The sequence below is a fragment of the Eptesicus fuscus genome, chromosome 11 (genome assembly GCF_027574615.1).
Source record: "Eptesicus fuscus isolate TK198812 chromosome 11, DD_ASM_mEF_20220401, whole genome shotgun sequence".
Taxonomy (NCBI): Eukaryota; Metazoa; Chordata; class Mammalia; order Chiroptera; family Vespertilionidae; genus Eptesicus; species Eptesicus fuscus.
Window position 1 is genome coordinate 50,016,627 of NC_072483.1, and position 64,199 is coordinate 50,080,825.

Consider the following 64,199-nt stretch of genomic DNA (forward strand, 5'->3'; position numbering starts at 1 on the left):
AGGGCACATACCCAGGTTTTGGGTTCCATTTCCCATTGGGGCACCAGAGCACGTATGAGGCAACCAATCAATGTTTCTCTCTCTCCCCCGCTTCCCCTTCCTCTCTCTAAAAACATTTATTAAAAACAAGCAAACATATCCTTGGGAGAGGATAAAAAAGAATTACTACTCATTGATGGCAAAAAGTTTTAAACATCTTTTACATTGAAAACAATTTTTATCAAGTTAATAGCATTAAAACCAAAACCAAATTATCTACTCATAGGCAGCATGAACATGTCAACTTATGTATTTTAAAACCAAATGTTACTACTTAATAACCCCAAATTTCAAACAGTATTAATTATAATAAAATTTTTAATAAAACGTTTTGGGATCATAAGCAGTCAATATGAGGATCTGAACTACAATCAAGACACTAAGGGGATACTTGCTCCATTTAGATCATTCTATCCCAGGACTGTTAATCATTCACTAGAGAAGCTGTTACATAATACATATATATTCCCCATACCCAGAGATGTAGATCTAGTAGGTCAAGGATGAAGCTATGTGGACATTTTAAAATACTCCCAGCATTTTCTGAAGAATATTGCCTAAGAACTATTTTCCATGAAATGTATGACATGCCTTCAGTTTTATATGTACATGTATGTTTAATCTTTAAGCAATTTCACTATTTGAAATATCTTAAGCATTTTTGCTATTTTGCCCAAAGTTATTTATAGAGAACCTGACTTTTTGCAACAAGTTTATGCCATTAAAACTTTACATGCTTTTTGGTTAACTGGATTGCTTTTTAAAGTCCTTGACTCTCAATCCACAAGAAATAAAATTTTCTTAAGTGATATTTTCTTTAAATTAAGGCAGAGAACAGACACCTAGTCCACTAGATGAGGATATTCTGATAAGTAGGAATTATTTCTATGTAAATATACTGAATGTATCTTAACTCTAGCGTTTACAAAAATAAAGCAATTACAAAAAACTATTAAAGAATATACAGGGGTGAGCAAAAGTAGGCTCACAGCTGTGAATACACGAATTTATTCTTATATTATTTACAATATGAACTATAAGCCTATTTTTGCCGACCTCTGTATCTACACAATTTTATAACTAGAAAAAAAAAGACTTCAGGATAAATTCTTCAAATATTGTTTCCAGAGTATATTTCACGTTTTTTAACACAAATATAGAAATATTTAAAAACCACATATTCTGAGGATGAATACTAACTTAGACTTCTTTGTTAGGTAAAGATTCAAAGTTCACTGGTGTATTTCTAGTGAGCACTCCAAAAACTCCAAACACTTATTTAAATAATTTTCAAGACTACTTACTTTCTTCATTGCATTCATGCTCTAAGAACTGATAAAATATGCTTGAAAACTCGTGGATCAAAAAATACTGAAATTTTACACACATACTGTAAAATTTCGATACTTAAAAACATCTATACCATCCCTGAAGTTTTTTAATACTTAATGAGTATTTTGTTTAGTGAGCAATCTCCTAACATAATCCTTTTCATACATCCTAAATAAAATAAAAAATTACCTAAAGGAGTTTGAAGATTCAAATTCTAGTATATGTGCTGCCGAAGCGAGCACTGAAGACTCAAATTCTAATCCTTACAACTTCAAAATAATTGTACATTCCATTAATTTCTATAATTCCAAGACCTTATTTCATATAACAAGCTTAAGTTTCATTCAGAAAAACTTTATTTATGTTTATATGTATATCTAGAGTTGTCCTATGCATTCAAAGATATTATTGACAGTGTCACATTGAGCCTGGAAAACAGACAATGGAAATCTTTACCCCACTGTATACATGTGGAGAATTGGATTTTTAATTTAAAATTATCTAAAATATAGTCATGTTAATATTAAATTTTCCTTTCCTCCTACCCTGCCTTTATCATAATTACATACACAAATTCAAAATATAACCTTTTCAATAACTCTTGCTATATTACCAAAACTTATGTTATCTTTTTCAAGAATCTTCACGTAAATTCAAGTTTTTGATAAATCAAAATATTCTGCACATTACTTTAACAGGGAGAATAAACAAATAAAAAACAAGGCTTGCAAAATGGCATTGATATTACTCAATTTGGGCAAAGAGATAAAAAATATTTTTCCAAAGTTTTATTTAATAATAAGCTCATTCTTCAGTAAAAAAATTAGTAATCTGCTGGTACCTCTATTCTTCTTTTTAAGCAAATATACCTTAAGATAATTTCTATGTCTGAAATCAACACTAAGGCAAATAAAAGGCTAAGTTGAAGAAAAACCACACAGATTTTCTTACCCCATACCACTGCAATATTTTAAATGCATAGGAATACAACAAACTCAAAAGAAAAAAAAATAGTGTTTTATTAACTACCACACTGTTATAATACACTTTAAACGTACAATAAGGTAGCCTTTAAATTTGAGGTGGTCTTAAGAATAACAAATGAACAGAATTCCAAATTTTGAAATAGGTGAACTGCTGCAGTTATAGGTATACATTTAAGAAAATTGTATAGCTCTTACAAGACCAGCAATGAAACTTTATTTTGTACATTTTTAATAATTGAAAATATAAACAATAATTAAAAAATAAAAAGAAAATACAGCGTAATAAAAAACATACGTTTCTCAATTAAATGTACTGAATACATATAAATTTTAAGGGAAGAAGCAAAAAAAGAAAATGGTTGATATTTAAGTGCAGACTGACTACCTAGACAAAAAAAAATACTTAAAAAAATATCATAAAACCACTAGTTTTCTATGACTAATATCCATATGGTTGGAGTATTGTCACTATGGAAGTGATTTTGTTATGTTTGCATATGTTATACTTTACTGGTAATTTACATGATGGCTTTTAAGGCCCTGGCAGACATGGTTTTTGGAAACAAGATTGAATAAAAAAGTCACTGCTAAGACGCAATACACCTTATTTTTTTGGTCCTCCAATATGCAAGAAAAGGGATATCTCACTAGAACATTTCTTACCACCCAAATGCCTCAACCTATATATTTTTAACTTTTTTAAACATTGGTTATATTGCCCAACTTCGTTATTGAAAGAATATTAACAAGACATTATTTTGGCAAATTAAATCTTAAACATGGCTTTTCAACAGGATTTAAAAGGTGACTATCCCTAGAGTTCCATGTTAAAATGTAGTTTTCAAAATCTTACAAGAGTAATGCTTAAAATATTGTACATAGTTAACCTAATTAAAATAATTAGCTTCAAAATGACAAATTGATAAGCTAAGTAAAGCCTACACTATGTAACATTTGCTTGGAAACTTGATTTGTCAGTTATGCATAATAAAAATTCCAGTCATCAAGAAAATTACAAAAATTTTTTTATCATAACATGATTTCTTTCACCCACCAACTTTTTTATCTTACAATAGATAAATACCAACATGTTCTCATTTTTACACTAAACCACACAGGATTGATGCATTTGGTTAGACTACCATTCGCATTGTTAAATTCAATTTTCTTTATATAACTTGGTAAAATTTCATTTCTTCTAGATTCCAAAAGTACCTACAAAACCCATGCAATTTTACCATTTTTAATATACTATGGAATATCATACAAAGTAAGGCATTTCAGTGTCATGTATAACCAAGTTACTGTCAATCCAAAAATTTTTGCACATCAATAAAAAGATATCTAAGAACTTAGGAACAATATTCTTCTCACTACTGTATAAAAATAACCACAATGAATAAGTATTTGTGTAATATTTACTCCATTGTCTCATTTCCAGAAACTGTGACAAGCTGTAAAGGTATTTCAGTGTTGGTAAGGATATCTTGATTGCTGGTGGTGGAAGTATTAACAGTTCCTATCCCTGAAACAGAACCTTGTTGAATATTTGCAAGGATAAGTGTTGTTCCTCCTGCAGTAATCAAAGTATCATCTCGTGCAGTTTCCACAGATGCCAGCACTGTACTGCTAGAGTGAATACCTTTTTTATTCTGATGTGTTTTAATATGTTTGGCAAGGTGATCACTTCTCATAAAGCGTTTTGAACATTCTGGACAAACAAATTTCTTCTCACCTGTTAGAAATAAAATTAAGTAACTTAATTTTCAGAATTCAACAATAGACTGATAATTCCCTGAAAAAGAAAATAACCCAACACTGACAGGTAAGGACAGGGAACAGAGTTCAATTAACATTGTGTTAGTTTCATGAACTGCCTCTGCAATTTTCTGATATAATATTTCCCCTCAAAATAAATGTCATCTTTACTTTTTTATGAAAAGCAGTCTTCCAAACTTATTACAGACTGTCATTCAGATATGTTAATACCTCAACTATGCTAATAGTTTGTTTTAAAACGTTACAAGGTATCAGCTAAAAAATGATAATCTGTAACATACAGGAGGTCCTTAAATAAAATTGTTTTGTTCATTTTTTTTAACAACGAGAAGGAAAAAAAATTGACTAATAGAGCCACTGTTCTCCCCATGTCTGCGTGGATTTTCTCCAGGTACTCTGGTTTCCTCCCACATCCCAAAGATATACAGGTGAGGTGAATTGGTGTGTCTGTCTGCATTGTCCCAGTCTGAGTGAGTGGGGATATAGGTGTGAGGGCACCCTGCAATGGAAGGGGGTCTTGCCCAGGGCTAGTTCCCACCTTTTGTACAGAGCTGCTGAGAGAAGCTCCAGCCACCTGCAACCCTGAACCTGACATAAGCAGGTTGGAAAGTCCTGTGTGTGTGTGTGTGTGTGTGTGTGTGTGTGTGTGTGTGTGTGTGTATTTCTGATGTCATACACACACACACACACACACACACACACACCTCATATGTATTTCAATGTTTAATATTAGCAGTGTAGTGATATGTTTGTGTGTGTGTGTGTGTTTATGGTTTTTTTTTAAATCTTTATTGTTGAAAGTATTAGATGTCTCCTTTTCCTCCATTAATCCCTGTTAGCCTGTCCCCGATGTAGTGATGTTTTTGTGATCAGAAATATGCCATAGCAACTTAACTCTCGCTTTTGTCAGCCAGCCTATGGTAAAACTGTTTTTGATAGACATCATTTCACTTGAAAGTCTCAGTTTCTATTGATGTCACTGAGGACTCACTGTATTCCTTTAAAGAAAAGTTTACAGTTTTAAGCTATATTTAAGGTTATTAACATGTTGTACCCATGATATTAAACCTCCAACTCTTAAACCTGAATTCAAGTACACAGAGTACTTCTAGGTAAAAGTAAAAATGCAAGCTTGAGGTCCATTAAGATTGAAACCCCAAGAAATGGCTAGCTGACTTGACTTCATCTGGAATAATTAGAGCAAACCCAATATATCATGTTAAAGTTAGTTAATAAGACCCTGATGAATAAAACATTTTTAATACAAAAGACAGACTAAATTATATTATGAAGACTTACTATGTAAGAGGATTAGAAGGCAAAAGGCCAGACTGAAAGGAATCCACAGAGAAATCCATCAACAAATCTAGTCTTTTCTTAATTTATTTTCTTTAACATGCCTTATCTATCTCCTGTTCCAGCACCACTACTCAAGGTAGGTTCTCAACAGACCTCACGTCTGAATTATATTGCAATGACACCTTTGTCTTTACTCTTATAACCTAACAAATCAATGCCAGACAAATCTTCCTTAAATACCAATTATTATTACAATACAAAACTTTACCACTGTAGTAAGTGGTATGGGAATGCAAGGCTAACTTGAGATAACTAAGATTATGGCTCAATTCTAAAATCTAAAATCTCATCTTCCTTCATGTCAAATGATCCCTCACCTCTTTTATTCACATACTATTCTTTTGAGACGATATTTCCCAAAGTTTCTCTTGGAACATTAGTTCTGAGAGATGTTCCATGGCAAATGGCACAAAGATCAAAGATATTTGGGAAATGCTACACACACTACACCCCCCCACATAGAGATGCATGGTGCTTGTTAACATTTAATTGAAGGTCCTAAGAGGTGCTGCCTTGAAGGTACATGTAAAAACACTCTTTTACCCAGTGTTTTCCACACAGTTGATCACAGACCTTCCTCTGCCCCGCTCCCCACCCCCATTTCATTGACTTTTATATCCTACTGACCAAATTCCACTGAGGAAAAGTCTGTTATAGGGTCATAAGGCCAAACCAGTGCCCCAAAATCCCTTACTATCCCAAGCAATCATGATCTCTGCCTCTAAGCATACTTTCTTACATTGTCTGTTGCAGTTATAAACAACTCATCTGCTACCTACCTACCTGAGGAGACAGAAACTATAGAACAAGTAGAGCATCTAATATGTATAATACTAAATACTTCACAGGTTATTTTATGTAATATTTAAAGCAATATAAGAGGTGTGAAAGCAGGTCAGAGACAGCTTATTTGCTTAATCTAACAGAGTTCATGGATTTAAATCTAGATCTAGGAGACTTCAGGATCCATAATGTCCTCCATTTCACCATGCTTCTTCCTTCTAAACTCTCTAGGATTGTAAGCACATTACATATTTTTCAATTCTTCAGTGTTGAACATAGACTGATGAACACCTTGATCATTACATGGTAGCAGGAGAAAACTATCTCTAAGTTATAAATTAGGATTAAGTTTGGGTCATTCGTAGGCCCATTTCATGTAACAACCACATACTATATAAAAACAATTAAATGAAAGAATCTTAACATCAACAATGCCTTGGTTATTTCTCAATGAAATGTCTTTTGCTTATATCAGACATTAAAACAGAGAAAAGGTGAAATGTCTAACTTTGTCAGAGGAAAAGGAATTATTTTTTATTAAAGTGTTAAGGAAGATGAAAGAATAAGACAGATCAGCAGCAAAAGCAGACAACTAATTTAAAAGGTTTAACATAAACAATAATAGCATAAATGTGGCTTAAGATACTCAATAATGTAAAAAAAACACTAATTAAAAAAGAAAAGCTAACCAACGTCTGCATAAAACAAAATGTTATTTTATAAGATAAGACATATTGGCTTGTTTGGAATTAGTGTTTTTAAACTGGTGTTAATAAAGATAAAAATTTGATGTGATTGGTCACATTTTTAAAATTCAGCCCAGTTAGGTGTGCTAAAAAACAAAACAAAAAACTTTCAAGATAATATGCAGCCCTATAATTCATTTTTGTCTGTTAAAAGTAAATATTAGTAACCTGTATGTGTTCTTCTGTGCCTCTGTAATTCATCACTTCGAGTAAATCTTTTACCACAGAACATCCAGTTACAAACAAAAGGGCGCTCCCCAGAATGCCAACGTAGATGAGCTCTCAGATGTGAGGTCTTCCCATAGACTTTACCACATCCTGGTATATGACAAATGTGTTGCTTCTTTTTCCCAAGATTGGTACCTCTAAAAAACACACACAGAATAATATATACTTACATGTAAATATTCAAATGGATATTACCACTTATATATCACCATGTTACATTTCAAATAGAAGACATTATCACCATGAGATCAATCAGAAACCAAGACCAATTAAAATCAATTTAAATAAAAACTTTTGTTTCAAACATGTTAAGTTTTACATGTTGATTTTACTTCAGCATTAATTTAATTGCTGTCCAAATGTAAATATGTTAAAGTATTACATAATTTAAAAGGATATTTTACATATTTAAAAAAGTGTAACAAAGCTATTGATTATTCTGTCAGAACCATTCACAAATTCTATGCATAGGTCCAATCCCAATTTAGTAGTATGGGAAATTAAGTGGTCTACTCAAAGTCATGCTATTGGCTAATTTAAAAAGGAAATAAACCAAGCATGAATACATATCTAATCACAGGTACAATTAAAAGGTAGATAGGCACCTTAAGCATATTTACTCATATATTTATATGGCCACACCCTGAATATACACTGAAGGAAGTTTTTTAAAAAATTTTGGACAAAGCTTTGTCTTAGCTCCCTTAGCATTACATGAAATAAATATAAATAAAAATTATCTTTACAGTTAAAATTTCCTTCATATTAACCATGCAAAGATACCCTAAATTATACATCAACGATATAATAAAATACAATTTCTCCACATCGCAAAATTTGACATTTGTTATAGTTCAGTATTGATACCAAGAACAGGGTTTGGGAGATATATGCTTAGATGGGTGAACAGAGGTATCTTAGACTAAGCAAGAAGAAAAATTTTTTTATTCCATAACTGATATTCAAATAATCTTAAACACTATAAAATGATACTACTACAGCTTTTAAAAAATTAGACTAGTTACTGAATAAAAATGAGTTTATAAAAAACATGTAACATTTCAGACTCACAATTGTCAAAACCATATTATATAAAATCTGCAATGTTTTTCTGAGATTAACAAAGGTACATTTAAGAACCCCCCAACTTCCCCTCCTCCCCCAATCTCAGTCTAAGTTATAGCCTGCAAAACTTCCATAAGCCTGAAAATCCTCCTGTATTTAATACACCTATCATTTTTCAAATTTTACTAGAAAAATGCGTATTTCCCCACATTTATATTTTAATGTACTCACACTCAGTAGCATGTGAAATTGCCATAGGACAAACAGTGCTAAACGGTGCAGTGCTGGCTGTTAGATGCCATAGGTGTTCTGAACAGGGAGACATCAATGTGGGCTCCAGTAGTTAGAGAAGGCTTCGTGGAGGAGGTGGGTAGGATTTAGATAGAAAGGAGGGAAGGCATTCCAGGCAGAGGAATAGCATAAGTAAAGACAAGGAGGAATCATGCTGTTGTCTCAAGGGCAAGGATGTCATAATCTAACACAATTCTAGTTTCTGCTCCAGTCCACCCCCAATTTCTACAACTCTCTTTAAAGAGCTGAGTTGAGTGAAACAGGTTTTTCTGGCTCACCTGTAATGCCAAAGTCTTAACCAAAGCCAATATGTTTCCTTTAATTTAGTTTTTTAAATTTAGCTTATTCTTAAATAGCCCTAAAAAAAAGAGCAATGCTTGTGGCTCCTGGTGTGCAAACCAATTTTATATATTGTGTTCACCATAGCAATTTCACAGAGAACCCAATCTGGTTCACTGTTGTACTCTCCTAAGACTACCAACTCAGGTGAATCATGTGCTTTTATAAACTCAAAAGTGCTATTTTACTAACTTAGCAAAAATTTAGCTTAAGAACACTAACAAAGCACAAGATTGTAACAAAATACAGCAACAAATTTGGGTTCTCAAAGAACCAAGAAGCCAGAGAAAGATAAAGATATTCCTCATTATTAAAGATATTAAAGGTATTCCTCATTATAAGGAAATAAGAAATATTCATTATTTGGAAATAGGACAAGCATCTAAGAAAGAAAATAAAAATAGAGATGGGCATACATAAATATATAATTTAAGGGAAAAGCTCAAAATGCAGTCCAAATTTCCATTTAAAAAGGAAATTCTATTCCAGATAAGAACTAAATATGCTAGGTATGAATTTATGGCATGTGATGATGTAAAGGAAGGAAAAGAATTGAAGTAAATTTCTCAACAAACTTCAGGTAACAAAAGATTTAGCCATACGTTTTCGTCATAATCATTCCTATAATACTTAATATATAATCTGAAAAACTGAAGAATTTTAAATTTCTACTATTTTTGAGTGCCTAAGCATGCTCCAAATAATTTAATCATGCCAAGATAGAGTGACAGAATAATTAAACTAAAGGTAGAGGGATTAAGAAAAGCTAAATAATCAAGTCTTTCTTTTGCTTGGGATGGAAGAAATGGGACACAGACTGAGCTGACAAAGAAAACAGATTTTTGCAAAATAACTTAATTTTTTGAAATATGGATTGATGTTTAATCTACACAAAATCAACATAACAATGCCTTTAGAATGTATTTCCCTTTAATAAAATTATTTGTCTCTTCCACTAAAGTAAGAAATTTCTGAAGGCTGGTTCTACTTAACAAATATTGGCTAAATGGCCAAATAAATACTATTTTTTATACTTAATTATATTTTACATCTTGCTCAAAAGGATAAACAAATGAAATTTAGTTCTCTAAATTATACATATTTTATTTAAAGAATATGACAGAGAAAAATGGCTAATAACCTAAATTTTTTAAAGTACCACCTGTCTCACCTATGCTAAACATTTTGGAATATTTGGGTTTACTATATATATGTTATGCTTTTATTAGAGACAGCAATTGTCAATGATACAATTGTGCCTAATATATATATATATATATATATATAGAATTCTGTCCAAACGAGTTGTAAGAAACAATGTAAAAAATGTTTGTCTTACGAACATCAATTTTAATTTATTAGAATAAGTTATTTTAAAATGAACTTACAAAACTTCTAGAAAAAATATAAGTACTTTTATAATCCTCGGATTGAAAAGATTTTAAAAAGACTTCATATAAAAACTGTTAACTAAAAAAGATTGGGCTTAAAAAATGTTTGCAAACTAAGTAATGAAACTCATTCTTCACTTGTATAACAATGCATTTTGCGAACCACAGACATAAAGTTGAAAGGCAATGTAAAACCAGAAAAAATGTCTGCGAATGACAGTTAAACACACAAATTAACAGATTCACAGAAGACATAAAGAAACAACGCACAAAATGAATTTTAAAAAGGTAAAATAAGCATACCAAAAAATGTTCATTCTCACAAATAACAAATATACTAAATAAAACAATACTGAGGTATTACTTTTCATCTCTCAGACTTTAAAAGGTTTGAAAAAAATTATAAAATCCATTATTGGCAAGGGTGTGGAAAAGCAGATATTCTCATACACCACTGGTGGAAGTAATAAATTGATAAAGCCTTTCTAGCACACAATTCCCTTTGATCCAAGAATTCCACTTCTACCAATTTACACTGATGAAACAATCAGACAAATGTGCAAAGATGTATGCATGAGAATTAAAATGACAATAAACTCCCCAAAAAAAGACGTTAAATTTTTATGCATCCATACAATAGACTACTATACAGCCATAAAAAAAACTGATGCAAAATAGACTTGAAAATGTGGTCACAAAGTTTTCAAAATAAGAACAGACATGTAAAGTAGTGAGAATAAAATAATTATACTTTAAAATATTTGTAAAGTCTGGAAGGATATATATAAAAATGTCTCAACAGTTATCTTGAGGTGAGGTAGGATTTGGGTATTCTTTTAATACTCGCCCCTCTACTTCTGAATTTTTATGAGCATGCATTAGTTTAATAAACATTTTTAAAAGATTTTCATTTTAAAGAATAAGTAAAACAGGCCAGACCTTGATCCTCAATTTGACTTGCATAAACAATTATCTTGAAAGTTCCTCTAAAAATGAGTCAATTTCAGAAGTTATTGCCTAACTAAAGAGTTCCATTTACTTAAACTGACAGAACTATTTCAAATAAATACAATTTCAAATAACTGAATAATTACCAGTAAATACAAATATCTAAGCATCAGGTGCAGAAGTAAATCCACTTAGAAGGCAGTATAGTGGTAAAGTTCTGGAGCAAGAATCTGGAACCAGATATCTGTTATATGTGCTCATCCAAGTCACTCACTTCTCTAAGCCTCACTTATAAAACTAATCTCTCAATGTTAGAAGTTATTTATTGCTAACTGGCTGACCAATGTTCAAATCAACTAATAAGATCAACTCAAAGGCAGACAAAGTCTCTATTATCTCAAACTCATTAAATGTATCAATAGCATTTTTGTCTGTTTAAACAGTGCATTTTTGAGAGAGGTAAGGCCTTTCACTATGACTGGGAATTTGGTTAGTATATCTTTACAGTTCTCAGCTTTTGCTATATATATTTCAAAGATGTGGGGGAAAGATACCATGACTACTAAATCTTGGTGAAAACTTGATGTTATTGATAAATATACCCCTATCTATCCATTTGATTTTTACCTTAATCCTACCTTGCCTGATATTAACATTGCTATCCAAGTTCTCTTTGTTAACATTTGCCTAATCAATCTTTTTCCATCCTTTTAGCTGGATTTTATGCTCTTTAAATAAGATCTGAGTCTCCATCCCTTAATTACTAAGCTTTATCCATCCATATTTAATATAATTACTGGTCTGTTTTGAGTTTATTCCTGTCATGTTATTCTGTCTTAATGTTTATTTTTAAAAACTCTAAATTGAAATATTACAGTTCTACTTTTTAAAGACTTCCATCATTAAGGCTTATTATTTATCTGTTGAAAATAAAAATGCTTATGGTTACAACTATTTCTGAATATATGTTTATACAACTATTCTCAAGCCTAGAATCAATTTTTTATCTGTATTTATGCAAATCCCACTGCCAATTTGCAAATAGGCTGATTTCTGACATGAGCCTGTCAAATGGCATCTGTTACACTGCTGTTTTAAATAACAACAAAAAAACCCTACATAGCCAACCAAGTAATTTTAGTTTTAAAAACAATGTTTAGATCTGAGTTTTAATTTCATACATTTTGTTCTCAACTTTTTCTGCAACACTCATACATACATACACACAAAATAATCATGTAATGAATAATATCCCATAATTAAGTGATATGGCATGCACTATTTCAAAAATTAGGGTGATGATATAAGCAGTCTTTAAAAAAAAATGCTTAATGTGTGCATACCTCCCACCACCTTCTTTACAGTTGGGACAGGTGCAAGCTACCCTCCGAAGTCTTTTTCCTTCTTGATGTTGTTGGTCCCCTTCTTCATCTACCACCTGTACTCTTAAATGTGTGAGATCGTTGGTATTCAATGTAGAATCACCACTGAGCTGCCACTCTTCAGGATCAGGTTCTTCTTCCTTGATCCTAATATCTAAAGAAGAAAACAAATACAGATGAGAAGCAACCCAATGGCCCCAAAAAGAAAGCATGAGATCTGAGCCACACTAGGGTAAAGTGAGTACTGTACTAGGTAAAATCGCTCCTTGTTGTGGCTTATCCTTTCAAAACAATCTCTTTATTCCAAATATCAAAAATTAAGCCAAAAGGGGAATAAAGCCAGAATGAGCTCACTTTTTTAAAAGATTCATTAAGAAAAGCAAGTGATACTTTTGGGTTTTTTTTAGCAAGCTCAGTCATAAACAATCTGAAACTTTAATTGTAATTGTTCGATCAGGCAAAAAAAATCTAATGGTCAATTCAGATTGGAATAAATTTTAAACCTTAAACCTCTCTTTCACAACCTGTATCAAATATGCATAGTCTGTAGGTACTATGTGAATGCAAAAAAAAAAAAAGGATGGCATTCACTTGAAACTGTTAGTCACATACTTAAGCTTTAGAATCAATCATTACTAAAGTATCTAAAATGGCCACATCACTGTGGAAGGAGGTATAGAAGTATGAAAGACAGTTCGTTTTAAAGGAGTTCTATTTAAAACCAGACTGGTAAACAAAAAGAGCAATGGTGAGAAGAGTGAATATGGCAGAAGTTTTATCATTTTCTCAGAAGAGCTAAACACCTTTAGTTATGTCGATAATGATACATCATTTTCTACTAGAAACTAAGAGTTGTTTTTTTAATCTTAGAAAACTGATTCTATTTTAAAGAAATAATACATAATTTACAACACTGAATATAACCATTTCCAGTAAAACAAACCTACAAATTTTTATCTTGATTTATGCAAGCTAAAAATCTTAATGAAAATTTATCATTTTAGATGTGTGTCACTAATAATTGGGCAAAAATAACTCAAAATATCAAATGTACCCCAAAACTCCTAAATTTATACTAATGAAAACTAAAATATATAACAAACAAGAAAAATGGCTCAAAATAGTTTAAAACTAGTGTATTTTATCAGAATAACCACAATCAAGAATCGGGGGAATATGGGAAAAGAGGAAACCTTTAGGTGAGTCCTGTCAGTCCATTCCAAGCTTCTCATCTCTCTTTTGCAAATCCATGTTCTAACAGCCTCCCAAATTCTCTTCCTAATATAAACTCAATGGCATCACTTTCCTGATTCAATACTTACACTAATTTCCTATTTCCTACAGTGTAAAGTCCAAACTCATTAACTTGGTATTCAATCTGGCCCCAACCTACTCTTCCAACTTGAGTACTGAAACAATGGAATTCTCATCCTTTTCAGAACACATGTTCTTTCTCAATGTCATGCCTTTTGCCTGGACTGTTTTCTAGCTCTTTCCTTTTTCATCTAACTAACCTCTACTTATCCTTTAAGACTAGTTCAAATGTTATCTCCTTTATACATGCTTCTGGTAGAATTAATTATATTTACTGGCTAATCTATCCCTTTAGATAATGAATGCTTCTTTCAAAAGTGCTCAGAAAATACAATCTGACTGAATGAACAAACATCTATATTGGAGGAACTTCCAATATAGAAGTTCCTGGAAAGACTTTGCCCTCTGCTTTTCCATGATTTCTGCAAGTTATATAAAGAGAAAAATTTTATAACTTAAAGAGTCAATTCATATGCACAGGACCACACTAAAGACACAGTGTTACACCCAATTTTTAACCATTTCACTTGTTCATACACATCTCGGATATTTTAGAATTTTAATCATAAAATTAATTAATCTAATAAGTTTTAAATAATTTCCCTTTGCCAACTTCGTACCAATTTAATACAGACACCTTAAAACATAAGTCTTCAGTACTAGGCAATCAAGTTTACTTCTTCCTCAATATCTTAATATAAATGACAGGAAAAAATTTTTTTCTGTGCTGTATTAATAGCCCCCAGTTATTCTTAGAAAAATACTATTTATAAGACTAAGGAGAACAGAAAATAATAATCCATCAAAATGACTCATTAAAAGATACTCGATATTATTAGATATCAGAAAAATTAAAAACACAATGAGATGTCCGATATGCCCACCAAAACAGCTAAAAACTTTAAAACAGACCAGGCCAATTGTTGGCAAAGTAATGGAACAACTGAAACACTCCCACATGGTGAGTAGGTATGTAAATTGATGTGACAACTTTGGAAAATCTTGTGACCATATCTTCTAAAGCTGAACTTATGTATACCTTATAACCCAAGCAATTTCATTCCAAGAGAAATGCATAAACATGACATTAAAGTACAAAAATTCACCCTAAACTGTAAACAACTCATATCCACTAGTACTGAAAGGGAATAAATCATGAGCCCTAGCAGGTTTGGCTCAGTAGAGCATCATCAGCCTGCGGACTGAAGGGTCCCAGGTTTGATTCCAGTCAAGGGCACATGACTGGGTTGCCAGCTCGATCCCCAGTAGGGGGGTGTGCAGGAGGCAGCCAATCAACGATTCTCTCTTATCATTGATGTTTCTCTCTCTCTCCATCTCCCTTCCTCCCTGAAATCAATAAAAAAAATTATATATTTTTTTAAAAAGAAAATAAATCATGACACATTCATTCATACAATGGAATATGTTAAAAGAATGAAAATTAGCTTATAGGCAACAACAGGAATGAATGTCAAACAATTTTAAAATTGTTTATATAAATAAAGTAGCGTTGCCCATTAAGCTCAAAATAGGCAACACTACTTTATGGTGACTGCCTACCTTTAACAGGAGTAATGAATGAGTACAGGGAGATTTCTGGGTTACTGGTAATACACCATTTCTTAATCTGGGTGGTAATATTTCCTACATGGTCATTTTATAAAAATTCATCAAGTTACACACATATGATTTGTACATTTTTCTGAATGTGTATCATTCTTCAACATAAAGATTATTCTAAAGAAAAAAAATTTAAGTAATCTATAAGACATTACTTAAGAATTCTGTTAAAGACAGTCAATCAACACCTTTTGTTGTGGCTTCATCTCTAGTTCTTATATAATCAACTAGACCCTACCCCACCATAACAAATTTAAAAAAGGGGGGGAGGGCCAACACTTAAGATGAGTGTGCTCTAAAACTTAAGTCCATAATTTGAAATTTAGAATAAAAAATTCACTCAACATATATGAGAGTGACTACAATGTGCTGATCATGGTTCTAGATTCTAAGGATAAAACAGGTAAGAGTTAATTAAGTTTATGCCTTTATCAAGTTTATTTTTTAGTTGGAAGAAGACAAAACAAATAAACAAGTAAATACATAGTATTTTAGGTGGTAGTTAAGTGTTATGGTATCCAGTAGGGTAAGTAGAGATAGGAAGCGAAAGGAAGAGGTCAGAGAAAGCTTTGCCAATGTGATGACCTTTGACCCTTAAGAAGGCAAAGGAGCAAGCAAGGGGTAAAGTATTTCAAGCAGAAGAAAAAGCAAGTTGGATGTGTGTGTGTTTGGTGGGTTCAGGGAATAGCAAGGAAGCCTGTGTGGCTAGAATGGAATGAATGTGGAAGAGAAATCCCATATAATAAAAGCCTAATATGCAAATTGTCCCCTGGATCAGCAGTTCGACCAGTGGGCAGGGCCGGCCAGGCAACCACCCACAGCCTCTCCCCACAGATGGCCCCGCCCCAGCCGGCAGCGGCCTGGGGAAGGGAGGCCCCAGCCGGCAGCTGGCAGCCAATAGGAGACCCTACCCGTGCACGAATTTCATCACTGGGCCTCTAGTAAGTAATAAAATCACAGGAGGGGACAGGGTAGGATCAGATCATATATGACCTTATACATTGTATATTACCTCATAAGCCATTGTAAAAGCTTTACATTTCATTCAGAGTGAGGGAAACCACTGAAATCTTAAGAGTAGAAGAGTAATATAATTTAAATTACATTTTGTTAAAATAAATCCAGAATCACTCCAGGTACTGTATTAAAGAGACTACTGCTAGGATGTAAGAGCAGAGGTACGGTGACTAAATAAATTAGGTGGCTACTATATCATCAAAGCAAAAGATGACAGTGGCCTAAAACTAGGGTTGATGCAGAAGTGATAAGGAATGGTTAGTCAAGAAATATTCTGGCCCTAACTGGTTTGGCTCAGTGGATAGAGCGTCGGCCTGCGGACTGAGGAGTCCCAGGTTTGATTCCGGTCAAGGGTATATACCTTGGTTGCGGGCACATTCCCAGTAGAGGGTGTGCAGGAGGCAGCTGAACGATGTCTCTCTCTCATCAATGTTTCTAACTCTCTATCCCTTTCCCTTCCTCTCTGTAAAAAATCAATAAAATATATTTTTAAAAAAAATTATTTTAAAAAAAAGGAAACATTCTGTAGGTAAAGTCAAAGACATTTGCTAATAGATTTGACAACAAGATTTTATGTGAGGTGACAGAACAAGAAGCTACAACAATTCTAAGATTTTTGTCCTAAGCAACTAGACAGATGAAGTTGTCATTAATGGAAATAGGATAAGCTGAAGGTAGAAAAGATTGTGGGAGAAGAGTCCCAAACAGGGGCCCATTTTTGGATATGAAAGTTCTGAGGTGCCTATGAAATATCCAAATGATGATCAGGCAGGTGATGAGTGAGTCTGCAGCTCAGATAGAAATATGGCCTGCAGATATAAATTTGGGCATCATCAGCATATATAGTTGGGTTACTGAGAGTCACCTGGAATGGAGTGTAGATAGGAAGAACCACTGGGGCACTTCAAAGTTAAGTAGAGAAGATTAAGTTAAGTAACATAGGGCTGAGAAATGATTTTGGATGTTACAATGTGGTAATCACTGGTGATCTTGACAAGAGCTGTTCAACAGCAGAGAAGTGAGGACACAACCCTGCCTAGAATAGATTCAAGAGACTGGAAGGAGATGAATTGGAAACAAGTACATACAACTCTTTCCAAGAGTTTTGTTAGGAAAGCAAGTGTTATAAAAATGGCAACCCAGTCATGCCAGCCAGGGCTTCCCCTTCTATTTTTTTACAGCAGTTTTCCAAAGCATTTCTACCCAATTGGGGATTATACAGTAATAGGATTATTCTTCCTATTAAATCTAGAAGTAAAAATTTTTATAGGATTCACTTAAGAAACATAACTGGAGCCCTAACTCGTTTGGCTCAGTGGATAGAATGTCGGCCTGTGGACTGAAAGGTCCCAGGTTCGATTCTGGTCAAGGGCATGTACCTTGGTTGCGGGCACATCCCCTGTAGGAGGTGTGCAGGAGGCAGCTGATCGATGTTTCTCTCCCATTGATGTTTCTAACTCTCTATCACTCTCCCTTCCTCTCTGTAAAAAAACAATAAAATATATTTTTAAAAATTCTAAAAAAAAAAAAAGAAACATAACTGGAAATAACTGATTTTCTAATATGACTTACAGAAGGCCTCATTTTATAGTCAAACCACAAATATATGAGAAAAAGTCAATGTGGTTTTCAATTAATACACTGTAAATAGTGAAATATTAACTTTATTTAATCTGAAGTACTAGTTAAGTCCTTTTTAAGGGAACATTGTTCTATCAGATGATGGTGATCATGTACATATAAGGTTTACTACTTGTCAGACACCATTGTAAGCACTTAATATATATTAACTTCATGCTCCCAACTACCCTGAGGTTAGTATAGTAATATTTTCCCCCACTTTCTAAATGAGAAAACAAAGAGGTTAAGTATTTTGCCTTAAGTCACACAGTTGAAAATGGATAGAGCCAGGACACAAGACAAAGAATTAGTGAAACCATATTGCAAGTGTTGCTACAGATCATCAGTTCCCTACCAGGGATAGTTTCCAGGAATAGCAGGCTTAAATTAGCCTCCCCTATGAATATGTGATTTTAATTGTAGTTTGATCAAATTAATGTAACTTTAAAAATCTGGAGAGGACAAAGAAAATGCTGTATATAATACAATGGAATATTGTGTGACCTTTAAAAGGAAATCCTGGCCCAGTGGTTAGTGTCCGCCTGAACACTCATGGGTCTCAGGTTCAATTTCTGGTCAAGGGCACATACCTTAACCTGGGGTGCAGGTTCGTTCCCTGGCCCTGGTCAGGGCAGAAAGAGGCAACCAATCTCTCTCTCTCTCTCCCTCTCCCTTCCTCTCTCTCTAAATCAATAAATACTTTTTGTTGTTGTTGTTTAAAAAAAAAGAAAGACTCATGGACACAGACAACAGGATGGTGAATGCCAGAGGGAAGGGGGGATAAGGGGAGGTAAGAGAGGGTAAAGGGGGAGATTAAGTGATGATGGAAGGAGACTTGACTTGGGGTGGTAAACATACACTACAATATATAGATGATGTACTGTAGAACTGTATACCTGAAACCTATAATTTTATTAACCAATCTGACCCTAATAAATTCAATAAAAAAAAAAATTTTTTTAAATAATGAGTATAAACAAGCAAAATAATGCTTAGTTTATTCTTCTTCCTAGAAGAATACACTTGTCCCCTCCCTGCAGAAGATAACCAGAAAATCCCATCTAGTTACAGCAGCAAGCCCAAAGGCAAGGGTCTATGGATGATATGGAAAAAACCTACCAGGTCCAGATGTGGTCCCTCTTCACAGAGACCTATTTACTAAAACAAGTTATCTACTATTCTTTACACTTATTTATTCATGTAATTCATCTACTCAAAAAACTTTTAAGGGCTCCTTAAGTTAAAAATATTAAAATCCTCACTAGTAGTAGTATTCAGTGCTCTCTACTCTCTTACAAAATGTGTCCTATTAGCCCTCTACTCATACCATTACATCATTTCCCAAAGTGGTCCTCACAATTAACCCAATGAAATACTAATCTCTGGAGATGTATAATCTAAAAATGAAAAAGGATGCTGCTTCCTTGCCTTAGCAGTTAACTTATTTAATAGTGCCTATAAGTATCTTAATCATTTTTGAGTGGAATGTTAGGCTATTAAGCTGTCACCTGGATAGGCTGCCTCTATTCTCACTTATATTGCTTTTTGTCTTATTAGTAAACATCTTCCCCTCATCTCTCTTCCTATCCAAATCTAAATTCATCCACTGAAGTGCTCCCTTCTCTATGTATAGTTTTCTCTGATAAAAGGAGCCCTCTTTGATTTTCCACTTCTCTGAACTTCTACACAATTACTTGTATCATGCAATCAGTAACATTACATTGACTTACATTGTCAATTTCACAATGGTTTATATTGTTCATTACTGCTCCATGTGTATGCTTTAAATATCCACAACAAGTCAGTCTAGGGAATATGAACATGTACATACTTCTCTTATAGACCACACATTGTTTTTTGTTTTTTTAAGTGCTAATTATCTATTTCACTAAATACAGTTCCATCCCAAGAAACTTATTCAACTCCTCCTTTCTCTCAAGTTCATGAGCTTTTACTAACCCTTTCTCCCACGCAGGCTGCCAAAATTTAAGCACCAAGGGCATTTATAAAAAAAAAATTTTGTCTTTCCACTTCATATTCAGTAAAAACCAAAAATACTTAATTTAATGCTACTGGATATTCTCTGAAACTGATTAACTACCTTTGACATATTATAGGTGATAAAGCAGAGAAATAGTCTAAACAATCAAAATCCATCTTCAAGGTTTTCATAGAACCATAAAATGCTCTTGACACTTGTAAAACAAGTATTCACACCCAAACCAAGCTGTTATTATGAGCAAGGCTCACTAACCCAAACATGACAGGGGATTTTGATATCAAAATTAAAGTCCAATCTTTCTTGCATATTGTTTCCTTTTTAAAAATTATAATCCAAAATGTCCACTATCCAAAAGCAGGAGAGGATAAAACCTTTTTATTATAGCAAAACCTTAAATATATACAAAAGTAGATTATAACAAAGTCCAGGGTATCCATTACCCAGTTGTGACAATTGTTCAGCTACATCCCACACTACCAGAAACAAATACCAACATAACATTTCATCCACAAATATTTCAGTATGTACTACTCAAAGATAAAAAACTTACATTTTTAAAATCTCTCATCTTGTTTTTCTAGAACACATGAAAGTTACAGTGGAGTCATTTAAGTCTTCTAAATTCCCTCATATGTAGGCAAGACTAAATTTAAAATTCCTTTTACTTCTCTTGTCTCCCAACCCCCACTCCCCTTATATAGGATGGTTTCTGAAACAATTCTAAATGCCAGTAGGCTTTAAAAAGGTACAAATTTAATACAATTACACAATTGGTAGTCGTATGAAATAAACAGGTACCGTGCATCTGAACAATGTTAATTATTTCAAAAGCAAATAGGCAAAATTTACATTATGTGTTATCCCACAAATCTATGTTTAGTCTGTATCTATTACTGATATTTCTTCATTTCTTAAAAAAAAACCCAGAAAGATGAATAAGAAATCATTGCTGAATTCCAAAAAGAGACAAACATGTTATGTAAAACACAAAAGAAAGAATATGGGTGCTATTAAAGAAGCAGCAATTTAAAAACAAGCAGGGGGCCGAAACCGGTTTGGCTCAATGGATAGAGCGTCGGTCTGCGGACTGAAAGGTCCCAGGTTCAATTCCGGTCAAGGGCATGTACATTGGCTGCGGGCACATCCCTGGTAGGGGGTGTGCAGGAGGCAGCTGGTCGATGATTCTCTCTCATCGATGTTTCTAGCTCTCTATCCCTCTCCCTTCCTCTCTGTAAAAAATCAATAAAATATATTTAAATAATAATAATAATTAAAAAAAATAAAAATAAAAACAAGCAGGGGGTCAGGAAAGGCAATGGAACAAGACAGTATCTAAGCTAATTCTTGAAAGACATCAGTAGGAAGATTAATCCTCTACTCTCTGTTACTGAAGTTCAATACTAAGATACATACATACCATTTACCACATTATATTAGAATCTTCTACAAGTCTGTCTAACCCAATGGTTCTCAAAGGGAAAAGGGAATTTTGCCGTCCAGGGGACATCTGGCTATATCTGAAGCCATTTTTTATTGTCATGACTGGAGGTTAAGGGGTGCTGCTTTCATCTAATTGTGTAGAAGTGAGAGATGCTGCCCACATCATTCACCTCACTTCATCTCATCACATTGATATTTTATCAACTCACATCATCAAAAGAAGAAAGGTGATTACAGTAAGATATTTTGAGACCACATTCATATAAGTTATTACAGTATATTGTTGTCATTGTTCTATTTTATTGTTGTTAATCTCTTAATGTACCTAGTTTTTAAATTAAACTTTATCATAGGTATATATGTACAGGAAAAAGCATAGTACTTGGAGGGTTTGGTGTTATCCGTGGTTTCAGGCATCCCCTGGGGATCTTGAAACATATCCCCCACAGATAAAAGGGAGACTACTATGAATTTTTTTAAAAACTTTAAATGCACCAGAAAGAGTAGAGGCATGAAAAACAGATTCAATGTTATTACAATGGCCCTGGACAGTAGTCGGCAAACTCATTAGTCAATAGAGCCAAATATCAACAGTACAACGATTGAAATTTCTTTTGAGAGCCAAATTTTTTAAACTTAAACTATATAGGTAGGTACATTGTTATTAACTTAATTAGGGTACTCCTAAGCTGGCCTTTGCTAAAAACTCAAGGGGCCAAAGAGCTGCATGCGGCTCGAGAGCCGCAGTTTGCCAACCACTGGCCTAGGAAAATAGTAAAAGCCAGATTAACAAAAGGAGAAAGAAGAGGAGAACAGATTACAAAAATATGGCAGAGCCCTAGCTGGTCTGACTCAGCAGATAGAGCATTGGTCTTCGGACTGAAGAGTCCCTGGTTCAATTCTGGTCAAGGGCACCACCTCAATAGCAAGCTTGATCCCAGCCCTGGTGGGGGCCTGTGCAGGAGGCAACCAATCCACGGACATCGTTTCTCTCGCTCTCTCCCCCTCCCTTTCACTATCTCTAAGAATCAATGGGAAAATATCCTCAGATGAGGATTAACAACAACAAAAAATATATGGCAGAGATAAAACATAAAGGGCCTATACCTTTCTAACAGGAAACAGAGAAGTTAACCCTACACCTGCATCTGAGCAGCTAAAAGTAACTGGAGAAATAACACAACTGTGCTAATTACTTGTGGTGACATCCAGTAACCCCTGCAATTCTACATCTCATCAGTAATTTCACTTTCCAGTTCTCTCAAGATAACCAGTTCAGACCTCCTTTCTTCTTAAATTTCTAACACCTGCCCTCCTCATCCATCTCAGCTTGTTTCTTATTACAAAAGGAAAGAGAAGAAATCTGACAATAATTACCTTATCTTCCTATCGACATATCTGCATCTGCAAAGCTCTATCCTATCTATGCCTTTCCCATTAAAACATGATTATCTGCAATATTATGTGGTCAACCGCATAATATTGCGGATAATCATGGCTTTTATCACCTAAACCAGCAATTTTTAACCTTTTTCATCTCATGGCACACATAAACTCATTACTAAAATTCTGTGGCACACCAAAAAATATATTTTTTGCTGATGTGATCAAAAAATTAGGTAAAACCTTGATTCCTTCACTGGACAACTATTGTTGTGTTGGCTGCTGTCATATTTTTAATTTGACATTCTAAGGGAAAAGAGGTCAGCACCCCTGACAAAATAGTCAGGTATTGCATGTTTTAAAAATTCTTACGGCATACCAGTGTGCCCCTTGCAGCCCATCAATTGCAAATTGCTGACCTAGACCATAGTAAACATTCCAGTGTCTGGAATTACAATGTCTTATTATTTCTGTCCTCTATTGTTTCTCCTGGTTGTCACTCCTGGTGTCTCACCTGGTTCTCACTTCTGGTGTCTCATCGCCTCAAATGCCTAGTCACTTTTGATTCTGTGCTGGGCGCTGCATTTGGAAAACCTAGAAAAATAACTTAAAGCTCAGAATACTATCTATGATACTTTCTAATCTCTATCTATATTTTTCCCCTACTAAATTATTAATTTTCAAACCAGTTTCACTTCAAAATCACTTGGAGACTTTTAAAATACATCTTTCCCAAGCCTCATGCAGAGCCATTAAATTAGAATTGGGAGGAAGATGAACACAAACTGTTGGCATTTTTTAAAAGATCCCTGTGAAATTCTACCATGCAGCCAAATGCCGCAAAACTATTACTCAGATTTTTTCATCTGGTCACATCTATCTACAATAATAACTCCAAAAACGTTATCTCTAGCCCAACCTGACCTCCACATTCTGATATCCAACTGTGTTCTTGAACCATCCACTTGGATATCTAACAGGCATCTCAAATTTAACAAAGCCAAAACAGAAGTCTTAATTCTCCCTTTACCCTATTCTTCCCCAGACTTTCCATATACCCAGCCTAGCCAATCTATCTTCTTTTGCGAGTATTACTGCATTAGCCTTTCCAATTCATGGTCATTAAAACTCCCACCACCTTCATCCCTATCTGCCACAAGGATCTTTTTAAAATATAATCAACAAACAAAAAGAGCTGGTGGGATGTGGAGAAAAGGAAAACCCAAGTGCACTGTTGGTGGGAATGCAGAATGGTGCAGCCACTGTGGAAAAAAACAATATGGAGTTTCCTCAAAAAAATTAACCCAGTAATCTCACTTCGGGGAATATATCCTAAAAATCCTGAAACACCAAACAGAAAGAATATATGCACCCCTATGTTCATAGCAGTGTTGTTTACAATAGCCAGGATCTGCAAATAGTCCAAGTGCCCATCAGTAGATAAGTGGAGAAAAAAGTAGTGTGTGGTACTCTTCCCCTTAGCGACAGCATAGATGGATGGACCTGGAGATTATTATGCTAAGGGAAATAAGCCAGTCAGAGAAAGACGAATACCCTAGGATCTCATTCATATGTGGAATCTGGAATCTAATGAATGAACAAAATAAACTGGTGAACAAAACAGAACCAGAAGCACAAATACATGGAATAGACTGACAGATTTGGGGGGGAGGGGGGGGAGGGGGATGGGGAACTGGATAAAAGAAGAAGAGATTAGCCAAAGAACATATATGCATAGCTCATGGACACAAAACAACAGTGTGGTGAAGGCCAGGGGCGGGCAGGGGCTGGGTGGAACTGAGCAAAGGAGGGAGGAAATGGAGGACATCGGTACTAGTATCAATAAAAATAAAAAAGTACTACATACTTATTGTTTCACTGATCAAAAAGTAACAAATAAAATGTTAACATTTCCCCAATCAAAACCCTCCAATATTTTCCAATTAAAAAATAAAACTCACCCTAGCCAGTTTGGCTCAGTGGATAGAGCATCAGCCCACAGACTATAGAGTCCCGGGTTCGATTCTGATCAAGGGCACGTACCTCAGTTGCAGGCTCTATCCCTGGCCCCTGTCAGTACGAATGTGGAAGGCAACCAATCGATGTGTCTCTCTCTCATGAATGTTTCTCCCTCTCTGTCTCTCCCCCTCCCTTCTACTCTCTCAAAAAAAATTGTTTTTAATGGAAAAATATCCTCAGTGAGGATTAACAAACAAAAATCCAAAGTCCTTACCATGGCTATATTATGGCCCCTGCCTACATCCAATCTCATTTTCTAACACCACTAAGCTCCAGCCACCTTGCCTCATTCTCTCTTCTTGGAATACTCTTTCCTCTAGACCTCAATATGACAGGCTCCCTGTGGGAGTGCACTGACCACCAGGGAGCAGCTCTTGCATTGAGCGTCTGCCCCCTGGTGGTCAGTGTGCATCATAGCAACTGGCCGTTCAGTCAATTTGCATATTAGCCTTTTATTATATAGGATTATATAGGACAAGTTACTTATACTCACATTATAAATTTCTGTAAAAAGGCTAAAACTATCCTTTATCAAATTATCTTCCTAAAAATCACAACACCCTTTACCCACAGACCCTTCTTACCCCATCCCACACCTCTATTTCTTTGTTTGCATGCTTAGCGTTCCATTTCTTCTTTAACAATATAAACATTAACTACCAAGAATGATTGCCATGAATTAAAACACAATAGAAAAAAACTGAGTTCATGATGATACTCCATAAAGAAAATCTCTAATGACAGCTTAGACACCAACTCATTCCGAAAATAAGTAAAAAGATAAATTTAATAGTTTATCCTGCCTTTCTTGTACAAACTGTATTTTAGAATACTAAATACAAATAGTTAATAAGAGAAAGTTCTTTATTGAGGAGTCACAGCTACTAATACAAAAGGATTGGGGGGAAAAATAGAAAAATCCCCATTTTGCCAACCTTAATGAAGTAAATGAACCCAAATAACAATAAAAAGTTACTAAAGCCAGTAGTTGAAAATCTGAGACTAGGAGGCACATCAACCAATTTAAATACACAGTCCTTGTTTGAATCTTAATTTCAACAAATCAATTCTAAAGACATTTTTAAATCAATTGTGGGAAACAGAACATTGCAAGGATATTAAGAATTAATATTAAGGGATTACTATAAATTTATGGTATTGTAAATAATGGTACTGTCCACATGCTTTTTAAAATCCCTTATTCATTAGAGCAGCAGTTCTAAAACTTAATTTGACACCAGAATTGCTTTGTATGTAAAAATTACAGAGGACTTAAAGGAGTTTTTGTTTATGTGAGTTATATCTATTCACCAGAGAATGGGCATAAGGGAGAATGACTGAAGTGCCCTTTATACTTAATTAAGTATAAAGTTTTAAAAATCCAATTTTGTGGTGATTCCATTCTCTCACCACTAATTTTAAAAAACACAGCTACCAATTAGTCTACAACTATGCAGTTTTCCACGGGTAATAGAAATTCTACATATTAGGTTTTTGCTTTAAAGAAGTATTGATTTCTATTAAACCTCTCTTCCTAACTCAATCACCTAACTGCATTTTAAATATGGCCATTGTTAGAAGATAACTCTGTATTTAGATAAAACAAAATCTGGTAGAGGTCTAAAATTTGACACAAAGTCTTGGCTTGAATTAGGGGGAAATTTTCTAACTAGAAAAGACATTGGAAGATATGTAAATTCACTTTGTCTCCTCCCACCCAGTTTCAAATATATAATAGCAGACAAAGTAAAAATAAAACTTTAAAAACAGAAGTTCTCTGAAACAACATGCATTCTCAATGGGCAAGAAATGAACAGAAATAAAAGCAGTGAACGAGACTGTAGTTTTGGGTCTGATGAGCTCTATATTCCAAGAAAGATGAGGGTTTGATTTCTAAGGCATAAGAGGCTCTCAATGTAAGTAACTCCTTTTGATGAGGAGGGGCCCAGAGTCAGATTCACTGCTTAAAACAGACTAGAGGGTCATTTTTGTTAAAAGGGAGCTTAGAAGTCAAAGAAATTCCAAAGCCCAAAAATGTGCATTCTTGTGTATGTGGAAAATTGTTACATTTATTCCATACTTACAAAAATAAAAATGCAATGCAATTATGTCAATGTTTTCAGCATTTCATCTGGCAATACTATATCTTAATAGATTAAAATTTTACCCTGATTTTCAGGTGGAGAAAAACACACACACATCCTAAAATAATTTATCTTTTTTCGTACCAATTAAAAGACAGTACAATCCAAGGGCTGGTTTTCCTATTACCAAATAGTCCCAAAATTAAAATTTCCTGGTTTTTATTACTAAACTAGAGGCCCAGTGCATGAAATTCCTGCAGGGGGGGGGGGGGTCGTCCCTCAGCCCGGCCTGTGCCCTCTCGCAATCCGGGACCCCCCGGGTAGGGTCCCTAGGCCTGGCCAGAGATCAGGGCCTATTGGGGGCTTTCCTTCCACCAGCTGCTGGCAGCTGGCTCCACCCCTGCTGCTGCCACTGCTTGCCATCTGTGCAGCGCTGCCACCCCTTCCCCGCCACTAGTTGCCTCCCTCTGCAGGTGACAGGCATGGGGTGTGATCGCTTGGCTGGCCTGGGCCTCCCTCTGCAGGGCAATCTCTGGTCAGTCCCGCACACCTGCCACAGTGTCTCTGGCTGGTGGCCTGGGCCTCCCTCTTTGAGGTGATCAATTGTGGGGCTCCGCAATCGATCGCCACACAGAGGGTGATGTGGGCCTCCCTCTTTGGGACAATCGCATAGCCCGTCCCCCCCCCCCCCAAATCGAGCGTTCCGCAGAGGGTGACCTGGGCCTCCCCCTGTGGGGCAATCTTGGGGCGATGGTGCCTCCCCACCCCGACCAATCACATGGCACCCGCCTTGGCTGGCCTGGCACCAGTGCGTGTCACAGCGTGGTTGTCTGAAAGGTCATCCAGATGGGTCGTTCAGCTGTTCTGTCGTTCAATCGATTTGCATATTATGCTTTTATTATAGATTATTATAGATATGCTGCTGTGTACATGGCAGCATTTTAACTTTCCTCAATTCTTTCCTGATTCCTTAAAATTGGGACGAAATTCAAATTTAATGGCCTTCCAGATAAACTTCCTTGCCACATTCAATAAACTAAACTACTACTTTTTAAATTCCTTTTTTTTATCTAATTCATAAAGAATTGCTATTTTGATAGTATTTAAAATAAACTGCTGTACTGAAACACTCAGTGCTTTAATTTCATGACCAACATAAATCCACAAAATCACAAATTCTCTAGAGATGTTTTTCTAACATATATAGAATTCTATAACCTTAACTTTGTAGAAGCTTTAAAAACTTGTTTCTAAAAACCATCTGCTGTGTCTTCAGAAGCCTGTCATTCTACCAGTAGTTCTTAAAACTTTTTAGTATCAAGACCCTTTCTAAACTCTTAAATATTACTGAGGTCCCCAAAAAGCTTTTGTTCATGTAAGTTGTGTGTGTGTGTGTGTGTGTGTGTGTGTGTGTGTATATATATATATTTTTTTAATTTATTATTTATTTCAGAGAGGAAGGGAGAGGGAGAGGGCGAGAGAGAAACATCAATGATGAGAGAGAATCATTGACAAACTGCCTCCTACACGCCCCCTACTGGGGATCGAGCCCACAACCCAGGCATGGTCCGAAGGCCAATGCTCTATCCACTGAGCCAAACCAGCTAGGGCTAGTTGTATATTTTAATATTTGTTGACTGTATTAGAAATTATGAAAATTTTAAATTAAAAATAATAAATCTATTAGATGTTAACACAAATTAACATTTTATGAAAAACAACTATTTTCCAAAAAATAAAAAGTCTGATAAGAGAGGTCATGTTTGATAACTCTGCAAATCTTCTTTTAGTATTATTTTTTTGGTTAATCCTCACTGGAGGATATTTTTCCATTGATTTTTAGGGAGTGTGGAAGAGAGAGGGAAAGACAGAGAAACATCGATGTGAAAGAAACACAATGATTGGTTGCCTGGGCCCACAACAAAGTTAGGTGCCCTTCACTGGAATCAAACCCAGGACCCTTTGGTCTGCAGGCCAACGCTCTATCCACTGAGCCAAATCAGCTAGGGCTGCAAATCTCTTTAATGTCTAGGTTAAAAGATAACTCAAGTCTCATATTTGCTTCTACAATCAATCTGTTGCAATATGTGGTTTGTGCTGAAGCACATGAAGAATATCTAGTCTCACAAAAACATGTGGCTGTAAAGGAAGGAGTAATTTGATAGCCTTTTGGCCAATTATGTGTATCCTTTGATACTACACCAAACTTGACAACTAGCAATTTCTTTTTTTTTTTTTTTTAAATATATTTTATTGATTTATTACAGTGAGGAAGAGAGCGGGATAGAGAGTTAGAAACATCGATGAGAGAGAAACATCAACCAGCTGCCTCTTGCACACCCCCCACTGGGGATGTGCCCGCAACCAAAATACATGCCCTTGACCGGAATCGAACCTGGGACCTTTCAGTCCGCAGGCCGACGCTCTATCCACTGAGCCAAACCGGTTTCGGCAACAACTAGCAATTTCTTAAAGTTCTGTTGCAATGCAGAATCTGAAACCATGTTGGTAAACTTTACGTATGTTTTGTTACTGTTCTACCCCTAATTTTAAATGGATCTCTTACCCATTTATGATTTTGTAAAATGAGCTGGTCATTTGAAACTACTGGTTCACTGATTAATCATACACATCTTCCAAACAAGAGCACATCTATCTATATATATAAAAGCCCAGCGAACAATCAGCGGAACGACCAATCAACCAGTCGCTATGACGCACTGACCACCAGGGGGCAGACGCTCAATGCAGGAGCTGGCCCCTGGTGGTCAGTGCACTCCCACAGTGGGAGCACCACTTGGCTGACCAGGATGAGCAGCTGCTCCCGCAGCAGGAGCAGCCGCTAGCAGGCCCAGGGTGAGGCTGAGTCTCTGTACCTATCCAATACCTGAGACAATCCAGACTCTGGCCTGACCCCATCAGCTGATGCAGGCTCTCTAAGGTGTGTTCTAGAAAGAGCATGGGGAGCTGACATAGGCGGATGGCAAGAGGGGACGTGACTGTGGAACCCCTGGGGAGGCTGTCCTGATGACTGAGGATCCTGGAGCACTGCTGCCTTGAACATCACCGATGGTGTCACCGACCTGGTATCACACATCAAGGACATTCACCAAGTGGCTTTGGGGTGCAAAACCCTCCGCCAGGTTCCTCCAGGACACAGAACACGCCTTTACCTAAGACGTTACCCTGAAATATCAGCTCAGACTAATTTCCTCTTTCAACAGCCGCTCAGAGGGCAGGTCCACAGCCGCTCGGCTGACAGGGATAAGCGGAGCTCCCACAGCAGGCTGATCCCCCATGCCACGCCCCCCACCAATGCACGAATCCATGCACCAGGCCTCTAGTTTTATTATAATACTAGAGACCCCATGCATGAAATCCATGCACTGGGGGGGAGGGGGGTGTGCCTCAGCCCGGCCTGCGCCCTCTTGCAGTCCGAGAGGCTCCCGCCACAGCCACTGCACACTGCACTCACCAGCCGTGAGCCTGGCTTCTGGCTGAGCGGTGCTCCCCCTTTGGGAGCACACTGACCACCAAGGGGCAGCTCCTACAATGAGCATCTGCTTCCTGGTGGTCAGTGCACATCATAGCAACCGTTTGGTCAATTTGCATATTAGCCTTTTATTATTATAATATAGTATTAAAAAATCCTATTTATTAAAAATATCACCATCCATCTCATCAGAAAAGTATTTAATTATTCACAAGCTATCAAGGTCACAGAAGTAGATTCAAGTCTCCCCAAATTCTAATTTTCACTATAAAACCCAAATTTTACCATTGACAACAAATACTGTTAGGTTTTTTTCCTTTAGGTAATGCTCACTTAATTTATATTTTAACCCTTTGCACTCGCTTGCTTTTTTCTCGATTCATTTATTCTAATGCTAACCGGGTCGAGTCACACTCGACATCCGAGTGCAAAAGGTTAAGAAATGATCTCACTTAAATACATGAGTCTCCCAATAACCAGTTTGTCAGTCATTCTTTGAAGTAAAAAGTGTTTCATGAAATTAGTATCTAGTTCAGCTTGTAACTCACACAACTACACAAATGAAAAAGAAATTTTTTCTAATACTCATTTTAAAGTGCTTCATTAAAGCATACTTTTTAACACAAAAAAATATATATTACAAAGACATGCAGCAGGAACTGCAAATCAAAAACCCAAGGTACCACTTCATACTAATTAAGATGACTATAATTAAAAAAAAGGACAACGATAAGTGTTGGTAAGGATGTCGAGAAACTGGAACCCTGAAATATTGCTGGGTGTACAAGGTGCGGTCACTTTGGAAAACCATTTTGGAAGATCCTCAAAATGTTAAACACAGAATTACCATACAATCTAGCAATTCCACTGCTAAGTATATACCCAAAAAAATGAAAGCATGTCCACACACAAAACATGTACACATAATATTCATAGCAGCATTATTCATAACTAGAGGCCCAGTAATGGATTCGTGCACCAGTGGGGTCCCTCAGCCTGGCCTGTGCCCTCTCGCAATCCGGGACCCCTCAGAAGATATTGGACTACCGGTTTTGGCCCCATCCCCACAGGCCTGGGCTGAAACTGGCAGTCCAACATCCCCTGAGGCATTGTAGCAGTGCGCAGGTGGCTGGGCTCAAGCCCCAGCCGGGGCGCCATGCCACTCAGGCTCATCCTGGCCCCTCTGCGTCTGTCGCCACCGCTGCTGCCGCCACTTGGTAGCGCTACCGCAGAGGAGAGAGAGGCTGGTGCCACCACAGCTGCGCTCGCCAGCCGTGAGCCCAGCATCTGATGCCCCTCAGTCAGCTGAGCGGCGCCCCCGCTGTGGGAGCACACTGACCACCAGGGGGCAGCTCCTACATTGAGCCTCTTCCCCCTGGTGGTCAGTGCACATCATAGGGACCAGTCGTTCAGTTGCTTAGGCTTTTATATATATATATATAGATAGCCAAAACATAGAAACCTTGTCCATCAACAGATAAATGAATAAAATGTGGGATATTTAAACAATGGAATATTATTCAACCACAAAAAGAATCTTGAAAATATTATGCTAAATGAAAGCCAGACGCAAAAAGCCATTATATGATTTCAGTAATATGAAATAGAATTCCACTGATATGAAACGCAAATCCAGAAAGACAGAAAATAGATTAGTGACTGCCAAGGGCTAAGGTGTGGTGTCTGTTGGCAGTCAAGAGTGGTGTCTGTTGGGGGGACACAAGGGGGGGCGGGCTTTGGAGGGGAATGAGGAGTGACTGCTAATGAGGTATGGGAGTTGGGAAGGGGTGATGAAAATGCTCTAAAATTAGATAGTGGTGATGGTTGCACAAGTCTATGACTATATTGAAAATCACTGAGTTGTATACTTTAAAGGGTGAATTTTATGGGTTGTGACTTACATTTCAATAAAGCTACTATTTTTTAAAAAACATTCAACACTCAAAGTTCAAGATTTAGTAAAAAAATAACTATTTAGATTGGCTTAACAAGAACATTCTTCAGTGAAATGCGTGTTTAACTGCAAGTGCACTATCATAAAGAATATAACTAGTATAGTTTTGTGCTAACACACAAGCAGTTTTAGCCACCATCAGCGAAAATGTCAACACAATGAAAAAGGCAAATAACTTCAGTATCATTATGAAAAGTAGTTTGACATCAAGGACCTCTTAAAAGAGTGATAGAGATCCCCCAGGGGTCCACAGACCACACTTTGAGAACTGTTGCTCTAAACCACAGCTTCAGAAGACTCAAGTGCAATTAAAGGCTGTCCGAGAACAGACCTGAGGCTTTAAGACAATTCTAATTTTCTAAGCATATATCACAAATTTCTCAAAAGAAAAAAGGTAGTCTTTATTGTGATGGAAATTATTTCAATAAATTAAATTTAAGCATCCCAATTTAAGAATTTAGAATCACTAACTTAATAGAAGGTTAAAATCTCCACAAAATCCCACCCTGCCAGAGTGACTTAATTGGTTGAGCATCTCCTGTGCACCAAAAGATTGACGGTTCAATTCCCAGTCAGGGCATATACCCAGGTTGCAGGTTCTAGAATACGAAAAGTAACCTATCCAAGTTTCTCTCTCACACTGATGTTTTTCTCTTTCTCTCCCCCCTTCCCTGCCACCTCTTCTTTCTTGTCTCTCTAGACTCAATGAAAAACATATCCTTGGGTAAGAATTTAAATATTAAAAAAAATTAAAATCTCCACAAAAGAACAAATTAAAAGTAGAAGAGTAAAAGGATTTAGTACAACACAGTAAGATGCTATCTAAATAAACAACATTATAACACATAATGTTCATAGCATTTCTTTTAAAACTATACTATTTAATTCTTGCACAAAAAAAAGAGTAGACTTCTGAAATTTCTACCCCATACTATAAATAACATGTCTAGCACAACTAAGTTCAAAGCCCACTACACACTTGTAAGAATAAACTGTCAGAGAATCAAAGAATTTTAGGTCTGGGAAGCTAACTTAGATATAGTTACTTAGTCCAACAACCCAATTTTACACGATGAGGAAACTGAGTTTGCAAGAGAAAAAGTAACTTGGCCAAAATCGCACAGCTAGCTAGCTACTGGCTGAGACAACAGTACCATGTTTTTACTATGCCAATCAGATTCCCCAATTAGATATAGTGCAGAAAACACTGAACTTACATCACACCAAGGATGACCAAGACACTTTACCTGCCAAATAAAAATTTCGTAGTATTTGACACCACCAATCAGATGTGAAAACAAATACAGAATTGAATAAGGAAAAATTACAAATATAATGGCATAATGGAGAAATAAATCCTTGACTTCAAAAACTACAAAATTTCGATGAAGAACAATTTGGAAGACACTTTGATGTCTACTTTTCATACAAATTTAGGGCAACATCTCTAAAGATAGATACTGATAAACATCTAAAGCAAAATATTTCCCTACATATTGACAAATCAGTGAACCTATCTATGGTTACAATATGACTTAAGACTTACCTGCAGGACTGTCAGCATTCTCTCCTGGGTGTAGCTGTATACCAGTAGAATCTATAGAGTTTACTGTAACTGTCTGTAGATTTGGCAACTGACCAGTGCTTAGACTAACTGGAGTTGAAGTCAAGGCTCCACCTGCTGCAACTTGACCAAGCGTAAGTGTCTGAACAGGTGTCAAAGTTATTTGTTGGGCAGCAGTATTCTGTATTTGCAAATTCTGCAAGTTCTGGACCCCTTGTACTTGAAATGTTTGCCAAGTTATTTGTCCAGAAGGGGTCACTGTCTGTGCCTGAATTAAAAAGGTTCCAGGATTCAGCTGCAACTGAAGATTTTGCAAAGCCTGTTGTGATATATTTTGACCACTTGCTTGCACACCATGGATTGTCTGTGGTGTAATACCTTGCACAATTTGGGCTTGACTGGTTGGCTGCTGAGACTCTTGAAGTTGTAAATGTTGTACAACAGGCTGTGCTGTAGAAACCTGAATATTCTGAGCCTGTGTCTCTTCAGAAACAGGCGACTGGATGTAATTTCCCTGAAGATCTGAAGAATGGACTTGCCCACTAGAAGTAGTCAAGCTATTTGTGTTTTGTTGCAATATACCTGTACTATCTATAGTAACAGGCAACTGTGATGAAGAGGACGTTGGCACAAATAAATCTGTATCAGTATTAGTTTCATTAATATCAGGAGAAACCCGCTCACCAGTCCTTTCTGAATTGTCTGAACTATCCATAGCTTGTCCTGTATTTATCAAATGTCCATCGGCATTAATGCCTGCAGTCATTGTCTGAGAACTGCCCGAGAGTCCCAAAGAATCTAGATCGACACTGTTGATTGGTACAAAGGTAATATTTCCTGGCAGACCAAGAGGCACATTAGCAACTACTTGGGTTTGGCCAGGAAAAGATGAACCACCAATTGTAACTCCCTGAACCTGGACTTGACCAGTCTGTGGTATGAGATTCTGAATATTAGCAGGAGGTGTTCCAGAGGCAAGCAAGGTTTGATTAGAGCCAGGAATGATCTGAATTTGACCACTTTCTTGATTTATACCGCCATTATCTGAAGTTCCTGTGAAGCCAATCTGAACCTGTTGACCATCTGTTGACTGAATCTGTGGTATTACTTGATATTGAACATTGGACACTGTACCATTCGATGACTCTGATCCTGGTGCAACTGAAAATATTTGTTGATTCTGCAAATTCTGAAGGGGAAGAACATACTGCCCACTCGAAGTAGCAGCACTTGGAATCTGTACTAGATTACCCGCTTCATCTTTTATAGTTGTAGGTGTGGCTGACAAAACCTCCCATCGGTTTGGTGCTCCTCCTAACTGTACAGCAGCCAAATCACCTGTCTGGATGAAGAAAGCAAAAACTGTTTTGAGATATATATTTGTAGTAGAGTTAAACCAGTCCTCAAAACTCTACAAACTGATATAAATCCTACTACCTAAAAATAAAAGTTCTCTTAATAACACAGTGGAGTTCAAATACAGAAGCAGTACTATATAACCTACAGCCTTGGCCAATTGGTTAGAGCATCACCTGACACGCCACGGTTGCAGGTTCGATCCCCCATCAAAGCACATACAAGAATCAACCAATGAATGAACGAATAAGTGGAACAACAAATCAATCTTGATAGGTGAGTTCGGAGTTCGGGCTCTCTCTCTCCCTCCCCGCCTCTAAAATGTTTAAAAATTTTCAGAAAATAAACTGCAATAATTATCATTTCCAATTTTTTTATTGTAAAAATAACCCATGCTATTTGAGCAGGAAAAAATTTCAGTAAGCACAGTCTTTGCTTTATGACCACTAACTGATCTTTTATTACCTCATCTATGATCTCTAATGCTATACAGTTAAAAATAATAGAAGTGGCTAGAAAAAAGTATAAACAGCTCAAACCAGACATACCTCAAACACTGAATTCAAAAAATATACAATGCACTAAAAATATCAGGTGCATTATATATGAGAAAAAAAGAAACATTATTAGTGCAGTGTTATCAAACCAGGTGAATTAGGTTTGTATATTATTGATCTAAACCTTTAACCAAATAATTCAAGTGACTCTTTTATGGCATGTTTTAGTGCACTCCAGAGCAAACTCCTGGCTAGGGATATTCTATTAGCAATTCTTTATTTTTCCCATGAATTACTTTAAAAAAATATGACACCTTTAAAAACTTAACGAGGAAAGGTTATTGCCCCGTGACTACATGGCAAAGTCACCCCATCTGAAAAGTTTTTCTAAGATCCAAGAGCCAGAGGATATAAACTGTGGCTTTACCTACTATTCTATTTAAGTTTACAGTCAAGTGCTCAGCATTTACATTTTGCAATCTGTGACCTGTTGGAATCTCAGGTATCATCCCAATACTTTAAAAATTAGCTTGGAAAAACACCAGTGTAGAAAAGCAAAAAGCAATAAAATCCTACATATGTCAATGTCAAAGGACAGATTTCTTTTTAGGGCATAGTAACAGTAATGTCTAGCATTTGAGCTGGGTTTTTTTTAATGCCAAGAACTCTAATTGGGGTTTATAAGATTTTATTATTTACTCCTTTCAACAATACTGAGGTAGTGTTAGCATTATTCACATTTCAGAGGAGAAAATTGAGGGACAAATCACAGAGCTATCAAATGCCAAGACAAGATATAAAACTAGGCCAAGTGTAACTCCAGAACCCAGACCCTTATATACTATACCATACTGTCACCCACTAAGAACAGGGATAAACACATGAGGAATGAAACCCTAATTTATTACCATAAAAATAAAACGATTCCTATCCCACTTCCTTCTAGATCTATGTGATTTCCTAAACCACCACTTATCAGGAGGCAATGAAAGTATAAGCATATCTAGCCCAGCATTCTAAACCTAGGATCCATGCCCGCGTTTCAAAGGATCTTTGAATCCTCTAATACCATACCAACTTTTTGAGAAAGTGAAAAGTACAATGGGGCCAAAACCGGTTTGGCTCAGTGGATAGAGCATGGGTCTGTGGACTGAAAGGTCCCAGGTTCGATTCCAGTCAAGGGCATGTACATTGGTTGCAGGCACATCCCCAGTAGGGGGGTGTGCAGGAGGCAGCTGGTCGATGTTTCTCTCTCATCGATGTTTCTAGCTCTCTATTCCTCTCCCTTCCTCTCTGTAAAAAATCAATAAATTATATATTTTTTTAAAAAAAGTACAATGGAGGAGGGGAGGATAGGGTTTAATCATATTCTCAAAAGGGGTCTGTGACCATAAAAAAAGGTTAGACAAATACTGTTCTCACAACATAACCCATTCCACATTTCTAATACAAATATTACAGAACCAGATTATCTTAAAAGTTTATTAAAGAAACTCACTACCTAATTTTCATATAGAAGCAGTTAAAAGTATATATTTCAATGGATAAAACCATAGTATTAATGACACAATTCAAGATATTTGTGCATATCTGTCAAAATGAAATAAGCAGATGAGTAATCCCATGAAATACACAATCTTTTTCGTCAAATGGTTCACAATCTATCCAAGCAGACATACACATACATGCTACTACATGTGAAAAGTATATACTAGACATATGATCAAAACACTATTTGGGAACATAGAAGCCTAAAAAACAATTATCTCACATAAGATATATTTAAAGTAATCTTAGAATAAAATTTAATAATTCATTTGGGTAGTTAGGAAATAGAGACAGAGGAATTAATAAAGGTACAAAAACAGTAAGTCACAGCCAAAAAGAAACATGTAGTTTGGTGTTCAAGAGAGGATCCAGAAAAGGCTCAGATTCAGAGAAAAGGAGAACAGGACTAGACATTTTTATCAGGGCCTGTAGTAAATGGCTTTGTATATTCTGCTAAGGAGTTTGGACTTTATCCTGCAGACAGTGAGTGAAAGCTATAAAAGGTTTTTAAACAAGTAAGTGGTACAATCAGATCTGTTTCAAAAAGATAAACTAAGGCCCAGGGAAGGAGACTCAAAGGCGGAAGAGTACAAGCAGAGAAACTGTGGGACTCATTACAAACATCTAAGCCTGAACTAAAACAATGATCACTTAAATACAATCTTTGCCCTAGCCTGTTTGGCTCAGTGGATAGAGCGTCGGCCTGAGGACCCAGGGATCCCGGGTTCAATTCCAGTGAAGAGCATGTACCTTGGTTGTGGGCTCATGCAGGAGGCAACCAATCAATGTAAGACTCATCAATGTTTCTGTCTTTCCCTCTCCCTTTCACTCTCCCTAAAAATCAATGAAAAAATATCCTCGGGTGAGGATTAACAAACAAAAAATAAAAATAAATAAATAAATACAATCTTTTACATCTATCAAACTTAAGTTATTAAAATGAAGCACCAAACATTAATGTCACACATCATTCAACTTCTATCTGGTATAGAAATTAGAAGGTTAAGTCATCTTTCCTTATGTTAGAGTAACAATTCACATTTCATTTCAGTCTCTCTTGGCATTTTAAATAAACTAAAGATATGTTAGTCTGTACTTTATATTGAAACCTGCAGTACAGTATAATGTCTAAAATCCAATCCTTATCTTAAGGTTATTGATCACCTTTAAAGAATCAACTGTTGGCCAAAAACCGGTTTGGCTCAGTGGACAGAGCGTCGGTCTGCGGACTGAAAGGTCCCAGGTTCGATTCCGGTCAAGGGCATGTACCTTGGTTGCGGGCACATACCCAGTAGGGGGTGTGCAAGAGGCAGCTGATCGATGTTTCTCTCTCATCGATGTTTCTAACTCTCTATCCCTCTCTCTTCCTCTCTGTAATAAAATCAATAAAATTATTTAAAAAAAAAAAAGAATCAACTGTTGAAATTTTTTCTGACCAGCATTAAATTTATAATTATTTAACTTATATAAAAGAATATAGTGTCTCAGATACAAATTAACTATATAATACTAGCATTTAGACCCTTTATCATCTTTTAAAAAGTTAACTTATGACATATAAAGTATTCTTTTCACAGAAAAATAAAAGGGCAGATATTCAACCATCAGTTAACAGCTTTCTAGTCAAGAAATTCTTTGAAAATAAATACAACTACTCAAATGACAATTCTGAGTAAATACTACCCAAGCACACCCCTCCCTCTCCAGAAGCTAAATAAAAATAAACTGTAGTACCACGTTTTCCCAACAAAGCAGGTCATTAATTGAAGGGAAATCCCCTTCTCCAAAAAAGAAACTACAAAAAAAAAGGGAAATCCCCAAACCTAGGACAAAATGATTTGAACATTTTTTAATAAACTGAAGGTGAAAAACATATAAAAATATTTATGCCCTGGCATGTTTAGAGCATCCTCCCTTGAATTGAAGGGTAGAAAATTCCAGGAGAGGGCACATAAGCAGGTTTCGGGTTTGATCCCAGTTAGGGGGCACGCATGAGGCAACCAATTGATGTTTCTCTATCACATCAATGTTTCTCTCTTTCTCTCTCTCTCCCTCTCCATCCCTCTCTTCTCCTTCTCTCTTTGAAATCAATGGAAAAAAATGTCCTCAAGCGAGGATTAAAATTTATTTATGTATGTATTTATGCATTTATTAATGTGGTTTATTTATTTGTTTATTTGGCCCAAGCCAGGGGGGTGGGGGAAATAGCTAGGAATAGCAAGAGATAATTTAATAAAGAAAAAAAAAAAAAAACAGCAGTAAGCCCTAGCTGGTTTGGCTCAGTGGATAGAGCATCAGCCCTGGACTGGAGAGTTCCGGGTTCAATTCGGAGCAAGAGCCTGTACTTTGGTTGCAGGCTCAATCCTGGTCCTTGTCAGGGCATGCGGGAGGCAGCCAATCAATGTGTCTCGCTCACATTGATGTTTCTCTTTATGTCTTTCCTCCGCCCTTCCACTCTCTAAATATTCTTGGGTGAGGATTAACAAAAAGAAGAAAGCAATAAAAAATGGTTTTCTCTAATGAAATAATTTACAGTTTTAAAAGACTTACTAAATGTTAATTTTTTTTAAACCCTCACTACAGAATCTTTTTTTAAACTGATTTTTAGAGAGGAAGGGAGAAACATCAATGTGCCCCACTACAAGCCCAAACCCGGGCCCGACCTGGGATCACACCTGCAACCTAGGTATGCCCTCTAACGGGGAATCGGATGCTCCAAACAAGTAAGCCACTCAGAGCTGTGTTCTTTTTTATTATTTTTTTAATGGAATGGGAAAAAATACTGAATCAGAAAACTACTAGACTTCCATGATTTAAGCTAAGATTGTGCTGGGGAAAGAGGAATATACTGCACTGGCAAAAAGAACTCAGAACTGAGTTCTGGTCCTAGCTAGAACTGTAGAATTGTGTGTGATTTAGAGCAGAACTTCTGTTAAAAATGGGGGAAATATTACCTTAGAGCAGTGGTCGGCAAACTCATTAGTCAACAGAGTGGCAAACCGCGGCTGGCTGGCGAACCACGGTTTGCCGACCACTACCTTAGAGGGTTCTAAGAATCAAAACTGCTAACCTTTATAAACTATAAGGCATTATACAACCCTAAGGCATCATTATGATTACTAAGATTTTAAGGACAGATTTGAAAAACACCCATTAGATGACTAGCACAATTCCTGGATCAAAGATCAGTAAGTATTTGTTGAATGAATAGTTAAAGGTATCTTACTTTAAAACCATTGCAAAGAAAATGATAGAAAAAATGGATCAATAAAACTGACCCTGAGATATTAGTCTTCTGCGAAAAACTCTACATCAATTATTTCCATAATTCCACAATGAATAAGTCCGAAATATTTCAAACTACAGAGCCTACTGAGACCATTCATTTGTAAGAAATTTCATCAGCAGCATACCACTAAAAGACATAAAGTACTCTCGATACCAAATGGGAAAGGGCTAAATCAGAAAATCATCTAAGACCAAAAAGATCTGTAAAAACTCTGCTGTTAGGCTATCTGGAAACACTATACAAAACAAAAGAAGAGAGGCCATAAAAATCACATAACCTAGGCAAGAACTAGTATTTGGTTTAGGATCAAGACAACCCTTTACATAAGCTTCATACTAAAAGAAAAATCCACCCGTGTTTCTCTCAGTAACTTTTAATATTCTCATTGGACAACAAACAAAATACTATCTAAATACTTCCCATATTTAGGTGGAAGTTGGCATTACTGTAAAAAGTTGTAACTGAAGGTACTCTACGGTTCCTTCTGCATATAAACACATACTAGTAATTACAGTGACAGGACCACAACCTAGAGTAGCCCTGAAACATTACTACAGCAGTTCATTACAAGGACATTCTCCAGTACAACCAGGCATAAAAATGGGGTGGAGGTGGGGACTTGGGGATGAGAGAAAAGAAAAAAAGGTTCATCTTCTCAGATAATACCTGTAGATAGGGAAAAAGAAAAAATTCATACCACTTACTGCATAGCATTTGAAAAGGATTATTAACTTCTCGGTTCCCACAAATGGCTTTATAGGAAAACCAAACAGGCAAGCAAAGAGTATAATCAGAAACAAGAAAGTATGAAGCTAAGGTAGAAACAAACGAAAAACCATTCTTAGATAAGTACATACTCAAGTTTTTTGAAATCTTCAAGGAACACTAAAGAACTCAAACAGACTTCAAATAAAAACAAATACCTAATGAATTCATTACAATGACAATGTAGATCTTTTTAAGTAATGGTAAAAATAACCTCTTTTTAAAAAATAAGCTATTATTCATTTTTTAGCTCACCAACATTTATATACTAAATGAACACTAAATTTACAACCTAAAGTGAAGGTCAGGCAACAACTTTTATAATATGTACTTGTACAGCTTATTACACTATAGTACAAATGAAATAAATTAATAATCCATAAGTACACACAAATGCAAAACGGACAAGTTAATATGTCACAAAGGTCTACTTTACTCCGTTCCCTGATTACAAAAATTAACTACACAAAAAAAGGAGGACCTATGTAATTCTTTCAACAATAAAGATTTTTTTAAAAAATTAACTACACAACTTTTAATAATAAAGCAGAAAAGAGCCTTGTCATCAGAGTCCCTGGTGTAGGGCAATACAGGTGAGATTGTTTTGTGATTAGTAGATCTATTTAGTATAGTACTTAGGGTATCCATTCTTGGTCAGGATCCAGGATGAATCCTTATCATATTAAAACAAATTCTAAGTTTGAAATATTTAAAGCAAATCTCCAGTGGAGGTGATTGGCTTTTCAATAACCTTTTAATCCTAAAATACCAAACGAAACTGGCATAAAATTGAAATGCATTTATGTATTTCCCTTGATTTTAACTATATGCAATGTGGTACCCTGGACTGGATCCTGGAACAGAAAATGGGCATTAGTGGAAAAACTAGTAAAATCAGAATAAAATTTGTCATTAATAATACTGTATCATTGTTAATTTCCTAGTTTTGACAAACGTACCATGGCTATATTAACATTAGGGGAAGCTGGATGAAGGGTATAAGGTAACCCTCAAGTTCTATCTTTGCAACTTTTCTGTAAATTTAAAATTCTTCCAAAATAAGAATTTTAAAAAAACACAGCTACAAAATAAAGCTGTCTATAGATGTCTCAAGATTCCCAGTAATTTGAGTAATTAAAGCAGATGACCTAAGCACATTTTTAGGTGGAAAAAAATTGCCCATAAAATCACTTAAATTCTCTCTCATTTTCTGAGATGCACATGTCTGAAATTCATTTGAACAAGAAAAATAATTTTCCCATTTCCTAAGGCAAATATATTCAAGCCAGTCTTAACAATTTTACTCAGTGAAAAATTTTCTGCACAGGTACCAAACGTACAAAGAAAAAAAATGTTCCAACTGATTCTAGTTCATGTTCATCTACAGGGAAATATATATCAGTAGAGATTTAGTAGTTCAGAGTATGAGTTGAAGAGGCATGGAAACAACTTTTCTACAAGTGACATATGGCCAGAGCAGGCTCAAGTTGGAGATAATATTCCATTCCTGGGACTGAGATTCATGTAAGATTCACATATACATGTACATACACACATTTTCACCTTCACTTCCTCCTTTACTTTTCCCCTCCCCCATCGGTGAGCTGATACCTAAACTTGGTTAAGTTGCAGCAACAAAAAGTATTTTTTTCTAACTGAAAATGTTAAAAAGGTAAGTAGAAGCAATCTGGCTTGCAATTTTACTTATGCAGTGGTTTCAATTTGTCTTGTCATTGTAGAGCTAAAGGGATGTAGTTCTTTAAATTTATCAATCCATAAGTTGTTTAAAAGTAACAATGGCTCACACAAACATAATCTTATGCCTTTATGTTTTAATCTGCTTACAGAAGCACAAAACTTAAAAATCACACTTTTAAGACACTAAAACCATTCATCTCTCTCTACAATATAACTTGAAGCACTAAAATTACAAATACAACATTTAACAACATAGCTTAACTTTAGCTTCACTTTTAATGCCTAGAAATATTAAGAATTTCCAGCAGACTATATCAAATATCAAACGGTTTTTGTCTACTGTGACTACTTCCAAACATCACTACACACAAATCAATTCCTATAATCCACCTCAAAGGGAAATACTTCAATTACTTTAGTAAGTAAATACATCTACGTGTTACACTAATGCCAGCAGTAATGATGCCAGCAAATATAAAAGTCACAAGCAACAGTGCTAAAAGCTGTTTTCCCTCTAGAATCTGAGATCATTTGAATTAAGCCCTCAGATAACACGTCAGCTCCTCCCCCTGCTCCAGACACTCTAAAAACACTACAAAAAAGCATCTTACCACGTCCCATCAGACTAGCAATGATAATAATACGGCTTTACCAACTAAATTCAACTGGTAAGTGTGGTGTGCATTAGCATGCATGGAAGTACAACTTCTTACATGTACTTTTGTTTCTAACACTGGTATTCAGGTTCAATTTCAAAAGCCAAAATATTATCTAAGTAACTTCAGCGACTTCAACAGCCGCTAATTAAATGTTTCACTTATTCGACTTATGAAAAATTACTGCAAAATAAGAGTCTGCAAAAACTAAAACTCGACAATTTAGAATGGCCACTGAAAAAGCACTTCGAAGTATCCACTCCTGCATACAAAAAGATAATTCAAAGAGTAAACCTTCCTTCCATTTTTCTTTTTTTTTTTTTTTTAACAATTTACGGTTTAAATCAGTAAGCTCTAGTAACTTCCAACCGAAAAAGCTCCAGGTTCAAAAATACTAAAAACTAAAGACACTGTGCCTCTAGCTGATACTATCTATGGCCGATAGGCTGTGCTTGAAAATTCTGTAGCGTTCAGGGAAGGAGTTTTCAGCAGTGATATGAATTACTCAAACATCCATTTTGGAGTCTTCCACCCCCGCCCGCCCAGACCTCATTTTGTAGCGAATTTGAATCGAGGCTCCGCAGTGACAATTTAGGGAAAGCCCGGGCTGGCCCCAGACCCACACAAGTGTGTGAAGGAGCAGGAAAGGGCGCCCTGGCCGCGCGAACGGTCCGTACCGCGTCGGGGAAGGCGCGGGCGCCCGGGAGGCCTTGGGGCGGCGGGAGCGCCACAGGCCTGGGATGGCGGGCGCCGGGCCTCGGCGGGGGCGGGCCGCGCGCGCGCGAGACTTACCGCGCCTGCAACGGCGGCGGGGGCCCCGGCTGCGGCGGCCGCCTCCTCCTCGTCGTCGCCCGGCGATGGCGGCCCAATCTTGCTGCAGGTAGCGGCCAGCAGAGCGAGCGGTGACGGCTGAGTGTCCTACCCCCGATGGGCGGGTTCAGAGAGGGAGACAGGGGGAGGGGTGGCGGTTAGGGCCGGGCCGCCGCTCACACAGGAAGTGCGACTCGGTCCTCGCAGGCTGCGCCCGGGCGAGCGCCAGCCCGCGCTCACCTCCTCCTCCTCCTCCTCCTCCTCCTCCTCCCGCACGCCGACTCGTGTCCTCCCGCTCGCACGCACACCCGCTCGAGCGTCCGCGGGAAGGCGGGCGGCGGGCAGCGCGCCGGGCCTCCACCTTCCGCCCGATCCCACCTCCGGGAGGGCGCGCACACACACTCACACAAACACACACACACACACACACACACACACACAAAAAGGCGGCGGGCGGGGGAGAGCGGGCGGGGTCGGAGCGTTGGCGCCTCGGGCGGCAGCTCCCGGGGCGGGGGGAGGGGAGGAGAGAGGCGCGGAGGGAGGGGAGAGCGAGGGGAGGAGAAAGCGGCGCGAGGGGGGAGCCGACCGGGGCTCAGCCGCGCCTCACCTGGGCCGCCGCCGCCGCCGCCACCGCGCCGTTTCCGTGCTGCTGCTGCTGCTGCAGATACTCGCCGTGGCCGCCGCCGCCGCTGCCGCCGCCGCCGCTGTCCACGTCTAAGGCAGCCATTTCCTCTTGTTTCACGGGCTTTTCAGGAGCTGCAGGCACAGCGCGGGGGGGGAGGGGGGGAGGAAGGCGGGTGGAGGAGAGGGAGGGGGCCCGCGGGCCGAGTCGAAATTATTCCGAAAGCCCGGACCGACTCCCCTTCCCCTCCCCCACCCGCCCCGCGGCGGCGGCGGCGGCGGCGGCTCCCTCCTCCCCTCCCGCGGCTGCCCCCGCCCGCCGCGCTGTAACCCTCCTCCTCCTCCTCTATCCCTCCTCCTCCTCCCCGCGCTGCCCCTGCCCCCTCTCCTCTCCTCTCCTCCCCTTTCCCTCCGCGCCGCTCGCTCGCACTCGCGCTCGCTCCTCTCGCACCGTCAGTCACTCACACGCCCGCCCGCCCGCCGCCCGCGCCCGCACGCAAGGGGATGCGCTCCCAGCGGACCGGGCCGCCCGCCCGGGGCCCGGAGGGGACACGGCGCTGCTGGGGCTGGAGGGGTGGACCGTGGCTGGCGGGGAGGGGACTGCGGCTTTCTGCCTCTCACAGACACTCGGTCGCACACACGGGGCCGGGAGCCGGCAGCGGCGGCCCGGAGCGGGCTGTGGTCGGCGGCGGCGGCGGCGGCGGCAGCAGCAAGGGTTGCTCTCTCGGCTTTACGTACCGGTCATAGTGTGTTTAGGGCACCTCAGGCGGGGCTCCCCGCCGCCTTACACATGGTGAGGAGCGAAGGCGGCGGCGGCGGGAGAGGATGCGGGAAGCGGCGGCGGACACGGCCGGAGCGGTCCGGGGAATTTTTTTTCCTATTTTGATTGACTGTGCGGGAAACACAAAAGGTGGAGCCTCCAGCCCAAAAGGGGGGAAGAGGGTGACAGCCCGCCCGGAAGTCCCGCCCCTCTTCTCCGCGTTCATTCGCCGCCACGCTCACTGTCGGCGGTGCTCATTGGCCTGGACGCCTGTCCGTCGCTCAGCCCGGCTGCGCGCTTCCTGTTTGCCCCCCGGGTGGAGGGGAGAGACAATGAGCGGCCTAGGCGGTGTAGGTTCCCGAGAGCGGCTACTGCTGGCCTATTACCCCGCTGTGCCCGACTTGCTTGCCGGCTGCCGCTGCCAGACCCGAGGCGCAGGCCTCTTCCACCTCGCAGGCGCTCGAAACGGGCCTTGCCAAGCTGTAGGGGAGCTGAGCTGGGGAGGAAACCTTTCCCCGGTGGCTCAGCTCCACTCGACGCTTCCTCCATCCCGGCGGCAGCCTCGGCCGGATCTCCCCTGGGCCTCGCGCTCTCGGAATCGCCGCTTCCCTGCACTGCCGGGAGGCCGCCGCCGCTCAGCCCCGGGGCTGCTGCTGCGGCCGCTGCTGCTACTGAGCAAACCAGACCCGCCCCGCGCGCCCGGGGGGAGGGAGCTGGTATTGGGGGAGACACCCCTTCCGAGGCTGGAGGAGGATTTTCTCTGACATTCAGCTCATAGATTCAGTCCCAGCCATCTCGGCCCCATCCCCCTTAGTCCCAGGTTTCCTTCCTATTCATCTCCCACTTTTGTACCCTGGAGGCAGGCACTTAAAAACAAAGAAATAATTCACCTCACAGAGAGCAGAGCTTTCCTTCTTGCCAATGGCACCAAAACAGCCACTTTCAAGTATATTTCATTTAGAACGTGGCATGTGTGTATATGTAAATATATATATATATAATACCCTCAGAGGTGCAGGATACTTTTTATTTAAAAAACCCAGTCACATAATCATATTCCCTGTTTCTTAATCGTCTTGGTAACAAGTCAAACGTGAAAAAAACAAAAAACCAACACTTGCCAACATGTTTTAAATAGTGAATCTCAGCGAGTATTTTTTTTCTTGGAACATTTTAGTTATACTTTAAAATCTCGTCTCACTAGATTAACACTCCTTTTCTCTTTGGCATCCTTGATATTTTGCTGTCATCCTGGGGAGGAAAATGCTGGTTTTTTTGTGTGTGTTTTGCCAACAAAGAGACATCTATCTCTGCCTATTACCTTTAGATCTAATTGCCAAGAAAGGTTAAGTTAAAGAGGTGGGAATGCTGTCCACGATAGCCTTTTTCTAGAAATCTGACTCAAACAAGAATCCAATTACTGTGATTATTATATTTTGTGTGACAACATTGTGCCAGGGGATGGGGTTGTAAAGTCCAGCACTTAAACTACATTTGTGTGTGCCAACTGAAAAGAATTCGTAATCCATTTATGAGTTTGAGTCCCAGTTCTAAAGCACATACTTTTGACCTGTTCTCAGAGGGTAAGAGAAGTCGTATGGTTACTTGGCACTCACCTGTACAAAAGATAGACTTCCAGGGAAGTGACCTAAAATTCACAAGCAGGCAAAACAAGACGATATGAATCCAACAATGGGCTTGATCTCTTCCAAAACACATTTTAGTCTCACGTTTAAGTAGAAGAATCGCTTTAAAAGCTAAGTAGCATAAACACTGTACCATTTTACACTTTAATTTTAAAGGAAATAAGCTGATTTGGGGGTTGCAGAGGAGGGAAGTCACAGCATTGTCTCTCTTCTTAGCCCATAGATATGTGGGATAGAAGATAGCTCTCCCTAGAAGAGGTTTTTGTGGGGGGTTTTTTCAGCTATTTTTCCAGGAATAGGGACATATGTTATGGGTCTAAGCATACCACCTCCATGCCCCTTTTACAAAGTCTTAGTTCAGCCACCCATAGAGAGTAAAGTATTCGGCCACAAGAATTCAATTCATTTCTTCATTGATACCACTTGACAAATGAAATCATTTTGAAACTTTTTTGGTCCGTAGACCATATTGACAAAATGCAAAAACTTTTCATCTAATCTTTCTGAAAAGAAAAAGTAACTTACCAGAGATAACAATCCTGCTGTTAATGCGATGGTTTTAAAAGATACATGTGCCGAAAGCATCACAATCAAATTCAGAGGACCCTCTCAGATCACACTTAAAAGGGTATTGCCGTGGAATATCAAGAAGGTTGGAAATGGTCTCTGAAAAAAACACCTTTTCTTAACTATTCCAGTACTACAGTCAAATCCTGAAATACAGTTTATGTTCATTAAAAGCTGCCTGTTTTCTCAGCAGAGGTTACCCTCTCGATGATACCTACTGCTACATTACATAGGAGTCCAGAATTGCAGTTCCTTATCAGAAAAGTACTGTGCTGGAAATTATTTATACTTTTTCCTTTCCAAAGATGATTTGAGGAAATTCTGTGCTGGCCACTGTTTACATCACAGTAGGAGATCTGGGTGTCACTTGCTTTTCCCTCCTCTTCAATTTCCTCACTTGGAGAGTATAATAAGCCAGTAAGAGAAAGACAATATCACATGCTCTCACTCATATGTGGAATCTAATGAACAAAATAGATCCAGAGAGCCTGGCCAATGTGGCTCAGTGGTTGAGCACAGACCTATGAACCTGGAGGTCACTATTCGATTCCTGGTCAGGGCACAAACCCGGGTTGCAGGCCACAAATCAATGATTCTCTCTCATCATCGATGTTTCTATTTCTCTCCTTCTCCCTTCCTCTCTGAAGTCAATAAAAGTATTTTTTAAATAGATCCAGAGATATAGAAGCATAGAAGACTGCGGAATGTCAGAGGGAAGGGAGGGTGGGTGGGGAGAGATCAACCATATATGCATAACCCGTGTAGGCCATGGTGAAGACCTGGGGCAGGGGACGGGTGGGCAAGAAGGGGTCAATTGGGGGAGGGGGGGAGGGGGGGACATATGTAATACTTTGAACAATAAAGACTTAATTTTTTAAAACCTTATATGTGTTATGTAATTTTCTTAAATCCTTTGGAAACCAATGACTATCTAAGGGCCTTGAAGACTTCTATAGATCTGCATGAACTCTTTCACCCATTTTCAAGCCCCTTTTTCTCTACAAAGAGAAGAGACCGCTAAGTAACGCTTGATTCACATCTACAAGAGACCAGCCATTCTGTATTAAAAACAGCCAAAGCGATGGAGGTGGCAGCCATCTCCTACTCGGCACCACAGCTGCCCTCAGACCCCTCGTGAAACCCAAGATTGTCAAGAAGAGGACCAAGAAGTTCATCCGGCACCAGTCAGACCGATATGTCAAAATTAAGCGGAACTGGCGGAAACCCAGAGGCATTGACAATAGGGTGCGTAGAAGATTCAAGGGCCCGATCTTGATGCCCAACATTGGCTATGGGAGCAACAAGAAAACGAAGCACAGGCTGTGCCCAGTGGCTTTCGGAAGTTTCTGGTCCGTAACGTCAAGGAGCTTGAAGTGCTGCTGATGTGCAACAAGTCTCACTGTGCTGAGGTTGCTCACAACGTCTCCTCAAAGAGCCCAAAGCCATTGTGGAAATTGCAGCCCAGCGGGCCATCAGAGTCACCAATCCCAAGGCTGCGCAGCGAAGAAAATGATTAGATGGTGTAAACGTTGTATGTGTTACTAAAATCATAAAATTCTGCCATCTGGCATTTCGTCAAATAAATACATACATACATACATACATACATAAATACAGCCAAAGCCCTGGTTAACTGCACTACCCCTAAAGGACTGCCTTAATGCTTTTCTTGCCTCCTGAGCATCTATTACATGGACCACATGAAATTGCCAATATTCAACCATTTTTTATCTAGAAAAGGTAGCTGTTTTGTATAGTTTTACCTAAATCAATGTTTTTTTTTACTTAACTTTTGTTTCTGTGATTGTGACCCTCCTTTTTGACCTGCCCCCCTGGGTCTCTAACCTGTTAACACTGAACTTCAGGAATCTTCAAGTTCGTTCTGTTTCCATAATCACCACCATATTTCAGAAGCATTCTGGCTGACATGATTAGGTATACCTAACCCCCTTTATATTTTGTATCTTCCCTACTTTCTCAAAAATATACCTTAAAAACCATATCTCTTGTCTTATTTTTTCTTTTAAATACATTTTTATTGATTTCAGAGAGGAAGGGAGAAGGAGAGAGATAGAAACATCAATAATAAGAATAATTGATCGGCTGCCTCCTTGCATGCCCCCGCACTGGGGATTGAGCTCTGACTTTCTGGTTCATAGGCCAGTGCTCAACCACTGAGTCACACCAGCCGGGCTTGTCTTATTTTTTCTTAATCTACCAAAAGGAAGAGGTAAAATTTTGAGCTTTTACTGCATGCCAACTCTTTCACATATTAACTCTGTTCAGCCCTAGGAGTTAAGTATCATAGGTCTATCACTTTATAGGTGAGGAACCTGAGGCTCAGTAAGATTATGGGACTTGCTCAGTTTCATTTTCAGATAAGTGGCAGATTCAAACCCATATGTATCCATCTTACCAGTCAATATACCAAGTCTTAAATGATCCACTTAAAAAATTCACCTACCCACCATGTAAAAAAAATTAAAGATAAAAAATATAATAGATAAAACAGATACATATTTATAAGGAGGGTCATTTTTAAAGCAAGTCTGTAGAATGTGAGCTCCTTGTGTGAGGGATCATATATTTTGAATGCTCTAACCAATACTGAACACGTTGAGGATGTTTAATATTAAGCAGAAAGATTGTCAACAGTTATCTTGTGGGAAAATAAAGGATGAATAGAAAATTACAATTAACCAATAAATACTGTATGAAAAAAATTTATTTGACCTTGTAATAGTCACCTCGCTCAAGATTTTTATTTCCCAAATGAGTTAGGCCCTCTAGATGAATGAGATCAAATGTCACTAGATATATACTAATAAGAACTGAATGTGAGACGAGCAATAATATTTATGCTGACAGGCAAATGAATCAATCTGTAGCGAGCTTCCCCCTGGACCAACAGTTCTTTTGAGACCCAATTTCGATGTCCAGTAGTTCCTTATGTGTACATGTCAGCACTGACCCCTCAGCTCTGGATGGTGGACAAATGGTGGTAATGGAGGTCCGACTCCCTCTGGTTTGGTCTCGGCCGAACCCAGGGGCACGGCGTCACCTGGACTAAGGGGCACGTGGCCTCACCCATACCCAAGGGGCGCGTGGTCTCACCCGGGCCTGGGACCCAGCCTCACCCGGATGGATCCAGGGGCGCACGGCCTCACCCGGACCCAGGATCTGGCTTCACCCGTACCCAGGGACGCTTGGCCTCTCCCAGACCCAGGGGCACGTGGCCTCACCCGGGCTTAGTTGCACAAGGCCTCACCTGGATCCAGGGACACATGGTCTCACCCAGACCCAGGAACGTTTGGCCACTCCCAGACCCAGGGCCACTTGGGCTCACCCGGGCCTAGGTGCACGAGGCCTCATCCGGATCCAGGGACGCATGGTCTCACCCGGACCCAGGGACGCTTGGCCTCTCCCAGACCCAGGGCCACTTGGGCTCACCCGGGCCTAGGTGCACGAGGCCTCACCCGGATCCTGGGACACATGGTCTCACCCGGACCCAGGGATGCTTGGCCTCTCCCAGACCCAGGGCCACTTGGCTCACCCGGGCCTAGGTGCACGAGGCCTCACCCGGATCCAGGGACACATGGTCTCACCCGGACCCAGGGACGCTTGGCCTCTCCCAGACCCAGGGCCACTTGGGCTCACCCGGGCCTAGGTGCACGAGGCCTCACCCGGATCCAGGGACACATGGTCTCACCCGGATCCAGGGACACATGGTCTCACCCGGACCCAGGGATGCTTGGCCTCTCCCAGACCCAGGGCCACTTGGGCTCACCCGGGCCTAGGTGCACGAGGCCTCACCCGGATCCTGGGACACATGGTCTCACCCGGACCCAGGGACGCTTGGCCTCTCCCAGACCCAGGGCCACTTGGGCTCACCCGGCCTAGGTGCACGAGGCCTCACCCGGATCCAGGGACACATGGTCTCACCCGGACCCAGGGACGCTTGGCCTCTCCCCGACCCAGGGCCACTTGGGCTCACCCGGGCCTAGGTGCACGAGGCTTCACCCAGATCCTGGGACACATGGTCTCACCCGGACCCAGGGACGCTTGGCCTCTCCCAGACCCAGGGCCACTTGGGCTCACCCGGGCCTAGGTGCATGAGGCCTCACCCGGATCCAGGGACGCATGGTCTCACCCGGACCCAGGGACGCTTGGCCTCTCCCAGACCCAGGGCCACTTGGGCTCACCGGGCCTAGGTGCACGAGGCCTCACCCGGATCCAGGGACACATGGTATCACCCGGACCCAGGGACGCTTGGCCTCTCCCAGACCCAGGGCCACTTGGGCTCACCCGGGCCTAGGTGCACAAGGCCTCACCCGGATCCAGGGACACATGGTCTCACCCGGACCCAGGGACGCTTGGCCTCTCCCAGACCCAGGGCCACTTGGGCTCACCCGGGCCTAGGTGCACGAGGCCTCATCCGGATCCAGGGACGCATGGTCTCGCCCGGACCCAGGGACGCTTGGCCTCTCCCAGACCCAGGGGCACGTGGCCTCACCCGGGCCTAGGTGCCCGAGGCCTCACCCGGATCCAGGGACACATGGTCTCACCCGGACCCAGGGACGCTTGGCCTCTCCCAGACCCAGGGCCACTTGGGCTCACCCGGGCCTACGTGCACGTGGCCTCACCCGGATCCAGGGACACATGGTCTCGCCTGGACCCAGGGGTGTGTGGGCTCTCCCTGACCCAGGGGCGCTTGGCCTCGCCCGGGCACGGGATCCAGCGTCATCCGGGTCCAGGGGCACTTGGCCTCACCCGGACCCGGAGTCCGGCCTCACCTGGACCCAGGGGCAGAGGTGTGGTGTCCTTAAATGATGAGCAAGAGCCTGGCCGGCGTGGCTAAGTGGTTGAGCATTGACTTATGAACCAGGAGGTCACGGTTTGATTCCCACTGTTCATGCTCAGCTGTAGGCTCCATCCCCCAATATTTCTGTCTCTCTCTCCTCTCTCTTTTTCTCTCTGAAATCAATAAAAAATTATATTTTTTAAATGAGCAGCAACCTTCACTATAAAGTGTATTCATACTTCATGATTCAATCTCTCTTATAATAAATTTTTTTTCTATCCTTTAATCCTACAAATTAGACATATTCATTAACTAGTCCCAAAAGAACCAAGGCTTACAGAATGTAAGAGGAAGTTGGGGGGGGGGGGCGGCAGTGGATAAAGGATACGGTGGCAGGGGGAAAGTTGAATTGAAAACTATTTTTACCTGCCTTGAAGGAACAGCATTTTTCCATTTACCTCTAAAATGGCTGAAATGCTGCACTATCTCATCACTCCATTTCAACCCAAGAAGTGGAGTAAAAAATAAATGTCCCTGGCCGGGTAGCTCAGTTGGTTAGAGCATCATTCTCTTGCTCCCCTCCACTCCTTCAGTCAATCAGTTGCCTGAGCATATTTATTTTACTACATCTGCCATGGACTCACTTATTAATTTATTCTTTTTGTTTGTTTAAAATAATAATTATGGCCCTAACAGGTTTGGCTCAGTGGATAGAGCGTCGGCCTGCAGACTGAAAGGTCCCACGTTCGATTCCGGTCAAGGGCATGTACCTTGGTTGCAGGCACATCCCCAGTAGGAGGTGTGCAGGAGGCCGCTGATCAATGTTTCTCTCTCATTGATGTTTCTAACTTTCTATCCCTCTCCCTTCCTCTCTGTAAAAAATCAATAAAATATATTTTTTAAAAAAATAAAATAATGATTATGCACTATTTCAGGCAAACAGAGTAGTAATAGAGAACAATATCATAATAATAATATACTTGACCTAGTTTAAGGAAACATTGCAAATAAAAATGGATACCCATTCAAATCTCAGTTTCCTCTCCATACCAAGGGCAATTACCATTTAAAATTTAGCATTTATCATTCCCATGCAATATTTTATAGTTTTATTTCACATGTACATATCCACATAGAGTATAGAATATAAGTTTGTATGTTTTAAAACTTTATATAAATGATATTATTCTGTTTATCCTGCTATAATAGCTTTTTTCACTCATTACTTTTGAGATGTATCCATGATGAATCATCTCTCTTTTCACTTATTTTAAATGTTATTTAATGAATATAACATAATTTATGAATCATTGTGGATTACACCATAACACTAGATATTATTATACATGTATGTATTATGTGTATATAATTGCATTTATTTTTTAAAAATTATATTTATTGATTGATTTTAGAGAGAGAAAAGGAGGAGTGAGAGAGAGGAGAAACACTGATGTTTTGTTCCACTTACTTATGCATTCATTGATTGATTCCTGTATGTGCCCTAACCTGGAATCAAACCAGAAACCTTGATGTATCAGGACTAGACCCCTGGTTCCTAGCACAAAGCTGCCTAAGTGATAGAAGCACCAAGTGAGTTTTTGTTCAAATGCTTGGTCTTTGACCCAGAATCTTGACACAGAGCTCCTAAATCCCTTGGAATTTCCTGGATGATAGGAGCATCTTTTTTTCCTAATGAGGCAACTTTGGGTGGGCCCCTGGATGGGGGCTGGTCACTAGAAAGACCAAGCCATGATTAGGAACTTGGAACTTTCGGTCCCCGTCCTCCCCCCTACCCCCCATCCTCCAGAGAGAGTTAATCAGTCATGCTTACATGGTAGAGTCTCCATAAAATTCCCCAAAGTTTGGAAAGCTTCCAGGTTACTGAACACATGAAAGTGCTAGGAAGGTGGCATGCTGGCTAGGATGCTCTGCACTCCTTCCCCATACCTCACCCCATGTTCCTCTTCATCGGGCTGTTCATCTATATCAGGGATGGGGAACCTTTTTTCTGCCGTTTGGTTGTTTATAACATAATTCAAGGGCCATAAAAATTATCAATTTTAAAATTAGCCTGCTATATTTGGTCAAACATTTAATTAACTCCCCCCTAATGACTTGGCCAAGCCAGACCAAATGATTTCCCAGGCCTTACACGGTCTGCAGGCCTGACGTTCCCCGTCCCTGACCTATATCCTTTATGGTATATTGGTAATCGTATTTCCCTGAATTCTGCGAGCCATTCTAGCAAATTATCCAACCCAAGAAGGGAATGTGGGAACCCCAATTTATAGCTGGTCGGTCAAAAGTACTGGTGACCACCTAGGACTTGTGATTGGTGTCTGAAGTGGAGACAGGCTTCTAGGACTGAGCCCTTAACCTGTGAGAGCTGATACTAATTCCAGGTCGACAGTGTCAGAACTGAATTGAATTGACCCAGCCGGTGTCAGAGAATTGTTTAACATAATAAACACACACAGTTGTTGACCAGAAGATAAGTGTTTTGATTATTCGAGTGTGCAAGTACAGGGAGAAACAGGGAGTTTTTCCTAGGCAGAGCCCTTACCATCTTCACAGGCCTCTGTCCATTTCTCTTCAAATAGGAGCAAGTCTCTCCATCTTCAAAAAACACTCCAAATTTTTCTTTATAGTCTTCTTTCTTTCCTTTCTTTGTCTAAGGTCTCAATAACTTGCTGCCTACTGCCTTCCTAATTTAATGCTACACTCAATTTCTGTCTTACCAAGCTACTCAAAATTGCTATCCTAATAGTCTCCAATGATTTCCTTATTGCCAAATCCATGGATCCCCCCACCCTCATTTTTATTCTTTTCAGCTTTTCTCAGCATTTGACACTGTATACATTTCCTCTTTAAAACTCTGTCTTCCCTTGAAAGGTCATCTGCTCTCTGTTTTTTTCTAAAATGAGTATTTCTCTGTATCTTTGCAAAGCTGTCCAATGAAACGATCTGTGATGATGGAAACGCTTTATTTGCACTGTTATTACAGTAACCACTAACCCGCTGTGACTCTTGAGCACTTGGAATGTGGCTAGTGTGATCAAGGAACTGAATTTTCAATTATTTAATTTTAAATAATCTATAATAATAAAAGCGTAATATGCTAATTAGATTGGACAGCGGAACGACCTTCCAGATGTCATTCTGGACGTTCTTCTGGACGAAGCTGCAGCGGTGGGAGCCGAGGCAGAGGCAGTTAGGGGCAATCAGGCCGGCAGGCAGAGTGGTTAGGGGTGATCAGGCAGGCAGGCAGGTGAGCAGTTAGGAGCCAGTGGTCCTGGATTGCGAGAGGGATGTCCGACTGCACAGGGATCGGGCCTAAACCAGCAGTCAGACATCCCCTGAGGGGTCCTGGATTGCGAGAGGATGCAGGCCGGGCTGAGGGACTCCCCCTCCCCCCCGGAATGCATGAATTTCGTGCATGGAGCCTCTAGTTTAAATATAAATGGCCACAAGTAGCCAGTGGCCACCTAAATGGACACTGCAGCTTTAAGGTTTCTTTTGCTCCTTCCAGCCCCTAAATATGAACATTACTCCAGATTCAGTTTTTAATTCCCTAAACTTTTCTTTTTTAAAAAAATATTTTTTAAAAAATATATATATTTTATTGATTTCAGAGAGGAAGGGAGAGGAAGAGAGAGATAGAAACATCAATGATGAGAGGGAATCATTGATTGGCTGCCTCCTGCAGGTTGGACCAAGCCCCCAACCCAGGAATCAAACCTGGGACCCTTCGGTCCGCAGGCTGACGCTCTATCAACTGAGCCAAACCGGCCAGGGCCACTGAGCCTTTCTTTACAAATTCATCCCCTGGAAACTCAACCATCCCCGAAACTCCAGCCCTGCCTCTCAAATCAGTCCCAAATCTTATCTTTAGTTGTCACCAGAGTTCCAGTTCCATATCCTCAAGCACTGTAAATTCCTCTTGAATGTCTCACTTTTACTTCAAACTAAGAATGTTCAAAGTTAAACACATAACTTTTTCTGCAGACCAGCTCCCCTCTCCCTTAGGATATTCTTGTCTCTGACAACAATGTCCTCATTGTTTTCTCAGCGGCCCAGAGGTGAAGTTACCTTTCACACATTTCTCTCCTTCTCCCACTGGCAGCCATTTACCAGGTGCTAACAAGTTTTCCTGCAGAATCTCTCTCAGCTACCCGTTCATTGAAACCACAAAATGTATTGAACCCCACTCGGCAAGATATTGCATGGCCCCTACCCACTAGAAGCAGATAAACCAATTAAGAAACAAACTAGAAACATAAACAAAGTCAGATATTATAGAAGATAAATAAAGTCTAAAGTACTTTAGATGCGTTAAAAGGTGCTCTCGGAATTCAGAAACCACTGAGGATCAGTCAGCTCCCCGAAAGAGATCAAAGCATGCTAGCCCTGGCTGGACTTCTGCATCGCTAGGGTACTCCAGACTTTCCTGCTCCTTTCCATTCTGCACCTGCCACCGAATGAATCTTCCCCTACTGCTCAAAAAACATTAGTGATGCCCATGATTTACTGTAAGCAAGGGTCCCTCTCTCACAACTCCTCGCTGCCCTATATTTAATCATTCTTACCTCTGAGCAGTTAACTCACCCTGCCGCGAGCATTGTCCTTCCCTACCCGCCCCACCCCCCACCCCGCCCCAGGGCTCATGCAAATTCTAACAAGCCTTCAAGCTTCAAGTCTTAACCTCTTTCCATAAAGCCATTGCTTCCAGCAATTAATAACTACCTTGCCTTTAGCTTTCCGTTACCCTTATAATTCATGACAGCATTGTCACCACTGTTTTAATCATTAGCATTTTGTGCACAAGCACCCCTCACCCTTCTGGCGTTCATAGACAGCCATTCTCAAGGAAGGAGAGCAGTATGGTTTGCAAACAAAACAGCTCTTCATTTGTCCTACTAGGACATTTTTTTAAAGCTATCACATTAACTTAGTTGACTTTCAAGTGTTTAAAGGAGAACGTTAGATTTCTATGCGCTATCAAGGGAGACATATTGTTTAACAAGAGTTCTATATGAGCAAATAGAATATAATCAACAAATATATATTGAATTAACTCATTGATTTCATTAAGCCACGAATTTGGATTCTGTTAGGATTGAAGTTTCAGACTTCTTATTTTAATGGAGAAACTGCTGATAGTATGACCTGTTAATTATAAAAGGGCCAGAAATCTAGTATTCATCAACTGGACAAATTATCAAAACCTTATAAGGAAATATTTAAATGTTTTTATTATAAGCCATTTGATATATAAAGTATGTGTAATATATATGTAAGTTATAAAGCTTAATAAAATATAAATTGGTTGATTCTATCACCTAATTTAAAATATTCCTGGTATTGATAACTACCCATAATTTAAGGGTTCTATCATCCTTGACAGTGTGTTATTATTTTTTCTCTAATTATATGTATTCCAGTGAATTATTTTCTTAGTCTAGTATATTAAAAAAATAGACTTAATTTTTAAATTTAAAATTATTACTTAAGTTAATATTTAAATGCTATGGTCAATATTCCTTTCTTACAGCATTTGAATTATTTTAATTTATTTCTAGTATGCTCATTTACTCATCTCTTGAGTTTTTACTCTATTTTGAACATTCTGATTTCACATTACGGTAAGATAATCTTTCTACTTCATATTTCCTCCACACTGAATTGAATAAACCACTGATCTGCTTATGCTCCTAGTCTACTCTAGTCATTTCATTCCTTCTTTGTATTGACTGTCCCTCCGTCTGGTTTTGTATAGTAGCTTACTGAATGTTCCTTCTTCTAAGTCACTGACATATAAAATTGGTCCTAATATTGATCCCTGGAGCTTTGTAATCCACTCCATTTCAAACTATGCCACACTTTGATATCAAAGTCAATGTTTAATCTACTTAAGTGGTTCATCCCTATACCATACTTCTCTAACTTCTAGATTAGTTGTTTACATGGTATTCCTTTCATGGTGCTTTATCCCAAGTAATTGGTTCATGGCTTCCCTCAGCTAATATTTGTCATTAGGCCCAAGGCTATTTCACAACACTGAGGCAGATAAGATGTGAGCCCATGACAGCTCTTTAAATTAAATCATAACTTTCTGGCACTTCCAATAATTGATTTTCTACAAAATTTACAATATCCTGTCATCCATTGAAGTTAATCTTAGTAAGTCTACATTTTGTACTCAGGTGAAAAGGGATATTTAGGGAATGGGCAATAATTTAATATGGATTTTATTTATTATAACTGATATAGACATAGTCAAAGATAAAGTCAACTTTGTCATTATTAATTCAAAATCTACTAAGAATGAAAATGAAAATATTTGAATTATAAGTCAAAATCTAGTAGAGTAATAAAAAATTCATAGAATGATACATTAAAAGGCAAGTTTTACCATATGTAAATTATAGCTTACTTTTTTAAATAAATATTTTATATATATTTTTTAATTGATTTCAGAGAGAAAGGGAGAGGGAGAAAGAGAAAAAAAAATCAATGATGAGAGAGAATCATTGATTGGCTGCCTCCTTTATGCCCCACATTGGTGATTGAGCCCTTAACCTAGACATGTGCCCTGACCAGGAATTGAACCATGACCTCTTGGTTCATAGGTTGACGCTCAACCACTGAGCCACACCAGCTGGGCTAATAGCTTACTTTTTAAATGGGAGAAAAAAGTAAAGAGAGAATCTTCATTTTAAAAATCTTGTGCAATACTGAGAGTGAAAAACTGAGAATAGCATATGGACTGTACATAGTAGAGTTGAACAGAGTTTAATCATAGAAACTTTTGAGGAGATCAGAGCATACAAGTAGGGCTTAGAAAAGAATCTTTTGAAGGTAGGTAAAATCCACAGATAAAGCAGTGGAATGGAGAGAAGTACAAACTTTATAAGACATATTTAATGTATGTTAAAAGTGAAAGCATAGAAAGGACAAATTAATAAGCCCACAGGGTTCCCCACAAACACAGATCTCTGAAAACATAACAGCAAGATAATAGAAAGAAGGGTAGTGCATATTTGGATGTATTTTCTTTGTCCACTTGAAAGCAGGAACCAGCGGAAAACTGACCACATAGTAGGACTTCAATACATCCATTGACTAGATGGATATTTAACTTCTTTAGTCTATTACCCACTATTAGTCAGCTGTCCCTAATTTATTGTGTGTGTTTTTTTTATTTTGTTATTTTTTAACAAACTTTTTATTTTTAAATACTTTTAGACTTACAAAAAAAGGTTATAAAGATAACAGAGCTCCCATACTAGTTAGTATACCTCTAACCCAGTTCTTCCTAATGTGGGTTAAATAATCATCCCAATTTTCCAGGGACTGTCCTGGTTTTAGCACCAAAGTCCCACATGCCCAGAAACCCCTCTCCCAGGCAAACTAGGATGATTAGTCATCCTACAATGTTAACATCCTACATTACCATGTTACATTAATCAAAACTAAGAACCCAACCAACGTTGGCATGTTACTGTCAACTAAACGTCAGACTTTATTTGGATTTCACCACTTTTTTTCACTAATGTCCTTCTGTTCCAGGATCTAAGTCAGGATACCCCATTGGGAGTCGATGGGTTTCAGTGTCTTCTGGCTTGTGATAGTTTCTCAGTCTTTTCTTGCTTCTAATGACGATGACTCTTATAAGGAGTCATTATAAAGTACTAGAGGCCTGATGCACGAAAAACGTGCAAGGGGTTTGGCCCTTGCAGCCCTGGCTTCGTCCAGACGGTCGTCCAGAAGGTCATCTGGAAGGTTGTCCGGACAGTCATTCTGCTGTTCGGTCTAATTAGTATATTAGCTCTTTATTATATAGGATTTTGTAGAATGTCCCTCAATTTGTGTTTGATGCTTTCTCATGTTTAGACTGGTGTAATGGGCTTTGGGGCCCTAAGTTATTTTTATACCCTGTAAATGTCCGTACTTATTTTCATGTTCACATTAGCCATTGTGGACTTTAAATTCCTCAGAATATCATTTTAATTTTAAAAGGAGGTTAAATCACTTGTCCAAGAGTCACAGTAAATTTTTCGCATTAGAGTCCACAAAGGGCAAAATCAAATTGCTTCCTATCCAAAAACTTCTTTTTTTTTTAAACTTATTGTTTAAGGTATTACAAATAGTAAAAAACTTCTTATTTAAACATTGGAAATGATAGAGCTCATTGCCCAAGTTACCTCTGAAGCCATAAAGCTTCTCCACTGGTACCATCCTCTAAGGGTGAAAATATTCCACCATTTGGCTAAAAAAATAAAATTATGAGGTTTATTTTTCTAGTTTTGAAAAGAAAATATTCTTTGTAGAAAATTTAGAAAATAGAGATGATAATAATAAGAAAGACAATTAAATTAGCTGTAATTCCTCCACTCTAGAAAAACCATTGGTTATAACTGTCTTATATATATATTTTTTAAAAATATATATATTTCTTTATTGATTTCAGAGAGGAAGGGAGAGGGAGAGAGAGATAGAAACATCAATGATGAGAGAGAATCATTGATCGGCTGCCTTCTGCACACCCCCTACTGGGGATCGAGCCCACAACCCAGGCATGTGCCCTTGGCCGGAATCGAACCTGGGACCCTTCAGTCCGCAGGCCGACGCTCTATCCACTGAGCCAAACCGGCTAGGGCTGTCTTATATTCTTTTAGTCTTTTTTCTATTCATCACATTTTCTTTTATAAAAATTGGATTATACTGTTATATGCTAATTTTAACTAACTTTTAAAATGTGATATATCATGACATCGTTTTTAATACCTGCCTAATATTTCATAGTATAGATGTATTATTTAATGTACTGTAGCTAAATATTTACACAGATCCATGATAATTTCCCAAGGTTAAACTTCTTTAAGTGAGCTTGCTTACCAAACAGTTTACACAACCTTAAGGCTTCTGATATGCACTGCCAAATTGCCTTCCGGAGGAATTTTACAAATTTCACTCACTAGCAATTTGTGGGAGCGCCCATTTCTCCACATACTCACCCACTCATTTATTATTTTTATTTGTCAATTTCCTAATAAAAAATACCACTTTTTTTGTCTTAAGTTGCATTTTTTTATTATTAGTGAGGGTGAGCATTTTTGTATGACTAGTGCCACCTGTACTTCTTATACTGTGCACTCACTACCTGTTTATTCCCTTTATCCAGTTTTCCATTGAGGCATTCTTTATTTTCTTATTGAATTGAAAGTGCGCATTACTCTCATATATACTTCAAATTATTTTCCCCAAATTTTCATTTGCCTTTTAATGATATTTTGATATTCAGAGGTGTGAATCATCCTCACTGGTTTGTCTGCCTTTGGTAGCTGCTTTTGGTTTTCTGTTTGGTTTTGATTTCGTTTGAATATTGAGCTCAGTCCTGAACCCTGATTGTTCCTATTGGCGGCAGCTCCCAGTTGAGTCCAGGAGCCCTGCAGCCCAGCAGTTCCAGCACAAGGTGACAGGTTCCCTTCCTGATGAGCAGTGCCCGGAGTCCTCAGTCCTAACTAAGCTTTGGGAGGGAAAACAGAAAGGAAAGCAGATTCAAAAGCACACTGCCCTGGAAGCTGTCAAATCCAGGTGGCCACCCAACCTCCAAGGAAATAAATTCCAAAGATAGTAAACTCTCAGGGGAAAATAAAGGAGGGGGGAGCGCATCTTTTAAGACAATTCAGCTCCCAAATCTCAGAATCAGCTGTTTTCAAATAGGAGAGAAAAATACGTTGGCATTGTAATTTGCTTTCCCCTAACCAACACTAAAGTTGGGTGCCTCTTCATATGTAAAATGAGCATTTGTATTTCTTCTATGGGGAAATGTAAGGTCCTGTGTCCCCAGGATTTTTATTTGGGCAATTGTATTTTTTCTCTGGATTGAAGGGAAAAAAAAAAAAAACCACAAAACCAGTAGGGATCCCCAGCCCACTGTGAGCGCGCCCCTGCCTCCAAGGCCTTCCCTGGGGCTCCTGGCTCGCCCGCCCGGAACAGAGAAGAGAGCCTGGGCTCTGAAGTCAGACCCAGGGAGGCCAGGAGTTCTCTTCCCGTTTCCCCTTCTCCTCGCCTCCCTGTTAGGACGTCTAACATCGTGACAATTTCAGTACAAGTGTCAGGACTGAAAATGGCTAAAACCACAAAGATTTAAAAGCCTTCTTCTTCCTCTTTTTTTTTTATGATAGCAAAAGTTTTACATTCAGTTTAAGCCAAAAACAAACAAGAAAAGAAAGAGTAAACCTTAAGGCAAGCAGAAGGCCTGGTTCACAGATAGGAAACAGGCGCTTTGTGTCTTGAATCCAGGGACCTCCCACAGGCTCCTCCACACACATCCCCCAGAATACTCCCTGCCACAACCTCATCACAAACGGTTCCTTTCTGAAGTGCCCGACCCAATCCCCAGGTGCAGTGGGTATTTGTGAGTAGCTGTTAGAAATAGAATAATTATTGGCAAGTTCTGGGGTCTGTGAACTAGGTGTTTGTCCTCAAGTCTTCAGAGATGCAGGTTGCCTTCTAGAAATAGAAGGGTAGCTGCAGTTCTGCCTGATTTGCCCTTTTCTGTTGAGGAGGGGGCTGGAGGGAGACAAGAGCCCATATGGCCTTGATAAGGTGGGCGTGGGGACTTGGAGGGGGTGCTATTGGTGCCTTAAGCAAGTACTTACTCTGCCCTGTGGGTAAACCAGTCTTGGTCCTGAGGGAGAAACCACACTGCTGTTAAATGGTATAAAAAATCAGAAAAGGGATGTGATCCATCCCAACCACTCCTCCCAGAAGTTGGTCCAATTCTGAAGCTGCAGATCAGAATAACTCAACTTTGCCCTCGCCGGTTTGGCTCAGTGGTTACAGCGTCGGACTGAAGAACAAAGGGTCACAGGTTCGATTTCCGGTCAAGGGCACGTACCTAGGTTGCAGGTTCAATCCTCGGCCCCAGTCGGGGCGTATGCGGGAGGCAGCAAGTCAATGTGTCTCTCTCACATCAATCTTTCTCTCTCTCTCCACCCC

At 39.0% G+C, this 64,199-nt stretch overlaps 1 protein-coding gene and 1 pseudogene across 2 annotated transcripts; one reads left to right on the plus strand and one right to left on the minus strand.

The window, feature by feature from the left end:
- Positions 1-2,366: 2,366 nt before the first annotated feature.
- On the minus strand, positions 2,367-46,311 carry SP3 (Sp3 transcription factor). 2 transcript variants are annotated; one of them, XM_054723049.1, is made up of 7 exons: positions 46,157-46,311; positions 45,405-45,553; positions 44,780-44,905; positions 34,161-35,520; positions 12,630-12,822; positions 7,193-7,389; positions 2,367-4,092 (listed from the first exon to the last, which is right to left on the minus strand). In XM_054723049.1, exons 1-7 carry the CDS (start codon positions 46,161-46,163, stop codon positions 3,776-3,778), a joined length of 2,349 nt encoding a protein of 782 aa, XP_054579024.1. In that variant the 5' UTR covers positions 46,164-46,311; the 3' UTR covers positions 2,367-3,775. The 2 variants fall into 2 exon arrangements, with proteins under 2 accessions (XP_054579024.1, XP_054579025.1); XM_054723050.1 differs by lacking the exons at positions 44,780-44,905; positions 45,405-45,553; positions 46,157-46,311 and adding an exon at positions 38,744-38,933.
- Positions 46,312-48,377: 2,066 nt separating this feature from the next.
- Positions 48,378-49,908, plus strand: LOC114230469 (60S ribosomal protein L32-like; annotated as a pseudogene).
- The last annotated feature ends 14,291 nt before the right edge of the window (positions 49,909-64,199 follow it).

What these genes read in the sequence shown, in the direction of transcription:
- SP3 (XM_054723049.1), bottom strand. An exon ending in TGTAAAGAAGGTGGTGGGAG is followed by an intron (nt 7,390 to 12,629) that starts GTATGCACACAT and finishes TGTGTTTTTTAG; the next exon opens with AGGTACCAATCTTGGGAAAA. An exon ending in GCACAGAAGAACACATACAG is followed by an intron (nt 4,093 to 7,192) that starts GTTACTAATATT and finishes TATTTCTAACAG; the next exon opens with GTGAGAAGAAATTTGTTTGT.